This window comes from Bos grunniens, chromosome 9 (assembly GCF_055505025.1).
Source record: "Bos grunniens cultivar Pamir isolate PY7600 chromosome 9, Bosgru_T2T1.0, whole genome shotgun sequence".
In the NCBI taxonomy this organism is placed as follows: domain Eukaryota; kingdom Metazoa; phylum Chordata; class Mammalia; order Artiodactyla; family Bovidae; genus Bos; species Bos grunniens.
In genome coordinates, this window is record NC_141173.1 from 73,716,414 (window position 1) to 73,788,502 (window position 72,089).

At 39.4% G+C, this 72,089-nt stretch overlaps 1 long non-coding RNA gene across 2 annotated transcripts; it reads left to right on the top strand.

Moving 5' to 3' along the window:
* The first annotated feature begins 14,562 nt into the window (after nt 1-14,562).
* On the top strand, nt 14,563-49,016 carry LOC147366176 (uncharacterized). 2 transcript variants are annotated; one of them, XR_015132412.1, is made up of 3 exons: nt 14,593-14,953; nt 33,481-33,566; nt 40,773-49,016. It is a non-coding gene; the product is annotated as an uncharacterized LOC147366176 (long non-coding RNA). The 2 variants fall into 2 exon arrangements; XR_015132413.1 differs by lacking the exon at nt 33,481-33,566 and having other exon boundaries at nt 14,563-14,953.
* The last annotated feature ends 23,073 nt before the right edge of the window (nt 49,017-72,089 follow it).

Sequence of the window (72,089 nt, forward strand, 5' to 3'; positions counted from 1 at the left end):
AGAGAAGAGATCATGCCTCACTTTATTTATTTATTTGGGCCACAACTTGTAGCTTGTGAGATCTTAGTTCGCAGGCCAGGAATTCAACCAGGGCCACTGCACTGAAAGCACCAAGTCCTAACCACTGGACCACCAGGGAATTCCTCATGCTTCACTACAAACAATACAATTTGCTTTTGAATAACCGATGATGATGATAATAACAGAAAGGCATTGCCCTAGTGATTAGTTTCAAGTGTTGTTTTTAGACTTTTTTACTATCTACATATTATTTATAACATAGTCAGTGTTTAAAATTATGCTTGATCAATAGGCTTCCATTTTCTTTTCCATGATCATGTTCAAAAGCCTTGATTATACAGACTACATTGTCCATACAAGGCTTTTGATAATGGAATGGTCGGCACAGACTTCCCTTCCTAAATATTTCGCTGACTCACTTGTTCCATTTTTAAACACCAGCAGATTAGCATTGGTGACATCTGCTAATTATTTGGTTTGACTCGTGGCTGGCATAAGACTTCCATCTGCAGCAATCAGGAAGACGTGATCAGCGTGAGGCTAATGCTACCCAGTCCGTGACCAATTTGTAGTAATGAGTAGCCTTGTCTATTCTCTGTTTTCCCCAGAGGTATCATTATTTATCATGTGTTGGAAACAGAGCTGCCAGAAGTTTAGCATAAACCTGGTAAGAGTGAATCTAACTCCCATCAAGTGGAAGGTGCATGGTCTTCCTATTAACAGCAAATCAGCTCTAGAATTGTATTAATCTGATTATATATTTAAAACCTTCTACAGTCCTGGGTGTTCTTTGGAAGGAATGATGCTAAAGCTGAAGCTCCAGTACTTTGGCCTCCTCATGCGAAGAGTTGACTCATTGGAAAAGACTCTGATGCTGGGAGGGATTGCGGGCAGGAGGAGAAGGGGATGATAGAGGATGAGATGGCTGGATGGCATCACTGACTCGATGGACGTGAGTTTGAGTGAACTCCGGGAGTTGGTGATGGACAGGGAGGCCTGGCGTGCTGCGATTCATGGGGTCGCAAAGAGTCGGACACGACTGAGCAACTGAACTGCACATCTCTCTTAGGGCTTGCCAGGTGGTAGGGTGGTAAAGAATCCACCTGTCAATGCAGGAGACACAAGAGTTGTGGTTTGATCTCTGGGCTGGGAAGATCCCCTGGAGGAGGAAATGGCAACCCACTCCAGTATTCTTGCCTGTAAAACCCATGGACAGAGGAGCCTGGTGGGCTATAGTCCACAGGGTTGCAAGAGTCGGACATAGCAACTAAGCAACAACATCTCTCTTAAACTCTCCTTCTAGCCCTCATTCTGATGTAGAAGCAGTCTTAGAAGAGAGCTGAAAACTGACTTTTTTTGCTTCCTGGTACCAGGTTTCGAAAAGTCCCTTCACTTGGCCTTTGCCTCTTTGTTTCTTTACCACCATCATGTGACTGCCTCAGCTTCATTAAGGCATGCTAGTGAAGCTTCCAGGCTTAATTCTGAGCAAATTAAATCATACTCTATAAGCTGACTAATAATTTTGCCTACTTATTTTTGTGATGCTCAGCCAGGATTAGAGAGGCAGTGAACTCAGATCCTGGCAGTTGCCACATTTGTTAATTCTAACTCTTTATTCAAAACTTTGGGTCAAAATTGGTGTACATTTTCCCCATAATGTGGGCTACCGAAGCAAAAAAAGGATAATGCTTTCTGCCCCCTGGTGCTCCTTGCCTGCAACTGCAGCAGATGACTGAGCTCAGGAATCCTCCAGACAGGAGGAGAGGGATTCAACTGTTCATGGTGCTTGGGAAAGCCAAATTTGGGGGCTTAACATAAGCGGTGGGTGCTAGAAACCTAAGTATCAGGTAAATGAATGGAGAGGAACACTCAATTATTTACAGCAAGCCCTCCTGGAGAGAACAGAAGGCACTCTGGATTCTGGCCTTTGTTGCTCTCTTAGCCCCTCACTGGGGAAACTGCTGGGGTGGCAACCCTGGCCTTTGCTTCTTCTATTGACTCTGCCAGGTTCCTCCCACCTTAGAGCATCAACCTCTGCTGCTCCCTCTGCCTAAAAATCTCCCTAACCCCCTTCACGCACTGAACCCTCCCCTCTTTTCAGGTTTCCTCTGACAGGACTCTTTGGGCGGATGACTAAATCAAGATTCCATTAAATCTTCTCACACCACCTGGGTCTTCTCCTTCAAGGCATTCATTGTGATTGTAATCAAATAATTAATCCCAGAAACTGTTGTTTAATGAATGTGTAACCTGCTAAAATGGAAGCCCCCTAAGGTCTTATGTCTGCATTTCAATTTTCATATGCAAAGTAGATTCACAAAATATTATTTTTAAATAAATGAGTGAAATTCAGAATTGAAAACTCAACATTCTGAAACTTGACAACCCTTCTTTAGGTTTTCTAAATAAGCCATAGCCAGGTTTATTCTGGAGCACAGTTTCAATTATCCAGATGAGGGAGAGAGAAAAAAATATGGAGAGGATGGGCTGAATTGGGTCAAATTTCTCTTCTTTCTGTTTCACCCAGGAGTAGTTGTATGCTCATGTGATTAAATGCCAAAACAAGCTTGCAGGGACTTTTCTCTTTCCACAAACTCCTCTAACTGTAGAAAGGGTAAGCATTCTTTTCAAATCCCATTCCCATTTTACCATTTGCCTCACATACTGACTCACCCTCCAAGACTCTAACCATTTTTTTTTTATTAAAATATAATTGATTTACAATGCCATGCCAATCTCTGCTGTACAGCAAAATTGCTCAGTTATACACATTTATACGTCCTTTTTTCACATTTTTTTCATTATGGCTTATCCCAGGAGATGGGATATAGTTCCCTATATGGGCTGTACAGTAAGACCTTGTTGTTTATCTATTCTACATGTAATAGTTTGCATCTGCTGCTGCTAAGTCACCTCAGTCGTGTCCAACTCTGTGCGACCCCATAGATGGCAGCCCACCAGGCTCCCCCATCCCTGGGATTCTTCAGGCAAGAACACTGGAGTGGGTTGCCATTTCCTTCTCCAATGCATGCAAGTGAAAAGTGAAAGTGAAGTCGCTCAGTCGTGTCCGACTCTTAGCGACCCCATGGACTGCAGCCCACCAGGGTCCTCTGTTCATGGGATTTTCCAGGCAAGAGTACTGGAGTGGGGTGCCATAGCCTTCTCCCAATAGTTTGCATCTACCAACCCCAAACTCCCAGTCCACTCCTCTCCCTCCTCTCTGCCTGGGCAACCACAAGTCTGAGCTCTATGTCTGTGACTGTTTCTGTTTTGTAGATAGTTCCACTTGTGCCATATTTTAGATTCTACGTATATGACCCTAACCATTTTTATTCTGATATCTCATTTAGAAGAGAATCCTAGGCACCAAGTCAGGGCTCATTGCTTAGTATGACTAGCAATGATGCTTTTCATTACTGAGCCTATGATACTTTCTGGTTATTTTCTCTATAGCCTTTTTAATTTTTTTTTAACTTATTGATTTTTCTCTACAGTCTTATACTGGAAATAAGCAATAAGTGTGACTTTCCTTTGACAGATGGAGGACATGAGCAAGGGCAAATCTGGAGCCCTGGAACCACTGTCATGCTGGCAAGACTGGGTCACTTCCAGGACAGCCGTGGAAGAAAACCTCCAGAACTCTGGGCCTCGGGGCAGTTTCCACAAGGCCTCCAACTGATTACAGATCCAGGGTTTCCTCCCATTGACTGAAAGTATAATAAATACAAGTGACAGTCTGAATACCTTCTGAGATAATCTTGTAACGGTTAGGAGGGGAAAGAAGAGACAATCCAGCTGTTTGCCCATTTTTATCCTGCCTAGTGTGAGCTGAATGCTAACTTGAGAGCCCCTTTTTAAGATGGGCTGTAAAGTACCATCTCTTAAGGAAACGACCCCATATCAGAAAATTGGTTGGATCCAAACAGCACAGTGTATTTACTGGAGGACCTGGATGGGGAAAGGGACTGGGGCAGCAAGGTGTGGTCATTATTATTCCACTGACCTGAAACCTAGCATGAGGGGTGAAAGGCTTAAACAGCAAAAGTCATACGGACTCATTATTTTAACAGCACATCAGTTTCTTGTTCATCTAACTTTCAACAAATATTTATTGAAAACTGGCAATAGACTAAGTTTGGTGGATACAGCCAAGAATAAAAAGAAACTCTTGGTCTCTTAGATTTTTCATTTCAGGGCAGGGGGCTCATAATGGATGGAAGGAGAGATTATATACAAGGAAATAAACAAACAGAATGACTTCAAACACTAATAAATATCCCAGTAATGATAAATCAGAGTAATATGGTAGAGAGTGGCTGGAGGCAGTGGGTTATCCTAGGTCTGTGTGGTCCAATACCAGTTAGCCACCAGTTGCAATGTGGTTGGTCTAAATGTCCTGAAGAAACATGCCAGATTTCAAGGACCTAGAATGAGAAAAAAGAATGCAAACTATCTTATTAGTATTGAAATGACAATATGTTACCTATATGGGGTTAAATTAAAGTAGCATTAAAACTGATTTTATCTTTTTTTAATTTTTTTTAATGTAGCTACTAGAAGATGCACCATTACATGTCTGACTCACATTGTCTCACCTGATGTGTCTACTGGACAGTCTCGTGTGGACAGAGGGGGCAGGGAAGACTGCCTGAGGAGATGATAATACGTGTAGGGGGTGACAGGCCATATGATTGTCTGATGAGGGCAAAGGGAATTATAGAGAATAGGTGGGAACCAGTATGATGAGTTAGAAAAGAAAGCCAGAAAGCCAGTGTGCCTGGAGAGAAGAATGGATGGGAGATGCTAGGCTCCTGAGACTAAGGCTTGCTTACACAGGGCCTTGTAGACTAGAGGAAGAAGTTAGAACTTTATAGAAAACATAAATCTTCTATAAAATATGGGAGCAGATTTGCTTCTGTGCAATTTTCCAGGCACAGCTCCAAAATATCAACATTCAGTATAAATGCTGGCTTAAAACATGCAAAGAATCCCACTCGGCTCAGAATATCTCTATGCTAATAGAGGCTTGCATGGGGATATGCATTTATTAAACTTGTCTACTTTCACATAGTAACTATGATGTTTATATATAAACTTTTTATGAGGAGGAACACAGGTGGACAGAGAATGAACTCATCTAGATTAAATGAAAATCTCAGCTTCATCTTCTACTTTACTCAAGTTCAAACTCTGATTGTATATGTAAGAGCACAGGCAGATAAACTCAAGTTTATCCAGAAAGTACAAAGTGCAGATTGAGAGACAAACACTGAATATTTCCTTCACTATACGTGAGTGTGCAGATAGAAGGTTTGTAGACGATAGATCCATTTATGCCATATTTTAGAGTCTACATATATGACCCTAACCATTTTTATTTTGATACCTCATTTAGAAGAGACTCCTAGGCACCAGTCAGGGCTCATTGCTTAGTATGACTAGCAATGATGCTTTTCATTACTGAGCTTATGATACTTTCTGGTTATTTTCTCTATAGCCTTTTTTATTTTTTTTTTAACTTATTGATTTTTCTCTACAGTCTTATACTGGAAATAAGCAATAAGTGTGACTTTCCTTTGACAGATGGGGGAAATGAGCAAGGGCAAATCTGGAGCCCTGGAACCATGTCACTCTGGCAAGACTGGGTCACCTCCAGAGCAACAGTGGAAGGAAACCTCCAGAACTCTGCGCCTCGGGGCAGTTTCCACAACTGGGCTTTTTTTTTTTTTTCCTACTGGGCTACTCCCAGGAAGAGGAAAATAAACTGAATATGTCCTTCCTTCCCCTAGCCCTACCCCTGGGGGAGTGGTTATTTAAAAAAGTAGTGAATCATTTTAATGATCAAATATTTCAGATGTATTTTGAAGTTTATATAATGAATGTATTGCCATAAAAGCAAAAATTTAAGTTTCACAAGTGAAGTGGAAACATGTTTGTTCTCAATTATCAAAGGGAAACTTATATCCATAATTACCAGGTAACTCTTACACAATAAAAGGCAAAAAAGAACATGTCCTAACTAGGGCTAAGTGTTCACAAAATTAAAAGGGAATGAGCCCAAGTGCTCAAATTATCCACAGGCAGCATCAAGGTTGGTGCTTAGCCAAAACACATTAAACCCTACCAGCTGAGAGCAATAAGAAATCTCTAAATCCTGAGCTGGTCTGAGCCACTCTTATTGTGGTTCCTGAGAGAGGTATGTATACAAGGAAAAAGGACATGTGAAAAATAAAAACACATATTTAATATTAGTTGCAAGAGATCCTGGTATCCCAATAATAGACTCTCTGGCCAGCTGAACTGGAGCCCGTGTGTAGGCCCAAGCCTGCCATCAGCCCAGCTTCACTTCTAATTCCCAGACTTTCCACAGGCTGACAGCAGAGTCTGAAGGGATGAGTTCTGAGCACTGAAAACTATTCTACATTAAGAGAGGAGGCAAATGACTGGGCCTGCACTTTTTTTTTTAAGTCTTTATTGAATTTGTTAACAATACTGTTCTAGTTTATGTTTTGTTTTTTTGGCTATTGACACTTGGGATCTTAGCTTGCCAACCAGGGATGGAACCTGCACCCCCTGCATCGGAAGGCAAAGTCTTAACCACTGGACCAGGGAACCCTCTGGGCCTGCACTTTTGAAGCAGTGATCCTGCCAGACAATTGGCATGGCCCCATCCACATCCTTGAATTCCATAGATTTACTACTCCTCCCTCCTGGGACCTGAGGGTTCTTGAGCTAGCAGTGATCTCAATAGGGAGAAAACGAAAATGGAAATTAAGGATAGGTGGTTATAATCTGACAATTTTAAGGAAAAAAATGTAAATGCAATTAAAAAAAGAACGTGCATAAATGTATAATGGAATGGTGTACGGCAGAAACCAAAGCAACATTGTAAAACAAATGTACTTCAGTTTGAAAAAATACAATTTTGAAAATGTGCATGCATATAGTCATCACCATTACTAAGCACAGACTCTGAAAAGTAAGTTTTATGAAGCCTATTTAAAATGAAATCAAATTGAGGTTCACAGTAATTAAGCCACTTGCCAGGGCCAAAAGATAGCCTGATGGTATGTGTTCAGTCACTTCAGTTGTGTCCAACTCTTTGCAACCCTCTGGACTGTAACCTGCCATGCTCCTCTGTTCATGGGATTCTCCAGGCAGGAATATTGGAGTGGGTAACCATGCCCTCCTCCAGGGAATCTTCCCAACCCAGGGATCAAACCTGTGTCTCCTGTGTTTCCTGCATTGCAGGCAGATTCTTTACCCACTGAGCCACCTGAGAAGCTCCAGCCTAGTGGAGGAGCAGCTATCTGAGCCCAGGTCTGTGTTCCTTCTTTTCTGCCACACTGAGCATAGACATACGTCTGTGAATTGAAATAAGAGCAGAACATTATCACCAACATTAGTGTCATGAAAGCACTAACAGAATTTTCAAATAGGAAATTGTTCAGTACATTATGTGTTATCCATTATTGCTATTGATATAAATTGTATTCATTATACTTACAAGGCATAAATAATTAATAGACAATGTAGCAAGGAGTAACCATTTATGATTCTTCCAGGTCCACAGCAAGGAAAAGAAATATATGTGTCTTATGGTCTCATTTCCCGACATGCCTACCCTGAGCTTTCTCTGAAGGCATCTTCAACTCACACTCAATATGAATGTATAAAATCTGGTTTATTAACTTCTTTACCAAACAGCTCATCTTTTCGATGTCTGAAGGGGAAGGCAGTTCCAGTTTAAATCAGTGGCTCATATCATCATCAAGAAATCAGATCTCTTGGATATTTGCTTTGTCCATGGACTAGTTCCTCTTTTCACAGCAAAATGGTGAACTGGCAGTTCCAAGTGCCACATGGAGACACCTTTTGGCAGGAGAGGCTGTCTCTTGCTCGAAGAGACAAAATAAAGAAGACATTTCCCAGGAGTCCCTAGAGGACTTTCTTCACATCTCTTTGACTAGAAATGGACTCCATAGTCTCATCCTAGAGCAGATTCATCCTCTGAGCAGGGAATAGTGCTTCTTCTTCTGAAGCCCAGGGCTAGGAAAAGGAGAAAGGAGGGGAGATAATAGAACAAAACCGGGATTCAGCTAGAAAGGAAGAGCAAGAGCAGGGACAGAACAGATGGTAGATCGGGAGTATCTCCAAGCTGTCACTATAGACTTTAAGCTGTGTCCTGGGCCCTAGGGTCTCCCTGTAGTAATCCATTTCATAGGCTTTTCCAGAGCAGTCTTCCTAAAGTACAGCACTGGCGGTTTCTGTTCTCACAGAACTCAATGCCAACGCCTCAATCTGGCCTCCAAAGCTCTCTACAGTTCACTCTAAATTTCCCTGTTCCTAGCCCACATTGCCATGTAAGGCTCTGTCTGTTCAGGGCACCTCCTCCTTACCTCCCCTGCACCACATCTCCTATGTTACCTCTCTCATGTCCCCATGCCTCTCTCATGTCCCCAAAATGATATTTCTAAATGCAGAGATCTGAACTATACTGTTTTACTTAAAATAATGTCTTCTAGGATGAAGTTTAAATTCCATAGCATCACATGCATTGCCTTTCACAAATTAGCCTCTATATGTCTTTCCAGGCATTTTCTCCGTTCATCTCCATTTCCATCCTCACCTCCTCCCCTGACACTCTTACCACATAGAAGCTTCTCACCCTTCCCAAATGCGTTCTGTTCTTTTATGCCTTCATGGTTTGTCATATGTTGTGATCATTGCCTGGGATATATTTCTCATCTTTTCCATCTGGTAAAACTCTATTCATTATTCAAGCCCAGATCAAAGTTCATTTCCTTTAGAAATGCTTTTTCAATCTCCCAGGCAGAAATAATTTCTTCCTCCATAGTTGCGTCTAAAGAGTGCTATTACACCAGTTAATACATTGTGTGGTAACAATTTCCACTGAAGTGTTTTTCTATAACAGATTATTATTATTATCATCAACAACATTATATTACTCTTTGCACCTTCAGCTCCTAGTACAGAGCATATTATCAATGAAAGTTGGAGGATGATCCATCTAGAATATCTACTTTGAATTCTGCTAATTCTTCAGATCTCATCTCAAATATCATCTCTTTTAGGACTTTGTTGTTATCCCCTATGACTAACCTAGACAGCATATTAAAAAGCAGAGACATTACTTTACCAACAAAGGTCTGTTTAGTCAAAGCTATGGTTTTTCCAGTAGTCATGTATATATGCGAGACCTGGACTATCAAGAAAGCTGAGCACTGAAGAATTGATGCTTTTGAACTGTGGTGTTGGAGAAGACTCTTGAGAGTCCCTTGGACTGCAAGGAGATCCAACCAGTCAATCCTAAAGGAAATGAGTCCTGAATATTCATTGGAAGGACTGATGCTGAAGCTGAAGCTCCAATACTTTGGCCAACTGATGTGAAGATCTGACTCATTGGAAAAGACCCTGATGCTGGGGAAGATTGAAGGCAGGAGGAGAAGAGGATGACAAAGGATGAGATGGTTGGATGGCATCACCAATGCGATGGACATGAGTTTGAGTAGGCTCCGGGAGCTGGTGATGGACAGGGAAGCCTGGCATGCTGCAGTCCATGGGATCACAAAGAATCAGACATGACTGAGCGGCTGAACTGAACTGAACTGAACTAATGAAAAGTTTTCTTCTTTCAAATCCCCATAACTTTGATTTGCGCAATTAAGTCCCTCCTTCATATCCTGTCCTGTCTGATGGTTGCCCTACCCCCCTCTCTCTGCCCCACTAGCCTGTGGGCTCCTTTGGTATTCTCTCGCTGTGTTCCAACTCCCAGTGTGGTACCAACTCCCAGTGTGATCTGCTAGTATATGTGTAGATATAGTCAAGGGAGAATGATTCTTTCCTTTGCATTTCAGCTTTGGGGTCAGTATTATTTGGGGATTCTTGACTTTAGAGAGTAGGAAGTTAGAAAAAATAGTTAAATGTGTTTGTGAAGCCAAATATTTCTTAAATATCCTAGGCATGGGGGGATCTTAAAGTTCTATAAGAATTTTTGAAAATATATTTATTTGGAGAGTATTTTCTAAAATATACAGACATTCTTGGTGTTTATGACTTTTTTTTTTAACCAAATCTTATCACGAGTCCTTGCTCTCAATGGTACCATGTTTGCAATTGTATTGATGTCAATGGATCTAATTTTCAGAGACTTCTCTGAAGTTTAAAGGTAGACAGGGCTACCAATGTATGCTTATTTCAGAGGACAATGAAAGATGAAGATTAAAAAGTACCATTAAATCTAAATACCTAAACAACATTTACATTTTATTAATATGTCAAAAGGTTAGAGTTATCAGTGATTGTGTCTATCTTACAGTAAATAAACACCCAATTGACTTGGCTGAGTCAGTGAAAAAAAATCAACCAACGAGTAAAGTTTGAGAAACACTCAAACTTCCCAGAAACCAATATTTCCTAAGTTTCTATTGTTTACATACCAACTGCCCAACCTGTGCCCTACCTCTATATCACCAATGATGTAGTAAAATTAATAATTCTTGGAATAAAACAATCATAAATTTTATACTAAAATCATGTGTAATAAACAAAAGGTAATTACTTAAAAAAATCATAACAGTGTGATTACAATTCTAGCTGGAATGTAGGAAAGCCCTTGCTTTCTTTTTTAAGATGGGAGATTAACAAGTGGAGTTGAAAAAACTGCCAGACTAAGAAGGACTGAAAAGACTTTTAAGAAGACATAGTTTTCTATTTACATAATTCATTTAATAGTAATCTTTGTCCCTCTGAAAATCACCTCCATACATGAGTAACATCATCTTGGCATTGGGAATTATAACTATAACTAAAAAACTTAAGCAGTTGATTAAAGTTAAAGTTTTCAAAGCACTGTTCTGGTTTATGATCATGTGTTTTGCAAGATTACAATGTGTTTTGCAAGACTACAATATGTTTTGCTAAAGACAATACTTCACCATTTTTGAAGGATTTATAATGTTTGACCAAGTAGGTTATATTCAGGAGTTAAAATCTGAAACTCAATTTTATGAGAAAACAAGTTACACTTAAATAAGACTTTTAGAGAAAGAACAATGAAAAAATGTAGGTGGATTTAGAAGATTTCCCTATTTCAATTTACACCTTAAGAGCATTTCTCTTATTATTGGGCATTTAATGGCTTATTGAGTAGGAGGCTTATTTCTGAAAGAAGTAAAAAAAAAAAAAAAGATAAATGTTGTTATCTCCTTTATTTCTTCCAGAACATAAAAAAGAATTAAAGACTCTTACTTGAAGATACCTCTTGGGAGTGTATTTTCATGCATCAGCCTTCATTTTAATCATTCTGAGATTTTTCAAGTTCAAAGTATCTCAGAAAAACTCCCTTTGTTTAAAGGGTATTCAGAGCTGCAGCAATTCAACTATGGAATCCTGGTGCTTTCACTCAGCACCCAGATGGACTGGAAGAAGACAGCACCAGGTACACAGGCCCACATGGCCAGGACTTTACCGCTGTAGAAGCTGGGATGGCAGAGCACAGTTTACCTGATGGAGGCAGATAGCAAGGACAGGTCTCTACCCCTGCTAACCCATGTCAAAGACTGTCCCAGGGAATCACAATTTCAGCTCACAGTAAAGGAATTGAGAATAATAGAGGTTTTTTCCCTTCCTTCAACTAAACACAGTGTTCTTTCCATGGGCAACTTTAGACCAACTTACTCCTTGCAGTAGATGACTCTTAAGTGCTGAAATTATTTTGTTATTTAGTTAAGAATTCACTGGGAGGGCTCAGACTTATAGGAATTGAAAAAAGCACGTATCCATCTAAGTGGATTAGGTTTTTAGGGAGCAGATGGAGCTGTAGGCAATGGGAGAAAATCAGCTTGCCCTACAGGTTACAGATTGACAAGAGGAAGGCAGAGGCAACAAGGAGGACATCAGCAGGACCAGGGATATTCAAGTATTAGAGCAGGTGGGTGGAGCCAGGGAAGGGGAAGTCGAAACTGTCACAAACAGGTGGGCAGGTGGGCAGCTCAGAAAAGGCTGTGAGCAAGAAACCAGACTCAAACTACAAACTCTGAGTTGAGGACACTGGGAAGAAGTGACCTTTGTGTGGCTAGAAATAAGAGAGGGAAGAGCTTAAAGCTGGGAAGAAATAAGTACTGGGTGGCATATCAGGGCTGTCTTGGGCATAGAAACAAAGCAGGGGGCTCCCAGAAGAGGTACAAGAGGAGAGCTTGGCCATAAAAAAGAGGCAAAAATCCATTTATTAGAACTGGGGCAGGGATAGCAGTCAGAGGGTTCAGTAAATGAAAGGAAGTGGGAAATTGAGCCATTCCCTAAATGACATGAATTTCTAAGTTTCTTCATTTCTGTTTATATATTTGATCTCTCTTTTGTGTTGGAGGCTTTCCTAGAACATCTGATGATCCTTGGCCACCAATCAACGTTTAAGAACAAAGCACTGACAGCTCTGTGTGCAAGCACAGAGGTTATCAACTGATGAGACTCATTGTGAAATAGTCAGGATGGAAGTCAAATATTTTGGGTGAGACTCAAACATCAGGATGAGGAAATCTCTGATGACATTTATCCCTTCCAAGAAGAGTTTCTGCCTGAAGAGTAAATATCTGGAAGATAAACACAGCAGTAAAAAGGGAGGGGGTTACTAGTATTCAATGTGCAGGGCCTTTCAATGCCTCTGTGATCAGCCCATGTCTCAAATATCTTCACGCCTCCATATCTGAAGTTTTCTCCCTTCAGTGCTGCTTGAGAATAAATTTCAAATCTCCTGCTCTTGGTAAGACTGTAGGTTAACTACAGGCTATATTCAGTCCAGAAAGAGATCAAAGAGCCCAGTCACTCTAGTGCTAGCTTCTTAGGGATTCAATGATGGCGATAAGCTCATTTTGCATTAGCACTTTTACTTTGAAGGTCATGTAAGTTATAGCTTCCTCCTCTCTTTTGAGGCAGTTACCACTTCTCCATCTACTTTGTGTCTCGTAAAAAGGTTGAAATCTTTCATCCTATTTTTCTTCTGTTTTGTCTTTAAGGCTTTGTAGTCTTCTCTCTTTGTGTGTGCTAAGTTGTTTCAATTGCGTCTGACTCTGTGACGCTATGGACTGTAGCACACCAGGCTCCTCTGCCATGGGTTTCTCCAGGCAAGAATATTAGAGTGGGTTGCCATGCCCCGAGCCAGGGGATCTTCCCAACCCAGGGATCGAACCAGCCTCTCTTATATCTCTTGCATTGGCAGATGGGATCTTTGCCACTAGTGCCACCTGGGAAGCTAGTAAAGGCTTCTCTTACTAGCATATTATTATGCTTTTGAGAAGAGTTTAAATTGTCATCTTTAATGAAAACTCCCTTTTGGTACCGATTGACAACATGAAAAGTGAAGTAGAATTTCAAGGGTAGGCTTTAGTGAGTTCAGTTCAGTCACTCAGTCATGTGCAACTCTTTGCAACTCCATGAACCACAGCACACCAGACCTCCCTGTCCATCACCAACTCCTGGAGTCCACCCAAACCCATGTCCATCTAGTCGGTGATGCCATCCAACCATCTCATCCTCTGTCATCCCCTTCTCCTCCTGCCCTCAATCCCTCCTAGCATCAGGGTCTTTTCAAATGAGTCAGCTCTTTGCATCAGCTGGCCAAAGTATTGGAGTTTCAGCTCCGACATCAGTCCTTCCAGTGAACACCCAGGATCAATCTCCTTTAGGATGGACTGGTTGGATCTCCTTGTAGTCCAAGGGACTCTCAAGAGTCTTCTCCAACACAACAGTTCAAAAGCATCAATTCTTCTGCACTCAGCTTTCTTTATAGTCCAACTCTCACATCCATACATGACTACTGGAAAAACCATAGCCTTGACTAGATGGACCTTTGTTGGCAAAGTAATGTTACTGCTTTTTAATATGCTATCTAGGTTGGTCATAACTCTCCTTCCAAGAAGTAAGCATCTTTTAATTTCATGGCTGCAATCGCCATCTGCAGTGATTTTGGAGCCCAGAAAAATAAAGTCAGCCACTGTTCCCACTGTTTCCCCATCTATTTGCCTTGAAGTGATGGGACCGGATGCCATGATCTTAGTTTTCTGAATGTTGAGCTTTAAGCCAACCCTTTCACTCTCCTCTTTCACTTTCATCAAGAGGCTTTTTAGTTCTTCACTTTCTGCCATAAGGGTGGTGTCATCTGCATATCTGAGGTTATTGATATTTCTCCCGGCAATCTTGATTCCAGCTTGTGCTTCTTCCAGCCCAGCGTTTCTCTTGATGTACTCTGCATATAAGTTAAAGAAGCAGGGTGACAATATACAGCCTTGACGTACTCCTTTTCCTATTTGGAACCAGTCTGTTGTTCCATGTCCAGTTCTAACTGTTGCTTCCTGGCCTGCATACAGGTTTCTCAAGAGGCAGGTCAGGTTTCTGGTATTCCCATCTCTTTCAGAATTTTCCACAGTTTATTGTGATTCACACAGTCAAAGGCTTTGGCATAGTCAATAAAGCAGAAATAGATGTTTTTCTGGAACTCTCTTCCTTTTTCCATGATCCAGTGGATGTCAGCAATTTGATCTCTGGTTCCTCTGCCTTTTCTAAAACCAGCTTGAACATCTGCAAGTTCACGGTTCACTGAACTTTGCTGAAGCCTGACTTGGAGAATTTTAAGCATTACTTTACTAGCGTGTGAGATGAGTGCAATTGTGAGGTAGTTTGAGCATTCTTTGGCATTGATTTTCTTTGGGATTGGAATGAAAACTGATCTTTTCCAGTCCTGTGGCCACTGCTGCATTTTCCAAATTTGCTGGCATATTGAGTGCAGCACTTTCACAGCAACATCTTTCAGGATTTGAAATAGCTCAACTGGAATTCCATCACCTCCACTAGCTTTGTTCATAATGATGCTTCCTAAGGCCCACTTGACTTCACATTCCAGGATGTCTGGCTCTAGGTGAGTGATTACACCATTGTGATTATCTGGGTGGTGAAGATCTTTTTTGTACAGTTCTTCTGTGTATTCTTGCCACCTCTTTTTAATATCTTCTGTTTCTGTTAGGTCCCTACATTTCTGTCCTTTATTGAGCCCATCTTTGCATGAAATGTTCCCTTGGTATCTCTAATTTTCTTGAAGAGATCTCTAGTCTTTCCCATTCTATTGTTTTCCTCTACTTCTTTGCACTGATCGCTGAGGAAGGCTTTCTTATCTCTTCTTGCTATTCTTTGGAACTCTGCATTCAAATGGGTATATCTTTCCTTTTCTCTTTTGCTTTTCGCTTCCCTTCTTTTCACAGCTATTTGTAAGGCCTCCTCAGACATACAGTAAAGTTATTATAACAGGTCTTGATGGAAAAAAATGACAGTTATTCTGATAACTCATGGGGAACAAGAAAGTGTATCAGAGCCTCCTTAGTGGTCTCACTTTAACTCTTCATTGGGTATGAATGGGACTGGACTTACTAGGCAGAATTGACTCAGATTTTCTCCAGAAAAGTGGCTTTACCTAAATTACCAGCCAATTTCACTGCCAGTTGATATCTACTGTTACTTGCTTTTAGAGACCTTCCATTATTCTTATTTCCCCTTAGAAACAGCTTGCCCATTCTCTGATAATTACTTGAACTCATGGTGAACATACCTCACAAGCACACAAAGATGAACTTTATATCCGACTGATTTATTGGTGAGTGATTCCCAAATGCTACTGGTGCAAGATGCCTGTCTGACTTTATGTGAACAACTTGGGCAGTCTCTTAAAAATAATAGAATTGCAGATCCTACCACCACCACCCCCCATGCCTAGAAGAACTGATTCAATAGGTAGAGTATACAGGATTTTGACAAGGTAATTCTGAGTTACTGTTATAAAACAGTCATTTCATTGACTTATTCATACTTATTCATATTGTTTATTTTTAGATGACTAGTGCACTAGTCAAAAAGTATGAATAGACAGTTTTTGCCTTTGAAGAATTATTATTTAGTAGAAAACACAGGGCCTTTTCTGGTGGCTCAGATGGTAAAGAATCTGCTTGCAATGAGGGTGACCTGGGTTCAATCCCTGGGTCAGGAAGATCCCCTGGAGAAGGGAATAGCTACCCACTCCAATATTCTTGCCTGGAGAATCCAATGGACCGAGGAGCCTGGGGGAATACAGTCCATGGGGTTGCCAAGAGTTGGATACAACTGAGTGACTAATACACACACGCAGATGACACAGACTTAACAGAAAGAATTTTAATTAAAATCAGTGTGTAATTATGAGGACAAAGTGAATCAACTAAAGTACTGTGGACATTTGGAAGAGTCATAAATGACTTAGAGGGGATCAGGGAAGGTCTTATGAGGAAGTGGTCACTTAGTTGGGCTTTGAAGAGTAAGTGAGGTTTCCATGGGCAGAAGTGGAGAGCATTTGGGTAGGTTTTTTCAGACATATTATCAAAAGAAAGTGCTCAAAACAAAAATTATGTCATACTAGATTTATTTTCATTTTTATATATTCTGTATTGATGAGCATAAGTAAATATTCCAAGTCAAACGTTTAAGTTTTCAGATATTTTCAAGAGCTTTAATTCATATTAATAATCATTGTCACATACTTACTAAGTACCCATCATGTATTGAAATCTGTAAGCTGATATAGGACAAATTACAACAATAGCCTAAAATTTGTCTGCCTTGAAGAAGCTAGGAAATAATAAGACACAGAAATATTAATATAAAAATACTCAATATTTTTTAGTAAATATTTTGATAATGTTCCTTATTCTTTCAACTTGATCCACCTCTCCTCTAATTAGTATGTAGATTGATTCTTATTGTAGATCAGTTTTTGGGTAAAGATGAACATTTTTTTAAGCTTCTATTTTAATATCATCAACCAGCAATACTTCCTCCTGTAATAATAGGGGAACGTTTTATACTGTCCTTCACTTATTCTATTTATAGTTAAAAGTCATTTTTAAATTTTCCCTTTCCTCTCAAAGGTCCCATCTCATCTCTTGCATTGCTTTTCCAATTTTACATCAATATGTCTTTGCTATTTCTTGGTAATCTTTGCTTTCTTTATTAGTTTCAAAAACAATATTCCCTTTATATTAGCTTCAAGCTCTTCTTTCAGTTAAAGTACAAAATTATGTTGGAATTTCTCCAGAACTTTTTCAAAGAAAAATGCTAATGATGGTAGTGTGATGCACTCTGTATATCATCATTAAAATGATTAAAACTGTTATAAAACACCTTTTTGTGCTCTGCAGTGTACAAAGAAATGGAAATTATTGCTATTCTCTAGAGAATCTAATACTGAGGATGAATCAGTAAAGGACATAAATTGTGAGCAAAACATAAGCAAAGTAATATAACTGTTAAGGAAGATAAACTCTAGGCATTAATGAAGAGAAAGTATTGCAGAATACACTTGGTTTCAGAGACCATATACAGAGAAAAGTGGCATCATTATGGGATACACTTGACCATCTTTTCTTTTGACTCCACTTCAATACAACTCCTTCTCTGCATTCTGCGCTCTCTTTTCTTCTCTTTTTGTGCGCATTTCTCTTTTTCCTCCCCCAATCTCTTCTCCACTCAATGAAAGAACAGTCTCACAGCCTTTTTGGGTCCTATAAAGAGCATTTACCCTTCTCTTAAATTGGTCCTTGCCCAGTGACAGTGGCACAGTGGTTAAGAATCCACCAGCCAATGCAGGAGACACAGAAGATGTGGGTTTGACCCCTGGGTTGGGAAGATCCCCTGGAGGAGGAAATGACAACCCACTCCAGTATTCTTGCCTGGAAAATTCCCCGGACAGAGGAGGCTGGTGGTCTATAGTCCATGGGATTGCAGAGTCAGACACAATTGAGTGACTGAGCACTCAGTGACACTAAGTATGAAGAAGCTTCTTCACTCCTAAAAAGCCACTCTGGGTGCTTCTGATCAGTTCCAGTCTCAGCTGATTGGAATCTCTGCCTTTCAAAAGCACCACCAGTTCCTCACTGAAAGCATGGGAAGACTGACATTATGGTACAGTGTCTATAGCTACTCGTATGACCTTATACCAAGCTGGATCTGAACATGCTACTTTACAAAACGTGGAGGTTTGTGGCAGGCTAAATGATGCCCCATCCCCTTGCCAATATGTCTACATCCTAGTCTCTGAAACCTATGAGTGTTACTTTATTTGGCAAAAGGGATTTTGCGGAAGTGATCGTTAAAGAACTTGAGATGGGGAGATAGTCTTACATTACCTAGGTAGACCCGAGATAATCACAACTATTCTTATCAAAGGGGCCCAGAAGGATTCAATCAGAGGAGAAGGCGAGGTGATGATGGAAGCATAAACTGGAGTGAGACGATCCGAAGATGAAAGAACTGGCCACAAGCCTATGAACACAGGTGTCCACCCTTGAAACCAGCCCCAACTGGAAAAGGAGAGCAAAAGAAATTTTCCCTCAGGTTTTCCAGAAAGAACTAGCCCTCTAGGCAACTTGAGTTAGCCCAGTGAAACTGATTTCAGACTTCTGGCCTACAGAACTGAAAGAGAGTAAGTTTGTGTTGTGTTAAGTCGCTACGTTTATGGTAACTTGTCACAGCGGCCATAAGAAACTAGTACATAGTAGCACTAGATGACTTCTGTGGCTCTTTCTAATCCTAACTGCTACTTCCTAGCTATGGCCCATTGCTAAGTGGCCTAGACTTGGCAATACTTGGGTGCCTTGAGAGATCTTGTTTTGTTTGTTTTTTTTTTAAAAAAAACATTGTTTGACATAGCAAGTGCATTCAAAGAAGGTAATTAAAGAAGAGTGTCTGCAGGTTCACATGAGATTTTGTTCCCTAAAGAATTGGTATGCAGAGAAAAACATTCATCTTCCCCTAGAATCTGAACCCAAACTTCATTCCAACTTTCTCTCCTACTATGTCCTACTCTCCAGCCCTATCAGTCTTCCCGTCACTTCCCAAACAGGCTCTTCCATGTTCACATTTCTTGGTTGGTCCTCAGCATGAAGGGCCATGTCCCCAAAGTTCCAACCAAGTGCAAATTCTCAAAATCTCTCCCTGACCACCCAGGTCACATTTACTCTTTCCTTCTTCTATTTTCTCTAAATATATCATTTGAGTTGCTTGTGTTCAGACTCTTAAATCCACGTTCTATATAGTGCTTGCACATCAGTCTCCTCCATTAGACAGAAGGAACATGGAAGGCAATGTGCACAGCTTATTCATTTTGGTGTTTCCTGAGCAGCATCTACTAAAGTAGACGGGCCATGTTTCTGGTATCAAACTCACAGATGACTAGAGCCAAAGAATCAATTATTGTTGCTTTTCATAAGTGCAACATTTTTCTATATGAAAAGTTGTGAAGGAACATTTATTTATGAGTGCTCCGTATCTTTTTCTCCTTATGTTCTAGTGTTTTACTTTAGTGTAAATTTCCTAGGATTACCCTTCCTCTGACACACCATAAATAAGTAGGGAAAAAATTAGCCAAATCTTACTTGCAATTTTTTTTCCCTTTAAAAGTATTAAAAGTTAACTCAGGAGCCAGGGAAACTGTTAAGAGTTTTTTTTAAAGCATGATACATTGCAATTACATAAGCCCATCTGATTTTTACCTTTACCCATCATTCTTTCTCTTCCTTAAAACTTAGGATTAGGGGCATTTTAAGAGCTTAAAAACTATTTAAAAGTGTCAGGAGTAATCATTGATAATAAGTCTTTGCCCCCTTGTTCCAAAAACAAATTCAGACTAAGTAAAGCTTGTCAATAGACCCTGAACAGTAAAGGCAATTTATTCCACCTTTTTTGTATTAAGCCATATCCCACTCTGGATTTGATGATGGAGAACAAAGTGGTAAAATTAGTTCACTCCAGAAATACCTTCCAGTGGTAGAATGCTTGTCATCTTACTCATTTCCTTGATCATAGTTGGTGATGATGCCAAACCCTTCATTTGGATAGCTAAGGGAGCTTAACTCTTAAATCCTCAGTACACCAAAAAAGGAGATAAATAGATAGTACCAAAGTGCCTATTACCGTTATTTTTCAGATGGGTAAATAGATCCAAAGGTCAAGTTCTCATAGTATGTCTGTGAACAAACCACAAAGAGGATGAAGCTAATGGGTGCCCAGTGTTGCTTTATGACCACTTGTCTGATCAAGACAGTCAACTGAAAGCCCCTGACTTGTTTGAACGAGGCGTGTGAATTCACACATGATGCATTTGAGTGACAGCGATACTGAAGGAGAGTCCACACAACAGCTGTTCAGATTTAGCAGCAGCATCAATAATTTTATCTTTATAAACAATAAATAGATACTGGTTCTTTAAAGAAAAAAAGTCTGCTAATCCTTCTGATAACAAGAGAACATCAATGATACGTTACTATCTACAAATAAATAAACAAACCTCTCAAACTAAACCCAGGTCACCCACATAACTAACATCTTCTTTCATCATTGGTCTTCAGGGACACAAGGATGTTCTAAGTATTTTCCGGTCCATTCTCCTCTTTAAGACACAGGTCAGGACAGTACAACCTCAAGGCTAAGATTTGGGATGAATGTTTATACTGCTGCTCTCTCCCATCAAAAGAATTACAATGACATAACAACCTGAATATCTCTGGAAAAACCTAAGGGGAGAGGTCTTTATTCCAAAAAAAGATCTAGCAGCTAAAGCAGGACAGAATAAGAAGTGCCTGGTTCAGAAAATCTGGCCAAGTCAGTGCATTCTGTACAAAGTAAGTTTTATCTGTTGTCTAGTACAAAAAAAAAAAAAATGTAGGAACACATTGTGAATGTGAATTTTCAACAAATATATGTGCATTCTGGATTAGTTAATTATTCTATCGCTTTTTAGTACCTTGAAAGGTAAATTTAAAGTTAAGTGTTTGATCTGTATATTTTGAGGACTGCTGCTGCTGCTGCTGCTAAGTCGCTTCAGTCGTGTCTGACTCTGTGCGACCCCATAGACGGCAGCCCACCAGGCTCCCCTGTCCCTGGGATTCTCCAGGCAAGAACACTGGAGTGGATTGCCATTTCTTCCTCCAATGCATGAAAGTGAAAGGTAAAAGTGAAGTCGCTCAGTCGTGTCCGACTCTTAGCGACCCCATGGACTGCAGCCTACCAGGCTCGCCTGTCCATGGGATTTTCCAGGCAAGAGTACTTGAGTGGGTTGCCATTGCCTTCTCCGATTTTGAGGACAGAAAGGCCCAGATCTGGGCTAGGAAACTGCCAAGCTAGAAATGGTTCTTGGCAGAATTCCATCTGGCCATCCACTGATTTTCTAAAATTAAGTGTTCTTTGCTTCTCTCTCTAATTATTTGGATGAATAAAATTTAAGAGAAAGCATGTCATCTCAGACTTCATAATACTGGGTATACTCAGATGTGTAATTTACAGAAGGAAGTACATCTCTGAAACTTTCATAAAAAGCACAAACCAAAGTCAGGCCAATGTAAGTTCAAATTTTGATTATGCCATTTGGCTTATGTACCCTAGGACAAGGAACTTAAACTCTCTGAGTTTCAGTCTCCTTATCCATAAAATAAAAATAATAGTACTTCTTGGCAGTGTTAATAAGTTGAAACATGTCATCAAGTCTACACACAACCTGTAGACACTCCAAAAGTGGCAGCTGTTATCCATTATATAAAGCAGCACTATTTATAGAATGGACACATAAAATATCCTTTAGAATATTTTAAACTCTGTGAGCTTGAGTTCTAATAGACTGCCTTTTATAAACTGTTAGACCTCGTATCTCTAGCTGGCACTAGATAAAGATGTGCTAATTTGTTTAATTATATATTTTCTTCAAAACAAACAAATTATACCAACTTTCACCCAGAGCTTCCATTTCCCTTGCTTACTTTATTCATTTCATCAATGTCTCTGGAAGTAGTTTGCCACTAAATGGTAAAGAGCAAAACAATAGCAACAAAACTATTTTGGCGATAGAACAACAAATAGGCCCCAACGGAATAGAGAAAAATAATCTAAAGCAGGAAAGTCTGCCTCAGGAAGGTTGGTCTTGGCTGTCTGTGACGCTGTGTTGAGAAGGAAGTTAAGGTAATAGAATAGGGCACAGTGGATGCAATGAGGAGTAGTGGACAAGGTAGAATAATTTCAAGTTCAGCTCCAGGGAAGTCACAACCATTTATCAGCAGAGCCAGAGCTATAACCAAGGTCATCAGATTTAGACAGAAACAGCTGAGATCATAAATCACCATCCAGAGTATGTGAAGCTTTCTACAATGATGCCTTTAGCTGGGAGCTTTGGTGAGTTCCATCACCCTTTCTGATCTGTTTCCTTATCTGTTAATTGAAAGGGTTGGACTAGATGAACTCTCAGATCCTTTCCAGTATTAATAGTCTATGTGCATATGTTTCTATATAGTACAACTTGGCTCTCTAGATTAAGAAGATTACATTTTTAATAGTGCTTTAGAGTTTACCAAAAGCTTTTGAAGTTACCATTCTATTTGACCTTTACAACTACTTTGTAAATCATGCATTTTCATCCTGCAATTTTATGGAATAGTGAAAACCACTCAGTCATGTCTGACTCTTTGCAATCCTATCTACTGTAGTTTACCAGGCTCCTCTGTCCATGGGATTCTCCAGGCAATAATACTGGAGTGCATAGTCATTCCCTTCTCCAGGGGATCTTCCTGACCCAGGGATTGAACCTAGGTCTCCTGCATTGCAGCAGATTCTTTACCATCTGAGCCAACAGGGAAGAAATTTTACAGATGAAGGAACTTAATCTCTGAGAGATCAAGCGAGTCAGCCAAGGGTACAGGATTTGCTAGCAATGGAAATGTGCACATTCAGGCCTCAAAATAAGCTGAGGGACTTAGTATTAAAAATACAAATATATAATATACAAGAAAAAAAGTGCAAGTAAGTGAGATAGAAAGGGTTGGAGGGAGAGGTGTCAGGGAAGAGAAAATACTTACAGGCTGAAATAAGAAGCTAAAAGGCCAGAAGCACTTGTACAAATTGCCAAGGGCAGGTAAAGACTTTTCTAAAAACAAAGAAGAGGTAGCCCCACTACTTGGCAGATGGCTTAAAATTAAAAGGCCCAAGAGGGAGGGTATAGTATATATGAATAATTATGGCTGATTTGCATTGTTATATGGTAGAAGCCAACACAGCATTGTAAAACAATTTTCCTCCAATTAAAAAATAAATTTAAAAAATACTTAAAAAAAACAACAGACAAGAAAGGATGAGCTCTCTCCTATTTTGTTTCTGCCTTAGAAAGAGTATCTTTCAGTTGGAAAATATAGAACATAGTAAGGCTTTGAGATCAAAACACTATCTGCCCTATTTATCCAAAGTCAAGTTCCTAGGCTTGGATAAGCTATCTCAAGTTTCTAGAAGGATCCTATTGTGATTGGAAGATCAATTTCTGAAATCTCAGCATTCATAGAAACTAAAAAAATGTTGGAAATGTAGAGATGGACAAAAGTTCCAATTTTTTTTAAAAAGCAGTTTCCAAAAATTATTGATGAATGTTTGATATCAATCTTTAACAAAGTTCTACAAAGATAGGTTGGTTAAACAGATGATATGCAGAACTTATGAAAGGAAGTACCAACCAAAGAGAGCTCCTATTAGTTGACCAAGAATAAGTCAAGGTCATGTAGCCTCATGATGAAGTTATTAGACTATCGTCAGTTTAGAAACGCTATAGATGTGGTAAATATTCATTTCTAAAGATATTTGGCAACTTTTTCTTTAATATCTTCGTAGAATCTGCTTGATAGTATAGTTAGTGGAGTCATAATAAACTGAATAATTCAAAGAGAATTGATAAACATTGATTAATCAAATTTGCACATGAGTCAAAGAAGGATAAACAATGTCTCAAAAGACAGCTCAAGATTTAAAAGAATCTCGCAGTGCTGAAACTATAGATTTAAATGTTACCAAGGATCAGTGAAAAGGTGCACTTGGGTTCTAAGAAACAACCTAAAGGGACTTGTTGGTTGCTTTGAGAAATTTGAAAATTTCTTGTGTGCTAAGGACATCGTGACACTCAGTCCTAAATTCTTTGATGATATGAAGCATGATTGCATGCATATGCATAGAAGTGCTGAGAGCTATGGGTCCCACCTTCTATGAGGGACTAAAACAGAGGACTAAAGAAGAGACCTAGCAGTAAATTCTCTTCATGTGATTTTGACACTGAGATGAATGGAGGACAAAGACCCATGTCACATGAAGAATGTTTATGATGGCATGTGGCCTTTACTGGGGGCTTCCCAGATGGCTCAGTGGTAAAAAATCAGCCTGCCAATACAGGAGATGCAGGTTTGATCTCTGTGTTGGGAAGATCTCCTGGAAAAGGAAATGGCAACCCACTCCAGTATTCTTGCTGGGATAATTCCACAGACAGAGGAGCCTGGTGGGCTACAGTTCATGGAGTCACAAAGAGTCAGATGTGACTGAGCATGCATGCATGCCTGAAGTGACCTTTATTAGAAAATATATCACATTCTTAGCTGAGAAAAAGAAAAATGTTTTTAATGAATGAATGAATGGATCAGTCGACAAATGAATGTCTGAGGACAGAGTACTGGTTACTGGCCTTTTCCCCTTCCCCAAAATATGTTAGTAATGATCAGAGCTTGTAAAAGAATACCCACAATCTTCCAGAAACCTAGATTTTATTCAGAAGGCTGGTCCCCTCGTTTCTGAACTCCCTTAATGTTGTCCTTTGGCCCTCTGGCATTCACAACCTTGATCAAATCGTTTTTGCTTTAATTTCTCCTGGTTCTGTTTTTGAGAAATTCAGTGAAAATAAGAATTCCTAATTAGAGCACTCAGTGTTCTTCTAAAAATTGGCCGCTGGTACACATTCTCTGTTGACACACCTGTGGGAGGAAAGGACAACCAGTGAAGCACTGATGCTGAGTGCGGGGGGCCCAGGAAGGCTGGGTGGGAAGAAGGTCGCCTCCGGTGTCACAGTTTTGTAATTCACACAGCAGAAGAGAAGCATGAGGAAGCCCATAGGTTCCCAAGAGGAAGGGAAGTATATGAGGGAAGAACTCATGACCTTTCATTTACAAAGACCAAATTATACACTTTATTTCAGTATAGCATAGCAACTGTTTTCTTTTTTTTCCCCATAGAGAAATTTGACCAAAAGCTCCCGAGGGAGAAAATACAGTCAGGCAAACCTATATTTATATAGTTGAGGCTTCATCTTCAATTAGGATAAGGACTGAAAAGTTTAAACACTTCTACACAGTTTGTTTCCAGGACTCTCCTCTGTACGGCCATGCAGAGGCCACGGACCTGCAGACTCGGATGCTGAGGACTAAGACACAGCAAACTTCCTTCCAATTCTGTGTCCCCACCCTCAGAAATACTCACACATACACATGCATACCATACACATTCTGCTTCTAACTATCTACAGATATAATTTCCTTTTTTATTTTTATTTTTAGTACATTAATTTACTCATAAAAACATTCTAAAAATGTACAATTTTTCCTTTTTAACACAGTGTGATAAAACATTAAAAAACCCAAAACAGAATACTTGACATTGATAATCTAAAATCAAATTAGCAGAGGATTAAATATTTACAAAACTCTATCTTTTAGAGATATTTATAGTTACACGCAACATTGCAGGACTGACATAAATGAATGGCTCAAAAACAGGAGAATTTTCCTTCATTCCTAAAAAAGAGAATACTTCCAATAGAAGATGTGAAAATATCTTATCAAAGACACTGATCATCTGATTTCATGATCCCAAATATTTAAATTTCAAGATGCAATTAACAATACCACCCAATACGCATAGCTACAGAAAACAAATGTGTTGATGTTTACTTGCTTTGTCATGTCCAGCTCTTTGCAACCCCGTGGACTGTAGCCCACCAGGCTCCTCTGTCCATGGGATTTCCCAGACAAAAATACTAAATGAATGTGTAGTGGGGAAAAAAAGAAAAAGGAGATACAGGAAAAGATGGAATCATGTTTGTTTCTATGATGCAAATGGACTGACAGGGGTTTCCATCACCACTGATACAAGGTGTAACTCTGAGGGACTCCAAGCATGGCATTTTCTTTAATTCTCATGGCAGCTCTGACAAAAAGGTACTATCATCCTTATTTTAAAGAAGAGGAGATTGAGATTTGGCAAGGGAGGTAATTCATCTGAGCCACACAGTCCGAGAGACATAACCCATCTGCCAGCTCCAGAGTCTGTGCTTTCCCTTTTATACAACATGCACCTCCAGTGACGACAATACAGACTAACACACGAAAGTGTGATAATGACCGAATGAAGACCTAAACAGGGTGGGAGAAGAAAGAAATCCCAGCTGGCTGGCTGGGAGCAGGAAAGCCTTTGAGAAGAATAAGTCATTTGAAACGTGGAAAAAACTAGAACGTCAGCAAGTGGAGCTGCAGAGAACATGATAAAAACTTCTAAGCGTGGCCTGAAATGCACCCTAGGCAGCAATGACATTCGTCCCTCTAACTTTAGGTAGATAAAAATTAGTATCATTCTTCAAGCTCAGGTGTTGTCCTAAGAGACTGTGCCTTTCATCATTACTGATAACCATACAAAGAAAATGAACTAGAATTGCAACACAGGTTTTAAGTTCATATCACATGGCTTATAATTTAAGAATGGTTTGGATACTGACACCAGTAATCAAACAAAATAAAAGAACATCTCAATAGCTAGAGAATTTAATTCAACTTTTCTTTTCAAGGTCACACTGTCTGTGAGTAAGAGATTGGAATAAAGACCCTTGGTGAACTCAGTACTTGAACATATCCATAACAAAGCCTTGCAAGTAAAGACCAAAAAATACTAGCCTATGCTTTTTTTTTTTAACTTCATACTGTGCCACCAGGAAATAAAATAATTCATATTTGTTAGTTAAGAAAAATTACATAAAGGTGCTATTCCAAGCAAACAATAAAACCAAACCAGGGCGATGAATAGCAGTTGGGCTTGTTTTTCAAGATTTCTCAGACAGGTGTGTTAGATTAGTAAGGACAAGAGGACCTGTACTTGCCATGTTATACTGAGATTCACACAAGAATACAGATTTTAGATGAGATGCCAGATGACAGGATGTGTGGTCAAGGTGAAGTGGAGATCCTATGGTCAAGCCTCCAGCCTTTGGGATAGGTTTAGAATGTTACTGCTATGGTCTGAATGTTTGGGTCCCCCAAAAAACTCATATAGTAAAATGCTATGCTCAGTGCAATGGTATTAGGAGGTAAGACCTTCGGGGAGTGATGAGGTCAGAGGGTGGAGTTTTCATAAATGAGATTAGTGCTCTTATAAAAGAGACCCCGCTGAGCTCATCTTCCTCCATGTGAGGACACAGGGAGAAGCCAGCAGTCTGCAACCCAGAAGAGGACCTTCACCAGAGCTCCACCACCCTGGCACCCTGACGTCCAGTGAGGAGACTGTTGTTATTTTTTAGTCGCGAAGGCACATACAACACTTTTGCCACCCTGTGGACTGTAGGCCACCAGGCTCTCCATCCAAGGGATTTTCTAGGCAAGAATACTGAAGTGGTTGGCATTTCCTTCTCCAAGATGAGATCAGTAGATGATAATTCATTTTGGAACATGACACCTCAGGGCTTGTGATCCTCAAAAGAAATCTGGGGCAGGGAGTGGGGGAAGGGGCGGGGCTTTAAGCAAACAGTTAAAAATGTAACAGGAGCAAAGTTCAAGAAATTTACAAAATCAAAAAGAACAAATTCTTGTTTCTACTACAGTTATTAATAACAATGATTAGGATAGCAGAGACTTGGAAAATGGGCTGGGCATAGCCAGATTTTTTTTAGGAACAATAACAGACAAGAGCATGAAAGAAGGAATAGGAAACAATCTAGAGGTGGGCATCTCAGTTCAGTTCAGTCACTCAGTCGTGTCTGACTCTTTGCGACCCCGTGAATCACAGCATGCCAGGCCTCCCTGTCCATCACCAACTCCCGGAGTTCACTGAGACTCATGTCCATCGAGTCAGTGATGCCATCCACCCATCTTATCCTCTGTCGTCCCCTTCTCCTCCTGCCCCCAATCCCTCCCAGCATCAGAGTCTTTTCCAATGAGTCAGCTCTTCGCATGAGGTGGCCAAAGTACTGGATTTTCAGCTTTAGCATCATTCCTTCCAAAGAAATCCCAGGGCTGATCTCCTTCAGAATGGACTGGTTGGATCTCCTTGCAGTCCAAGGGACTCTCAAGAGTCTTCTCCAACACCACAGTTCAAAAGCATCAATTCTTTGGCACTCAGCCTTCTTCACGGTCCAACTCTCACATCCATACATGACCACAGGAAAAACCATAGCCTTGACTAGACGAACCTTTGTTGGCAAAGTAATGTCTCTGCTTTTGAATATGCTATCTAGGTTGGTCATAACTTTCCTTCACAAACATCCATCTGGAGGTGGTGAGGGACTAATTCAGAGAGTGACCACAGGAATGACATAGGATAGCCAAATTTGAAATTCATTTTAGAGCAAAATTTCTTGAAAAAATTGGGCTACGAAGTGAGAGAGAGGGAAGGATGAGGACATTCCTAAGATTTCTGAGAACAGGTGAGTAGACATTATTAATCAGCCCAGAGTATACCAAAGTTTTCCTTTCTGCCTTGTTCTTTCCTTTGTACTCACATACCACACCTACCCCAGGCTCTGACAGGTTTCAAAGATATTGGGCCTGACTCTAATCCTGCTGGTAAGAAGAAAATAAATCATTAGCCTTTTTAAAATACTTACAATTTCTAGTGCATGAATAAATAGCTTGTAGTACTTGAAAATAATAAATCGGGTCTTGGAACTGAAAGTAGTGATTCACTAGTGATGAATGATGCTATTGTTTAATTCCATCACTCATTACTTCATTAGTCTTCACAACATCTCTTACAAGTCTCTGCTTCTCCAAGTGGAAATTAATGCAGATCAGCTCACCTAACTCTATTATAGCCCATCCATCTCCATTCCACCCCCTTAGTACCCCAGAGACTGAAGAGCTACAGACCTTTTGTCATATGCCAGATTTCCTTACAGCTAGCCCAGAGGAAACCACCAGAAGCTCTGTTTTTTCTTAGGCAGTAAAGTATGTGAACCTATAACAACCAAGTGTTAATCTCTCAGTCGTGTCTGACTCTTTGTGACCCAATGAACTGTAGCCCGCCAGGCCCTTCAGGCCATGTAATTTTCCAGGCAAGAATATTGGAGTGGGTTGCCATTCCCTTCTCCAGGGGATTTTGCCAACCCAGGGACTGAACCCAGGTCTCCTGCATTGTAGGCAGATTCTTTACCATCACAGTCACAAGGAAAAGCAGAGTGAAATTAGGTAGTGAGTCTAATTGAAATCAGGTCACAAATCTCAAACAAATAAAAGGCCTATTCCTTTTAGAGATTTCTGATTTGTAGGAAGAACACTGACTTTTACTGCAATAGTAAGCTAGTTTTTTTCCTTCACTAGGTAAAATGAAGGAAAGCAGACAGACCAGGGGTAGGGTGGAGAAGGACGGAATTTGTAAATATGAGCATAAGCATTGTAAACTTTGCTGGTCAAATAGAAATTTTGGCAGTCTTACAGTTTTGGAAAGCTCCTTTTGAGATCTGGAGAGAGAAATAAAATCACTAAAAAACTGAGGCCCAAGGCTTAAGTGACGTGTAGGCAATGCTTCATAGATAATGTAAATGAAAGTCAAGGCTTAAACTCACAATATTGTTAATAATCACAATAGTTTAGAGTTGTTTTTTTTTAAAGACAGTGCCTCCAGAGTCCAGACCTTTTCTATTGCAAATGGGTTAACCAAGTCTCAGAGAGACGAGGTGACTAACTCAACGTCAAGCAAATAGTGATCTGATTATTTGAAGGACACACAGCTAACCCTTACGTAAGAAAAAATTTACTCATTGCCCTCAGAAAGCATGTTTTGAGAGCCAGGTGTATATTACATGCTAATAGATATGCACAGAGAAATTTGGGCGAAGTTCTTATCTCATGCTGAGAGCACTGACTCAGATGGACAGTTGTACAAAGAGCATCAGATAGAGAGTTCAGCTGAGTCTTCAAGGCCTAGGTCAAATGCAGTCTCCACCCTGAGCCATCCTAGTCTCCCAGCACATGGCTGCCTCTGAATTCCAGGGCACTTCAGTCATTTCTCTGCTAGTAAATTTGGCACTTATTTTTTTGTAGCTTTTACCTTAGTGCCAACCCTGTTCCAAGTGAGTTCCTCAAAACAAGCCTATGTGATGTGCCCTAGTATCATCCTCATTTAATAAATGGAGATCTAAGGGACAGAGATAGGAGGTCTCTGCCAAGGTGGAACAGGATTCAAGTCAAGGCTGTCTGGGCTCCCCCACACTCTTTTCACCATGTTAAGGCTATAGGCATCCACACCCAACTTTTTGTTCAACCTTCAGGATTACTGAGAGCAGAGTTCAGTCTGATTCATGCCTGTGTTCCAGAGAACATTTAACATAGTGCCTGGGGCAAATCTAAAAATCAAATCATTAACTAAATAGATGAATAGCAAGTAGGTGAAGATGGCATCAAGGCATCTGGGCTTAGATCACATAGGATACACACGGGCTTAGATCACATGGGATACGCACGGGCTTAGATCACATGGGATACACACAGGCTGATGGAACTGGAGAAAGATGTCCTTTATCTTTGGTCATTTCATTCCCACGTACTGCCCGCCTGCTACCTTCCTTGGGCTGCTGCACTAAAAAGAGTTAAAAAGTATGACTTGCAAGGGAAATTGTCCACTGCAGGATGACAGCAGTTCTTGATGAAACTCAGAAGAAGAAATGTGACTTTGTTGCTCTTTCTTCCCCTTCTATTTTGTTCTTCCCCAATCTGGGTGGCTCCCATGTGAAGTGACCTCGTCTTAGGTTGATGGGTTTGGAGAAGTCACTGCTGGGTTGCCAGGAAGAGAACAGTCTGACCACACCAGTGGGACAATCACCTGAACAATCTACAGGCACATGCTATAAAATATATATCCACTCACACGTATGATTCAGCCTCACTCAAATGTTCCCTGCAGTTTAGATTTGAATATTTGATTTACCCTTCCCTCATAAAGCACCATAAAATCGCCTTAGTGCATGACTCACTTTCTTTCATTTACTCACATTTCAGTGATGATAATTAACCTTGGCTAATAGTTTTCTTCACTGGACTGACTCAGAGGTTGTTAAAACCAGCAAGCTCACATAATAGACAGTGGAAGATAGAAACACGCAATGCAGTTTGGCTCATGTGTTCCCACATTGACATCTAACACACCCTTGGGAACTCTCAGCTGGGAGGTCTCTCGGTCAAAAGCAGGGACCCTGGAGCCCAAGTCCTCCATTTTGGTCAGTCTCATGACAGAGGTAGTTCAAGAGCCGGCAACTGGGATAGAAAAAGCAAGAAAAGGAATGGAAGTGTTTTCTTGTTATTATTATATTTTATAATAAAACAGTGTATTTGATTATCTATTTGGCTTTAAATTACATGACTTGTTCCTCAAAAAGTTAAACATAGAAGTACCATATGACCCAGCAATTTTACTCCTAGGTATGTACCTAAAGAACTGAAATCAGATATTGAAACCAATATACCCACTTGCACTTTCAGAGTGGCACTATTCCCAGTAACTAGAACATGGAAAAATCCCAATGTCCATCAACAGATAAATGGGTAAACAGACTGTGGCATACACATAGAGTAGAATACTGTTCATTCATAAAAAGAAGTGAGTGCTGATACATGCTGCCCTAAGGTTAACCTTGAAAACACATGCTAAGTCAAAGAAGCCAAACACAAAGGTCACTTATTAGTGACTCCGTTTATACAAGACTTTCAGAATAGGTAAATCCACAGAAACAGAAAATGCATTAATGGCAGCCAGAGGCTGAAGGAAAGGAGAAATGGGAGAATGATTGCTTAATGGGGACCATATTTTCTCTTAAGGAGATGAAGATGCTTGGGAAGTAGATAAACATGATGACTATATGGCATTGTGAATGAACTAATTGCCACTGAGTTGTTCACTTCAAAATAGTTAACTTTATGTGATGTGAATTTAATGTCAGTTTTCAAAAATTGCATGCCTTCCCATTGAGATATTGTTAATATAAATAAAATTATAAACTTTCCATTCTTGGGTAAATCAATTTGGCATACAGCCTACCATATAAGGATGATGTTCAAGATACTTAATAACAGCAAGGAACACATGCCCCCAGTCAGAAATGACACCTCTCATTAGTGCGAGTCAGCTGACTGTCAGCACTTCCTGGCCTTCAGACCAAAAAACCACCAAAGAATCATTTTCTATATGAGCTACGCATTGCAGGTCAGCAGACATGATGTCACTGACTCCTCACCAACAATTCAGACTCATTTGTTAAGAGATCATTCTTCCATTTTAGAAGAAACTAAAGTTCAGTGAGACTAAGCAATTTATTGATAATCACACAAATATTAAGGGCAGAACCAGGACTCACATTCAGGCATTCTTATTTCAAACCAAGATCTCTTTAGTGCACAAAAGTCCTTTTCCTCAAGACAACTTGCATCCAAACAACGCAACTGCTACAGATTTTTTTTTTTTTAACTTTACAGATTTTTGAAAAGGATATTGGCCCAGATTTTTAAATTAATGAAAGAAGATGGTATAAAATACCAAATGAAGAAACAGATTAGATTTCTTGAAATAAGCTCAATGGTATGGTTACATTAATAAAAACTAGTATTTGACAGTTTAGTATTTTGCTAAAATATGTACCCTGAATATAAATATAGCAAAAACTTTTACCCCTTCCCCAACGCTTTACTAACAAATCTGATGATAGCAAAGTGTTCAGGGCTGACCTTCACAAGAAGGCGACCTGTTGGGTCACACAGGGCCCTGTGCTCAGAGGTTTCATGGTTCAAAACCCTGCAGTTGCCACTTTGAAATTCTTAATTATTTTTGAACACAAAGTCCTGATTTTTATTTTGCACCAGGTACTACAAATTATGTAGCTGGACTTACCAGCTTCCAACTAATATTAATCCTTATCTGACCTACTTAGAAGAGCTATTATGAATGCTGAATAGAGGTCATGTTATAAAATTCTTTATAGTTTACAAAGCATTTTCACATAAGAGTTACTCTTCTTCAGTTAACAGTTTTGTAATTATTTAGATTCACTGTGAAGTGGCTCCTTGAGAAATATACTGCCCATCTAAACCCAGGTCTCCTGACTCTCAGGGAAGGGTTCTTCTAGAAGCTTCTACTGATGCCTTTGCAGCCTTCGGCATTAAGTTCTAGTGATTCTTCTCCAAAAAGGCCTTGTCGTTTGCACCCTAAAGCGTATGAAGAATCTCCTTGCTAATTCTCACTCTCACTTACTCTCTGTCATGTCACTCATGCCCTTCATAACATTGTCAGCATCTGTAATTATTTCTTTCTTGTTTGTTCATTATCTGTCAGCTTCACTGGAATGTAAACTCTACAAGAGCAAGAACCTCTCTGATTTCATCAGTCAGTATGTACTTCCAGCACATGGAAGGCACTCAGTAAGTCATTTCCTGAATGAGTGAGTGAATGAAGAAATGAATGAATACTCCTTTCTAGTAAACAGGAGAAGGCTGCTTTCTGCACCAATTCTAAAGCACCATGATGTCCTTTGGTCCCACGGTCAATGGGTGGACTTTGTTGGAATGTATTGGTTCACAAATGTTTAACTATCAGCTTATTTATCTACCTGAGATTCTAAATGATAATATAAAATGGCTTTGGAATTTGTACTAAGCCAACAGTACACATGGTACAGAATGTTCTCAGAAGCAACAGGACTCATGAATAATGAAGCAGCCACTTCTCCAACTTTATGGCCCTGCCTGTCTGGTGTTCTTGCCCATAAACCTTTCACCTTCTGATCTGAATCTGGATTCTCCCCTTCCATGTGAGATAACAGATGAAATCCAAGGGAATTACCTATATCCTGATTCTTGGCTGCCACACAGACATGACAGCTTCCACCCAGCTTGTGCCTAGAGCCCTGCTATTTTATGGAAAGAATGTAATTAACACCATCTACCACAAACTTTGCTCCCCTCAGAGCCTCTGACCAAAGCAGCTTTATTCCATTCAGAATGTGAGTGCTAGATGACTCCAGATGGCAAAGCTGAATCAACAGACCCCGGCAGGAAGGTTGGGTTTATTTCACAGCAGGTAGGAATGTGCAGCTGAAGCACAAACAGAAAATTTCTTTGACCTTCCCTGAATTATGTGAATGTTTGCTGTGCTAATAAAAATCATAACCTATTGGCCTATTTGCTCCATACACAAAATTTTTTGACTAGCAAATTTACACATAGCTTTACTCACATCGATGTCATTTATACACACACAGAGACAAAAATTCTCTCATTACATGCTCACTCCCCTCTTATAGAGGTATTTTTTAACATTTTAAAGTATATTTCTCTGTTAACATTTTAGAATATATTGTTCTTATACTCTTCCTGCCTTTAAAAACATTTATTTAAAAACAATCATAAATAGCATTTATAAAAACCTTTATAAACCTATTTTAAAGTGTACCTGTGCTCACGTATTAACATGTCTGAAATTGGACTGGCTTATATTTGATAGCTTCTTAGATTGAGTGAAACACCAAATTGTTCAGTTTTCAATTGAATGGTTCATATTTGATGCATTGTTTTGAAACATGTTTTTCAAGAAAATCTAAAAAAGTATTTTACACAATATTTACCATTCTCATTGCATTTATATCCACATTACTGTTCAATATTTTCAACCTATAAAATAAATGGTTATAGCTTTCATGTCTTCAAATTGCTTCTAAATTTACTCCTGACCCCTCACACAGTGCCATAAGCATAAAGGTCCAAGTCCTTTATACAACTTGTTTGTGGATGAGATAAAGAAGTTGGATCATACTCTTGGGAACACCCTTACAATCTGTAGTTAATATGCATACAAACATCTTTCCTAAAGCTGAGGGCACTTGGTGTGTCATTTGACTTACACACTGGTTTATATTTTCTTTCTTATTTATATTTTCTTTAAGCTGCTAGTCTAGAATGTTCCACCATATCATACAAGCATACCCCATCTGAGAACCATGGGTTTTGTAATATCTCACCATTTTCTCCTGATAGAAAATGGGGAAGTGAAGTATGGTTCATTTCTGCTTTTGCCCACAGCAGCTGTCACATTATATCTTCTCCCTCATCCCACTGGGCTTCCTAGGTGGTGCGGTGGTAAAGAATCTGCCTGCCCAAGCAGGAGACATGGGTTTGGTCCCTGGGTCAGGAAATTCCCCTGGAGAAGGAAATAGCAACCCACTTCAGTATTCAGGCCTGAAAAATCCCTTGCACAGAGGAGCTTGGAAAACTGCAGTGCATGGGGTCACAGAGTCAGACACAGCTGAGCCTGCTTGCATGGGGCATTGGGCCCCATCCCCCAGTTCCTTACCTGTCTGATACTTCCTGGAGATGTCCCAGGGGCTGATTAGGGCTGGGTTGAACTCGCAAAGACCGCAGTCACATTGAGTAAGTGTGTAGAAATTGGGAGGACTACACCCTGTACTCAGATTGACTCAGGCTCAGAATCAACCTCTGAGAAGCTAGTTAGGTCCTGATGCTTCAGGTGAGGTCGGGACTACTCAAGAACATGGAACAGATGCCCCGTAGACTCTGGAGCTACCCCTCATCTACAGCACATCTCCTGGGACTGAGGAAGCCTAGACTTATTCTACCTCTGATGAAAGAGGGTAATTAAATGAACCCCAAATGTTGCCCAGAATATGGAACTCTGCAGCTGAAAACTGATCCCTTGGTGAAAACAGCATCTCACCCTCTTGACACAGTAAGGCATTTACAACTGCCACAGTGCAACTATCTAATGATCCAAAGGACAAATGGGAACTTGGACTTTGAACGTATGAGACCAGTCAGCATTCTCTCCATTAACCTCCATTTACCTTCATGGGAAGGAGGCCTGCAGTGGCTTTTGATCCAATGGCTTGAATCTACAATTGCCACATAGCCAATCAGAACCGTGAATCTGCCACAAATACTAGTTGCCAACTACCACCAAAGAAACTCCAACTTGATTCATGCCTCTCCAGCCCTCTACTACCCCTAAGTCCAAGCTTCCATCATCTGTTGCCTGGGTTATTGCAATGGTCTTCCGAGTTTCCTTACTTCTGCTATTATGTTCCACCAATTTATCTCCATATATTAAACCAGTGCAATCTTTGAAAACATGGATTTACTATGTCACCTCCACCATACCCCACTGAAAAGCTTGTGGTTTTTTAACTACATTTAGAATAAACCCCAAACTCCTTGGCCTGGACAAGTCCCCATGAAGTGACCTCCCCAGAATCTCCTCCTACACATGGTGTTCCAGACACCAAACTTGAACATGCAGAGTTCTTTCCTGTTGCGGTGGCCCTATCGTGGTGGCTGTTGCCTCTGTCTGGAAGACATTCACTTCTATTCTGGACATAAACTGCTCCCTCTCATCTCAGAGTCTCCACTACAATATCACCTGCTCAGCATAGCTGTCCCTGGGCACCTGTCTCAAGGATCCTCTCCCATCACTCTATCAAATCAGCCCCTTTATTTCATCTTAAGACCACTTATTACATTCTATAAATATCCTTTATGTTTACTTCTGTCTTCCTACATGAAAATATAAACTTCTGAGGATGAGGAATGTTGTTTCTCCTTTTTCTAACCTAGAATATTTCCTGAAAAATTTGGAAAATTAATTGAAATTCATTGGGAAGTGCTGTATGCCATTAAAATCCATCAATCGAAGGCTACCGGTGTCAGGATATGAGGAAAGCTGAATGTAAACAGAATAAAGCAGCTGATCACAACCCAGGTGCCCATCAGCATCACAATTATGCAAGCGCCCTCTGACCTGCCAGATCATAGTCTTCAAGGGCAGAGTGAACATCCTTAGTCAGGAAGTTCCATGGGTGATTCTGCTGCACCTTTGTCTTAAAATGATCAGAAAGAACCTTTCCTTTTCCTCTGGAATCATCAGGGCTTATAATGGACTGTTATGGGATTATGACACATGGTCAGAACAGTGCTTCAACTGTTCTGCCTTAGGAGATGCAGTGAGCATAGAGGTATCCTGGCAGGAACCATGACAAGTGAAAGCAGAGCTCTCAGAAGAAATGTTTTGCCACATCCCAATCTTCCAGGGAAGTGTACGAAGCAACTCAGATCAAAAGACTTCTGTGGGGGTGTATGTGAGTAGTACGTGTGTGTGTGTTTCAACTAGCTCTTTTTATAAAAGTAAAATATTGTAGAAAATTTGGAAAATACAGAAAAAATATAAAGGAGATATTTTAGTCCTGAGGAACAAAAAGCTATAGCCACTAATACATGTATTGAGTACTTACAATCTGTCAGGCGTTTCCCTATATGCTTCACATGTATTTATTTATTTAACTCTTACAACAACCCAATGAGATGTTTTCCTCACCCATTTTACTGATGACAATACGGAGGCACAGTGAGGTCAGAAAAGTTGCCCCAAATCGTACAACCCTAGGATTTTAATTTAGCAATTTTACTCCAGAACTCACGTTCTTAACTACTATGCAATAAAGCTCTGTGTAGTTGTGTATATTTATATTTGTACAAACACACACATTTATAAATGTAATGGGCAAAAATATGGTTTAAATGTTTACAATCTTTTCTCATTTTTATATGGAGCAAGAAAGCTTATTTTTAGTTGCCTTGTAGATCTCTGAAAAATAAATACAATTTTTTAGATTCACCTTTTCTGGCTAAGGTAGTGATGATCTTATTACCAGGAGTTATGTTTGCTTACTTGTTAAACCATGAACAAGTATGTAATTTTATCAAATGTTTGTTCTACTACTGTAGAGGTAACCATATTCCTATTTCCTCTCCCACATTCCCTTAACCTATTAAATATATTAGCCTATATTTGTAAGTTTGGCTGTGACTTAGCTGGACATGACTGAAGTGACTTAGCAGGAGCAGCCGTGACTTTTTTCTAATCGATGGTTAAATTTTGGTTGCTGGTATTTTGTTTCAGAATTTTGCCTCTATATTTAGTATTTGCTTTTAATAATTTCTTTTTTATACCATTCTTATCTTGTTTTGATATCAAGGTTGTCATGGACTCATGAAATGAGTTGAGAAGTGCTTCATCTGTTTCTCTTCTGTAAGAGTTTAAGTTTGGAATTATCAATACCTTGAACTTGTCTAAGAAGATAATCAAGGGCATAAGATTTTGCTCACAGAAAGAGTTTAAATTTTTAATTCAATTTTTCCATGGTTATAGCACAAATTGGGTTTTGTTTATTTTTTTAGTCAGTTCTGATCATTTTTATTTTCTTTGTAACACATCTATTTCTTACAAGTTTTTTAATTTATGAGCATAAACTTGTTTTCTCTCATTCATCTAATCCTGTAATGCAACATGTGTAGAAACATTCTTTTCTCATTTTTTCCCCCCTTGACAAAGCCTCACAGAGGTTGCTATCTTTATTACTCTTTTTTTTTTTTTTGGTTGTCCTGGGTCTTTGTTGCTGCCCATGGGCTTTCTCTTGCTGTGGTGAGCGGGACTACTACTCATTGCAGTGCAAGGGCTTCTCACTGCGGTGGCTTCTCTTGTTGCAGAGCATGGGCTCTAGACACCTGCGCTCAGTAGCTCAGTGGTGCATGGGCTTAGTTGCTCTGCAGTATATGGAATCTTCCTGGACCAGGGATTGAAACCTTGTCCCTGCACTGGCAGGCAGATTCCCCTCCACTGTTCTACCAGGGAAGTCCTTTATTACTCTTTTAAAAGCAGACTCTTTTTTTTTTTCTATTTTTTAACTTTAAATTTATTTTAAAAATTTTTACAATGTTGTGTTGGTTTCTGCCATACAATGCAAATCTCATTTGTACCTTTGATTCCTGTCTCATTAGTTTCTGTCTCTTCAACTTTCTTTGGGTTATTCAGTGAGTTTGTTCTTCCCTCTGATCTCTTAAATTGAATGCTTAGCTCATTTTTTTTTTTTGCATTTATTTTTTAAAACAAGCATTTAAGGATACAAATTTATCTCTCAGTGCAATCTTACTAAATCCCGCAAGTTTTGACATATAGTATTTTATCTATTATTCATGTCTAAGAATTTCCTAATTTCAATTCTTTCTTGAATGGTTTGGAAGTATGTTTTAAACTCTGAATGTACAGAACATTTTTGGTCATCTATTTACTGTATTATAGTAAGAAAATGTGACAGGTATGTTGTGATCTTTCAGATGAGATCGGGCACGTTCAGGGTGGTATGACTGTAGACGTGTTGAGATCTTTCAAAAAAATTGAGATCTTGAGGCCAAATATATCAAATTGACTTTCAGAAATGTCCCATGTGTGTTTAAAAACTGTAAGTTTCATGCCAATAACCCCACAAATGTCAATTTCCATACCCCTGTAGATGTTTTACTAGCCTTCAAAGAATTTCCATATTTTCTTACTAGTAAAAGTTGCATTAAAATAACATTTCAAAAAATGTACTTTATCCAAAAATGCTTACATATGCTTCACCGGCAAGGAATCTTGGTTTTGGAAATGAAATTTTTCTATAAATTGAAGATGAATTATTCTCTCTCTCTCTCTTTTGAGCAGCTTGACCTTGATTTTAGCACAGATTTATGTTGTGTTATGATCAGATATTCAGAAGTCTGTCTCTCTCTTTTGATGTGAACAGCTTGGGGAAAATGCCTATGTCATATTCACTTTGTAAGCCCTCATTTGCCTGAAACATAATATTTTAATAACAGATTTCTCTTAAATTGATGAAATGCATTAATAGTAACCCTCCCTGCCAAATGGATGGGCTTCCCCAGTGGCTCAGTGGTAAAGAACCCACCTACCAATGCAAGAGCCACAGGAGATTCAGGTTTGATCCCTGGGTTGGGAAGATCCCCTGGAGGAGGGCAGGGCAACCCATTCCAGTATTCTTGCCTGGAAAATCCCATGGACAGAGGAGCCTGGCAGGCTACAGTCCATAGGATCACAAAGAGCTGGACATGACCAAGGCAACTTAGCATACATGCTCGCTGACACTTGGGTACACACTACTGCTCTCTATAGTACAGAAATTATATAGTTCCCCTGAAACTTGATTTGTCTTTCAGCCTCACTAAACCTGGTGTAATTGAATGCACACACCGTAGAACAAAAATCCAAAAGCCCTGAACACTTCACCCTATTAATTCAATGTGTAAAGAACTCTTACTCTATGTGTAGTGCTGTGTCCTCAGTCTATCTGCCATCTTATCTTCTTGAGAGTTTCTATTACTCTTCTTTCACCAATAATATAGGAATGCTGAGGAGTGAGAGTGGTTAAGTCAGAACTAAGGATCCATAATCCAATAGCCAGGGGTACTTTTTACAGCAAAATGTGTTAAACTTTTAAATTTTATTAAACAATGATAAGAGCCTACAAATCTAGTACTGAAAGAAATGAACCAGAACATTCATTCATATCTATTATAAAAGAGAATTCAGTGAATGAATGAAATGCTGGTGTTTAATAGCTTGCCTTGCACTTTGCTGTATAGATGAACTAGAATTACACAGGGATAAAGATTTGATTGGTAGGTATTTTTAAAGTGTCAACTCTTCACTTGGTTTCAGACTAGGATTTAAAAACTAGTATTTGAGAAGATTAAACATTCTCATAGTCAAAGCTATGGTTTTTCCAGGAATCATGTATGGATGTGAGAATTGGACCATAAAGAAGCATGAGCACCAAAAAAATTGATGCTTTTGAACCGTGATGTTGGAGAAGACTTTTGAGAGTCCCTTGGACTGCAAGGAATTCAAACCAGTCAATCTTAAAGGAATTTCCTTAAAGAAATTCCTTCAATTTCTTAAAGGAAATCAGTCCTGAATATTCATTGGAAGGACTGATGCTAAAGCTGAAGCTCCAATACTTTGGTCACCTGATGTGAAGAACTGACTCATTGGAGAAGATCTTGATGCTGGGAAAGATTGAAGGCAGGAGGAGAAGGGGACAACAGAGGATGAGATGGTTGGATGGCATCACCGACTCAATGGACATGAGTTTGAGCAAGCTCTGGGAGTTGGTGATGGACAGGGAAGCTTGGCGTGCTGCAGTCCATGGGGTCGCAAAGAGTCAGACATGACTGAGCAACTAAACTGACTGAAAAATTCTTATTTAGGGTAACTGAGATGAAGTGATTTATACCAAGAAAAGGAGAGAGAAAGAGAGAAACACAGACAGACAGAGATCAAGAAACCATAATTCTGTATCTAATCAGAAAGCTGCATTAATCCCAAGTTCATAAAACTATGTAAAATGCATCTCCCCAAACTGCAATAGTAACCTCAAAAGTTGGGGGAGGGAGAACCAAAATATTTATGTTGGATGAGTAAATTTGGATTTTTTTCCTCTACACGCATTCACAGAAGTATTATTGTATTAATTTTACAACACTTTATTCTATTTTACAACAGAGACACTGCTTTCTGTCTGTGATATTAATGCCATGACAGTTGTAAGTGACTTTGGGTTGTACCTTTTAATATTAGCCTTGATTTTTCTTTATATTCTATTTTCAGGCTGATTTCACATGATGAGAATAGCATGAAATATATGGATTTAGTTTGTATATCTTACCAGGAATTATAGTCAGGCAATTGTGGGGGCAGGGGGAATCGACCCTCCTTGAGTTCCAAAAAACTTTATCACAGTAGGAAAGCCATTTTATGGTTTTTCTTCTAACCACAAGTGCATGTTAAACTAGATTTCCAGATATATTCATTAAAAGGAAAAAAGCCTACCTGCCAAAAAAATCTTTGCCATGTCCTCTGGCCCTGGGTGACAGTGGGCACTAGTCATCCTTTCTAAATTAGTGAGTGTTCACGTCTCTATCTGCGGGGGTGTGTGGGGGACTCAAGTGCTTGTTAGCACTGCCTCTGATCATTAAATGGACAAACCTTGTGTTTTTCTGACACTGTCCTTACATCTTCTTGCCCATTAATCAGGCAGGATCAACAGAGCCCAGGGAACAATTGGCCCAGGGCTACACCCGTGGGAAGCAGAGGTTTTGATCAGAATGCCTCTCCATGATCTCCTGAACTCATCTGAGGAGATTTCTTATTTTATTCCAAAGAAGGTTTGGTTTCTGAAAAAAATTTTGGCCACATAGTGCCATATGCAGGACCTTAGTTCCCTGACCAGGGATATTGAACCCATGCTCCCTGGAGTGGAAACACAGTCTTAACCACTGAATTGTCAAGGAAGGAAGTCCCCAAAAGAAGGTTTCCATTGCCATAGGTTATTCATAGCAACCGATTACACCACAAAAGCTATTATTGTTAATATACTTTTAGCAAAGTCAAGGCACACACGATAAATCAAAAATGCATCCTCAAGGAACTTGATCCCCTTTCCACTGCACCTGTTATTCTTTGTTATGCAAAATGTTATCAGTGCACATAGGCTACTGTCAAAATATTTACACAAGGCAATGAAAACATGCTTAGAATGTAATAGTCTGCAAGATCCTAATTGCCTAATGACAGTTCAGAGTCCTACAATACACTGCTTCAATCTCTGGACCACCCAGATAGAATGCTGAGGAATACTCTTTTAAATGAATAAAAATAACTGGAGTTATAAGCACAAAGATCTTAAAAACATCAAGTCATCATTGCCAGGTTCTCTGACCGGGCTTAGAAACACATATGCTTTCCTCGTGGCCTTAAATAAAACATCTGAACTTGATGGTGATTTTAATATAGAACACATTTAATTTGATGAAACCCATCTATTGAGTTGCTAATGTTTCCATTAGCTGTTTATTGTTTTAATAGATATATACTACTTCAGTAATATGAAAAGGAAAACATGCTAGAAGATAAATAAGTCATGGGGTGTGTATATATGTATATACACATAAGAAATATTATCAATAATACTGTAATAACTTTTTATGGGGGCAGATGGTTATTAGACTTTGTAGTAATCATTTTTTGTGTGTATCTAATGTCAAATCACTTCGTGGTACACCTGAAACTACCATAGTACTGTCTGTTAACTATGATACAGTACAATAAAAACAGTGTAAAAAAAAAGAAAAGCATGCAATGCTTGCCTTCCTATATTTTTCTTACAGTTAATTTACTCATCCCTCTACACGTTCACACACCACACTGACACAACTTGGAGACATATATATGTGTATGTGTACTGCTGCTGCTGCTAAGTCGCTTCATTCGTGTCCGACTCTGTGTGACCCCATAGATGGCAGCCCACCAGGCTCCCCCGTCCCTGGGATTCTCCAGGCAAGAACACTGGAGTGGGTTGCCATTTCCTTCTCCAATGCATGAAAGTGAAAAGTGAAAGTGAAATCGCTCAGTCGGGTCTGACTCTACGTGACTCCATGGACTGCAGCCCACCAGGCTCCTCTGTCCATGGGATTTTCCAGGCAAGAGTACTGGAGTGGGTTGCCACTAACATACAGTATATATGTAGATAGACTTATTTACTTTTATCAAGGTAAAATTATGATTTGCATATCATTCTGTAGTTATTCCCACTGCCTACAACATGTTTATTGTTCTTAGTTAATACCTCAAACTTCCTTAATTTTTAAATACTGAATAATTGGATTAAATGAATGCAACACTGTTTAGCTATTTTAATTTTAATTGTTTTCAATTGTTCTTATTACAAACAATGCTGGAATGAGCTCACTTATTTTTTCATAATAAATATACTTAGTTTGGACTTCTCTGGTGGCACAGCGGGTAAAGAGTCACCTGCAATGCAGGAAACCCAGGTTTGATCTCTGGGTCAGAAAGATCCCCTGGCAAAGGAAATGGCACCCCACTCCAGTATTCTTTCCTGGAGAATCCAATGGACGTAGAAACCCTGCTGGCTACAGTCCATGGGGTCACAAAGAGTCAGACACAACTTAGCAACTAAAGAACAGCAACAAATACTTAGCTTGTTGCTGCTGCTTAAGGGTACTCATATTTTTGACTCTTCCTATCTGAGATGGCAAATGTGAGTTTTTTCAAGATCCCAATTACTATATTGATGCAAAGTGCTGGAAACCACTCTTTGAACTGCCACTGATGCAGTGAGATCACAAATCAGATCATGTCATCATTAGAAATTATATCCTTGGCTGCTTCAATCTCCCCTACATGAACACAGGAAGTCTGTATTCTGTGTGTTAAGCTTGTTCCTGTCAACATGGGGTCTCAAAAAGTCAGACATGACTGAGTGACGATAACAATATCAACATTGCTATCACTTGTTTCTGATCTATTATAAAATATTTTTTCTTGCAAGAGAAACTAAAACATAAGCTTTAAATCAAATAAAAGAAATGCTACGTTCATTCCGTCATTAGATCTGTATTCAGGGTGTTGTGAAAGATGAGGAAATTAAGAACCCACCCAGCTAAGGTTACTGGATGGTGGTTTGGCTGGAAATTCCCAATAATGTAAATAAATTTAACCTAATGATGTGAATGTAGTCAGGAATCAAATACACAATGTAACCTGCCCAGTTCCTTGGACAGGGATTAACATTGTTGATAAAGGCAAGCACTATTAGAATCACATCACTTCATTCCACTATTTCTGGTTTTCAAAGGGAGGAGTAAGTCCCTGAAAGGGGCTAGGAGACACTTAATAAAAATATTTATCACTTCTAACTCCTAAGATTAGATTCTTAGGATTCTAAGTGATAGAATTCCTATCACTTCTAAGTCCATAAGATTATTCCTAAGCAAATATCATGTAATTTTTATAAGCATAGAAACTGAGCTGTGTTCTAATGAAATGAATCATTTGTTCAGTAAGAGTCATTCGTCCTAGGTCTCCCAGCTCTGTGTTCAGTACCTGGGCATCACCACTTCCCCTGACATGAACAACATCACCAAGATAACCTATCCTTTCACAGCCACCGTACAAATCCAGTGCTGTCCCCTGCAGTCCTCAGAATGTGCTATTTTTCATCTAGCAGGCTGGCTTCTGTCTCGCTAAATGAGAGCTATCCTATGCACCCTCTAGCAGTTTTTTTTCTACATCTCTTCTCCTGTGAAATTGAAAGATTTTTCTGAAATGTTATCCCGCTGATACAACCTTGACTGCCTGTTCCCCTGGAGAGGAAACAACAGCTCAAAGAATCAAGCTATAGCTTTTTTTTTTTTTAATATCTGACAATGTTTCAGACCCTAAGGATGTTCTTAAATGGTGGCTACAGTTACACTGTACTAGTAGTGCCCACACCTTGAGGGCAGAGGGGAGCATTAGAGCTCTGGAAAGGAGTTGCGGCATTGCTAACAACCAGACCATGGCAGCGGGCACTTGGACAACTCACTCTGTGGGCATTGACCCTGGGCAGGAGATGCCTCAGAGGAAACCCAGGAATCAGAGCACCTGGAGAGACCCAGAGAGTAGAAGACAACTAGGAGTGGGTATCTGGAAAAGTCCTTCTTATCCTCCACTTACTTCCAAGCCCCCATTCAGTCCCCTCCCTTCCTCCTTCCCTCACTGCTTCCCCTACCACCACTCTATACACTTAGTGGATAAAGAAAGCAGTGAAATTAATCCACCACTCTATATACCTGTGGATTTTTGTAGGAAATATCTAATTCCAACTAACCCGATCTTGCATCTGATCCAATCGATGCTTACTTTTCAAAGAGAGGGGATAACGGTCTTCAGCCTGGGTGACTGGGTATTTAGGGGTGTGCCTATGATAATATCCTGGGATAGAACTGGTGAAGGGTAAGGATTGTGTTATATGTATGTTTTCTAGTGATTAACTCATGAACATTATGACCATTAAACACTGAGATATAACATTTTGTCTTTCCTCCCTTACTAGGGGGAGGGGGCAAAGAATCAGGATGATCCACAGCACTGCCTGTGAGAGGAGGTGAAATCCAAAGCACTCCACAGTGAGCTCTGAGCAAACTCAAGACAAACTTTGGTTCAGGAGCTTTCCAGCCTCTGGGCTCAACTCAAAAGAGATGATCAATATGATCTCCAGGTGGGGTTTGCTTTTGTCACAGCTTATAGCATGTATAGCAAGGAGATCAAACTAGTCAATCCTAAAGGAAATCAACCCTGAATATTCATTGGAAAGACTGATGCTCCAATACTTTGGCCACCTGATGCAAAGAGCCAACTCATTGGAAAAGACCCAGATGCTGGGAAAGATTGAAGGCAAAAAGAGAAGAGGCCGACAGAGGATGAGATGGTTAGATAGCATCACCAACTCAATGGGCATGAACTTGAGCAAACTCCAGGAGATAGTGGAGGACAGGGAAGCCTGACATGCTGCAGTCCATGGGGTTGCAAAGAGTTGGACATGACCTAACAACTGAATAACAACAAAAGCACGTATTTCTGATGTCTGGCTATTGCGGGCAGATTTGAAAATATCCTCACACTTCAAATCACTGTAGACCCACTTTTAAACAGAGTGGCTTAATTCCCCAGACATTATTTTTCAAAGACACTGCAGCATGAGCTATGTTTGCTTACCATGTAGTTAGCACTGCATCTAGCCACTTGATAAACTAGAATTTATGGAACAATTTCTCACAGTTGTACCCTACACAACGATGAAAGCTGTAGTGTTAGAAACATTAATCCCGTGGCTGAATTCCTCCTCACCTCTTTCTACCTCTTCATGCCCACCCCCACTTTCATCCATATACCCTTCGCCTCTGAAATCCATTCTGGGGCCATGACCGCTGCGGGGTCCACCTGCTGCTGATGGCACCCAGTGTTTCTGTCAGATGAGCATCACCATGGGTTTAGAAGAGAAATCAAACACCCCTCTGATGCGTCCTCAGCGACCTCAGTGCAAGGACCGCTGCGACAATGTTTCATTTACATTGTGATCACAAAAATGTCTGAAAACACAAAAAGTTTCCCACCATGACTCTGATCTCAGTTTCCTGAGTGCAGTCCTTCTCAGAGAAACAAAATCAAATGATCATATCTAACAACTGGGTTTCTCCAAAAGGTTTGAAACGCTGGATTCAATTAAAGAGAACACAACTGAGCAGCTACTGTATAAACTGTGAGTAGCCCACAGGTGCACAGGGGGAAACACAAAGCCTGGCCCCTACTTCCCAAGGAACCACTATTCAGTGATTCTGGAAATAAATACACGCATGTAACAATACTTTCAAATCTGATAGGATAGTAAGTACAGCAAAGTGCAATAAAAAAAAAAAGGGAAGAATGGTTAATTTTGACCGGAAGAGAAATAGATTGACATATTACTTCTATTCATGTCTAAATATAGTTTTGGAACAAATAATGATCTTTTAAGATAAGTCGTTTCTCTTGTCTTTACATTTTCCTTCCCTAATACACAAATACACGTGGCATCACAATCGTGGATTTCCTTTGAAACGGCACCATTAAGAATTTGCCATATGGGGAATGGTGGGAGGTTGGGGATTCAAGTAATTTAAAAATAATTTCAAAAGGAACTTCAGCCTTGGGCCATCTACAGATACCAGCACAGCAGTCTGTTCTGAGAAGGAACATTTACCACTATTTTCTGTCATCTCTGAAACATGTCTTCCAAAAGTACAACTCAGGATGTGTATTATCCTGTACAAGAAATAAATTCAAAATAAAGCTCACTGAGAAATCACCTCTTACAAGCTTAGCTCTCTACACATATATTGTTTATAAAGTATTAGAAGTTGAAAATATTGTTCAGCTTGGTACAATGAGACTATATCCTTAAATGTCCACATATAACCAACTCTCTTTTAGATAATATTTTACTGCAGATGAAATGATTGTCATGGAGGTGGATGATAAGAAGCAGCCTCCTGTCTTGCATATTCAAATAACAAGTGTAGCACAGATCAAAGTACAGAGTACACAGGGTCCACTGACATATTGTCTCAATTTGTTGAAACCTTTAAAAATATCAAGGTATTTAATAACCAAAGAAATACAAGGATCGGTTCTTCTATAACAGGACAAGAATGCAAATAAAGAAAGCAAGGCAGAGGTAGGATATACTGCCTGGGATGTGGACAGTGTGGGTAACCAAAATACTGAATGCTGTTCAGAATATCTCAGAAAATCTGAGTAAGAAAATCTGAGTAAGCCGGGTGTCTCTTTTGTTCTGGCTGAACTGTTACTCAAAAAGCCACTTTGTATCACATTAACACTCAGAAGAGGATGAGCCTATATATGACCATATATATGCATACATACTGTGAAAAAAGTGAAAAATTGATGCTTTTGAACTGTGGTGTTGGAGAAAACTCTTGAGAGTCCCTTGGACTGCAAGGAGATCCAACCAGTCCATTCTGAAGGAGACCAGCCCTGGGTGTTTTTTGGAAGGAATGATGCTAAAGCTGAAACTCCAGTACTTTGGCCACCTCATGTGAAGAGCTGACTCATTGGAAAAGACCCTGATTCTGGGAGGGATTGGGGGCAGGAGGAGAAGGGGACAACAGAGGATGAGATGGCTGGATGGCATCACCGACTTGATGGACATGAGTCTGAGTGAACTCCAGGAGTTGGTGATGGACAGGGAGGCCTGGCGTGCTGCAATTCATGGGGTCGCAAAGAGTCGGACATGACTGAGCGACTGAACTGAACTCAACTGATATGTATATATATATAATCAAAAATTTAGCAAAAAACCTCTTGCCAAATGGAAATGAGTACTGGGGCTCACTGCTCCGTTTGTAGAGAATCCACTAGTGACTTTTCTTCCACTGTCTTCCCCCTATAGTTATCATTCTTTTGTATTTCTGTTTATTAATATTTACACTGTAAAGTCTGAAGTATCATCTAAAAAGACATTGAAAGCTAGCTATTGATTTTTCCCATAGGCAGAGATAACGAAAAATTGTTCTGTTATTTTGCTACCTCAATAAAATTATAAATGGCTCTTAAGGCACTAGGAGACTGAATTAATTTTGTTAATCATTGTATGTTTTACATATTTGATATATTTCTTTAGGAAAGACTAAATCATCAAGGTCTATTGGACAGAAATTACATCTTTTAGCAAACACTTTCTCCTTATTAAAAAATCACATCCTGAATACAGGTTAATATGTCAGGATTTCTGAAATCTTGTTCTTATAAAGCAAATCCTCCCATTGACTTTTCCAGGGACTTCATGACCAGACCAGCCCTCCAACTTCAGCTCCAACTCAGCCATAGGGATGAAAAAATAGCAACAAGAAACAAAGAATTATGCCTTTAGAGGCAGGACCAATGTCTCAGTTATTCATTTGACTTTGCTCAAAATAGAAATACATTTGAATATTCAGCATTTTTATTCACTCATTCATTGATTTAGCCCAAGAGGAGAAACTAAAGGCTATTGTAAAAGTCCAGTTTTAAAGTCAGTAGAACGATTTTGCGGAAAAGGCAATGGCACCCCACTCCAGTACTCTTGCCTGGAAAATCCCATGGGCGGAGGAGCCTGGTAGGCTGCAGTCCATGGGGTCACGAAGAGTCAGACATGACTGAGTGACTTCACTTTCACTTTTCCCTTTCATGCACTGGAGAAGGAAATGGCAACCCACTCCAGTGTTCTTGCCTGGAGAATCCCAGGGACGGGGGACCCTGGTGGGCTGTGGTCTATGGGGTTGCACAGAGTCGGACACGACTGAAGCGACTTAGCAGCAGCAGAATGATTTTGGATGTTTTTGATGACCAGGGTGAAAACGGACAGGAGGTAGGAAAGATAATATTAATTCACAGGCCTCTGGAAAGCTTTCAAAATGTATTTGGAACAACCAAGTCTTTGAAAAAAAAAATTTGTGAGTTTAATAATTAGCCTGCCTTGTTAGAGCCAGCACCTTTGCCTTACACTGATTTACGGTGCAGTAAAGCCTTCCCCGTAGTGTGTCTTATGTTCCCTCCCCAGAAAATTGAGGCCTTTTGTACCATCAGAATGAGTGGTTTATTAGCAAGCACTTATTAGAGCCTCCAAAGTCATCTCGATATTTTAAGTGAGTATAGAAGTTTGAAACTGTTACATTTTTAGTTTTAGGAAATCCTGGTAGAAATAGGCACAATTTGATTATAGTTTTTTTTTTTTAAGAAAAATAATCTCTGATTATAATATGTTCCTAGAGGCAAATATGGCTGACTCTATGTCATGAAGAAATGCCTTGTTATTAGAATCGGAGCCCCTTTCTAATGCACTTAGAAAACACAAGGGGTTTAGCAAGGTATGTGAATAATGACCTGAGACTTGCCATGCCTAGTGTGTGCTCAGTTGTGTCCAACTCTTTTGTGACCCCGTGGACTATAGCCCTCAAGGCTCCTCTGTCCATGGGATTTTTCCAGGCAAGAATACCAGAGTCAGTTACCAATTCTTCTCCATGCCTGCTAGTCAACAATCTCATCTTAGTCCAGTGGCTGGTGGTGGCCCTACTTAGTAAGACTCAGAGGGAACACACAGATAAAGTGGGGTAACTATCAATTTGACAGCCCACAATTAGGGCTGGGATTCTCACACAATCTCTTTGTCTTCCCTTGTCTGGTCTAGTATCTAACAGCTTTCATAAACAATTTCTTAGTCACATGATTTAAAAGAAATTCCCTACTTCACTACATACTCATAAAGCTTCTCTTTCTTTTACTACTAGACACCCATATGTATTGGGAGGAGTGGGGGATGATTATGACAAAAAATTTAATTATAAATATCCATAAATATTTTCTTAAAAACAAATTCTGAAATCCTGTATACATTTTTTAAGCCAATTAAAAAAAAAAATCTCTTAGCACCTCAGATTAATCCTCTTATCTTTCATGATTTTTCCCTGGATTAATCAGTTACGTGTTTACTGGTGTCAGCTGTCCCTTTTCAGTGGGATATCAGACACACTTTAACTCGGGGTATATGGAGATGAACAGTACATGCTTCCTGACTTCAGGAAATACACCATCAGAGGCATGGTACAGACACATTGCAAATAACCCGTGTGCAGTGTTAAATAAACCACAAGCACAGAACAGTGAAGGGAGGTCAGGAAGAGAGAGAGCATCAAGAAAGGCTGCCTGGAGGAGGAGACATGCAAACTGATCTTGAATGGATATATACATTCCAAAGGATACATATTATCCAAGAAACCAGAATCTTTTCAAACTTTCAAGTTCCTTTCTTTCTAGCCCTGCCTCCTTCATCTTTTCCTAGGTTATAACCCTGGCCTCTTCCTACCTCTCTCACTGCTCCCACACGGATGGCATTCTTAGATTTTCTAGCTCTCCTTCATGCCTCAGGGCCACATGGAATGCTCTTTCCTGTGTCTGGAGCTGTCTTCTACATAGATTCATTCTTACCCATTCTTCAAAGCTCAGTTCATATGTTATTTTCTCAAGGAAGCCTTCCTGTAACTACAAGTCTAAGGCAAATAGATATAAAAAGTGGTTAACATATTTGAAAAACAGAGTAACCACAAATCAAAAACATACAACAGACTCACAGAAACCAAAAAAAAAAAAAAGAGAGAACATAAATATAATACAAAAGAAAATCATCAAACCACAAAAGGAAAAACAAAAAGGAAACAGAGAGAAAAAGAAGAAATATAAAATCAATGGGAAAACACAGTTTAAAATGGCAATAAATATGTATCTATTAATAATTACCTTAAATGTCAATGAACTAAATGCTCCAATTAAAAAATAGAGTGGCAGATTGGATTAAAAAAACAAGAGGCAACAATATGCTGCCTACAAGAAATCCACTTTAGGGCTAAGGGCACACATAGATTGAAAGTAAAGGGATAGAAAATGGTATTTCACATACACAGAAATGACAAGAAAGCAGGGGCCACAATACTTGTATCAGACAAAATAGACTTTACAACAAAAGCTATAAAGGAAGATAAAGAAGGACCCTATATAAATAAAAAAAGGATCAAAAAAAGAAGAGGATTTTACACTCATCAGTGTATATGCACCTAATATGTTGTTGTTTAGTCGCTAAACCATGTCCAACTCTTTGGGGCTCCTCTGTCAACGAGATTTCCCAGGCAAGAAACCTGGAGTGAGTTGCCATTTCCTTCTCCAGGGGATCTTCCTGAGTCAGGGATCAAACCCTTGTTCCTGAATCGGCAGGCTGATTCTTGACTGCTGAACCACCTGGTAAGCCCACGCCTAATATCAGTTCAGTTCAGTGTAGTTCAGCTGTTCAGTCGTGTCCGACTCTTTGCGACCCCATGAATCACAGCACGCCAGGCCTCCCTGTCCAAAACCAACTCCCAGAGTTCACTCAAACTCATGTCCATCGAGTCAGTGACACCTAATATAGGAGCACCTAAATACATAAAACAAATACTAACAGACATAAAAGGAGAAACTGACAGGAATACAATAATAATAAAAGACTTTATTACCCCATTCATATCAATGGACAGATCTTTTAGACAACAAATCAATAAGGCAACAGAGAATCAAAATGATACAATAGCACAATTAAACTTAATATTTTCAGAACATTCAGTCGGTTCAGTCACTCAGATATGTCCAACTCTTTGCGACCCCACAGACAGCAGCACACCAATCTTCCCTGTCCATCACCAACTCCCAGAGCTTACTCAACCTCATGCTCACTGAGTCAGTGATGCCATCCAACCATCTCATCCTCAGCCATCCCCTTCTCCTTCTACCACCAATCTTTCCCAGCATCAGGATCTTTTCCAATGAGTCAGTTCTTTGCATCAGGTGGCCAAGGCATTGGAGTTTCAACCTAAGCATCAATACTTCCAATGAATATTCAGGACTGATTTCCTTCAGGATTGACTGGTTTGATTTCTTTGCAGTCCAAGAGACTCTCAAGAGTCGTCTCCAACACCACAGTTCAAAAGCATCAATTCTTTGGTGCTCAGCTTTCTTTATAGTACAACTCTCACATCCATACATGACTACTGGAAAAACCATAGCCTTGACTAGATGGACCTTTGTTGGCAAAGTAATGTCTCTGCTTTTCAATATGCTGTCTAGGTTGGTCATAATTTTCCTTCCACGGAGTAAGTGTCTTTTAATTTCATGGCTGCAGTCACCATCTGCAGTGATTTTGGAGCCCAAATAAATAAAGTCTGACACTGTTTCCATTGTTTCCCATCTATTTGCCATGAAGTGGTGGGACCAGATGCCATGATCTTCGTTTTCTGAATGTTGAGTTTTAAGCTGACTTTTTCACTCTCCTCTTTTACTTTCATCAAGAGATTCTTTAGTTCTTCTTCACTTTCTGCAATAAGTGTGGTGTCATCTGCATCTGAGGTAATTGATATTTCTCCCAGAAATCTTGATTCCAGCTTGTGCTTCATCCAGTCCAGCATTTCTCATGATGTACTCCGCATATAAGTTAAATAAGCAGGGTGACAATATACAGCCTTGACGTACTCCTTTTCCTATTAGGAACCAGTCTGTTGTTCCATGTCCAGTTCTAACTGTTGCTTCTTGATCTGTATACAGATTTCTTAGGAGGCAGGTCAGGTGGTCTGGTATTCTCATCTCTTGAAGAATTTTCCAGTTTGTTGTGATCCACACTGTCAAAGGCTTTGGTGTAGTCAGTAAAACAGAAGTAGATGCTTTTCTGGAATTCTCTTGCTGTTTCGATGATCCAGCAGATGTTGGCCATTTGATCTCTGGTTCCTCTGCCTTTTCTAAAACCAGCTTGAACATCTGCAAGTTCATGGATCATGTACTGTTGAAGCTTGGCTTGGAGAATTTTGAGCATTACTTTGCAAGAGTGTGAGATGAGTGAAATTCTGCAGTAGTTTGAGCATTCTTTGGCATTGCCTTTCTTTGGGATTGCAATGAAAACTGATCTTTTCCAGTCCTGTGGCCACTGCTGCATTTTCCAAATTTGCTGGCATATTGAGTGCAGCTCTTTCACAGCATCATCTTTTAGGATTTGAAATAGCTCAACTGGAATTCTATCACCTCCACTAGCTTTGTTTGTAGTGATGCTTCCTAAGGCCCACTTGACTTTGCATTCCAGGACGTCTGGCTCTATGTGAGTGATCACACCACTGCAGTTATCTGGGTGGTGAAGATCTTTTTTGTACAGTTCTTCTGTATATTCTTGCCACCTCTTGTTAATATCTTCTGCTTCTGTTATGTCCATACCATTTCTGTCCTTTATTGAGCCCATCTTTGCTTGAAATGTTCCCTTGGTGTCTCTAATTTTCTTAAAGAGATCTCTAGTCTTTCCCATTCTATTGTTTTCCTCTATTTCTTTGCATAATCACTGAAGAAGGCTTTCTTATCTCTCCTTGCTATTCTTTTGAACTCTGCATTCAAATGGGTATATCCTTCCTTTTCTCCTTAGCTTCTCTTGTTTTCATCCTCTCTCATCCCTTGTTGCTTCTTTCACTCTGCTCCCAGAGCATCCCTCCCTCTTCCTAGGAGAGAGCTAATCTGTGAGCCTGTGACTTTGTCTGAAATATGGAACAAGATTGATTCCATTGTTCTCTCCTACCCTGAGTTCCGTATAAAGAGGATTTGTAGTTTTGCCTTTCCTTTTCTCAACCTCAGGGCCTTCTCAGCCAAGAATGAATGCAAAATGGGCTCATTTAAAGCCTACCACCATTTATTATGTTTGTCTGTAGAGAAAGACAAAGTTGGGGCTGGAAATGAATGAATTATCACGCATTTTCTAGTATCTCAAACATTTCTTCCCCATCCATACCCTTTCCCCCAAACCACCTACCATAGTAGTAGTATTTGTGGTTTCAATGTATATAGCAATGCTTGTCTCTCATAGGCATTTTTGGTCAAGAATTTAAATCTCAAGTAAGGTTTTCCATCTTTGGAGGAACAACTCATCATGTAATAGGATGGACTCTCCAAGTTCTCAGCCTGTAATTCTGGAAGGAATTTCAGTAAACATTTATGTAACTAGAGAAATACATCAAATATGAAGTATATCTCCTTAAGTGAAAGAAATTTGACTTGCCTTTCAAAGCCTTAGGATAACCACAGTTTACTTAAGTGGAACGAATTTGTATGTTTGATCCAATTGATAAAGAAACCCTGGAATGTCCCTAAATCCCTCAGTGACTTGGCTCCAGAGTACAGGACTCACGCTGAATGTCTGACTGGATCTATTCAGTCTATCAACTGAGAGCTACCTGGTGCTGATTCTCACTCTACTTTGGCAGGTTGTTGCCATAATTGTTCTCTCTCTCTCTTCTGTCTCAAATGCTTCCTCAAGTTTTATTTTTTCTTCTTTTTTTAATAAACAGAAATTTTTTTCTCACAGTTCTGGAGGCTAGAAGTTAAAGCTTAAGATATCAGCAGATTAGGTGTCTGGTGAGAGAGAGCCTCCTTCTTGGCTCATAGATGGCTGTCTTTTCACTGCATCCTCAGTGACAGATGGGGCAAGGGAACTTCCTGGGTCTCTTTGACAAGTACACTAATCTCATTCAAGGCGGCACAGTGGTAAAGAATCCGCCTGCCAATGCAGGAGATGCGGGTTCAATTCCTGGGTCAGGAAAATCCCCTGCAAGAGGAAATGGCAACCTACTCCAGTATTCTTGCTTGGAAAATTTTATGGACAGAGAAGTCTGATGGGCCACAGTGCATAGGGTCACAAAGAGTTAGACACAAGTAAACACAAGCACAAGCACAATCCCATAAGCACAAGCACACTTCCCCATTCATGAGGGCTCTACCTTCATGACCTAATCATCTCCCAAGACCCCCATCTCCAAACACCATCACACCGGGGTTTGGGTTCTACATAAAAATTTAGCAGAGACACAACGTTCACTTTTCTTTTCCTAAACAGTCAATAATTCAACAGTTCCTACTGTAACATGCCCATGACTAGAAAGGCTACTGATTAGTGCTGGAACTGACAGTCTAAGTCCAATAAAACAGCATCTTCACCATACAGAGCTCTATGTAATGGCCACGTTGAGCAGATAACCATGGCGATGCCTCAGATAAACAAGACCATCACATGAAAAGAGGTTCAAACAGCAAAGTTATATATGTCTAGAGGCAGACTTCTGTTATCGAAGCTTTTACTTAGATCAAGGGCTGAAGTTCAAGGTTCATATTACTTAACTATATGTCCCTTAGGTACAAAATACTAGTGACTCACTTCACTTCCATGGTGATGTTTTATATCCTTGGCACAAACTGGCATAGCACATGACTAATTCTAAGAGTGTAACCAATTAACCGTGGAGAGTGCTGTGCCTATAACACACATGCCCACCTTCTCCTGCTGTTGTGCCATATCATACACTCTGACCTTGAGAAACATATCAACTCAAAGTGTCCCCAGCTTTGCCTTTGCTCCACTCATACAGCAAGTTCCAGTGACCTAATTGTTCCAGGTCAACCCCTGCTGGGAAAGTCTGGCTCCTTGATTTTAAGCCAACAGCAGGGAGTTCAAGTTGTTTGTTGAGAATGATTGTGACTCATGTAAAATCGGAACAATATTCCCAGATGCAAACCCACTGTTGCCTTGCCTCCACATGTTAAGAAGGCCACCGTAGAGAAATGAAATGCATATGATCAAAACTAAGTGGAGGTAACATCCCTCTTTCTTCACCCACATGCATCTTCAGACTGCTCTTTGTGAGTTTTTCTTCTCCTTCAAGGCTGCTTTTGCTGGATATATTGTCCCGTTTCACTAGGGTATGTGTATTCCATGTAAGTTTGCCTCACAGCCCTTCCCCTTTTATCCCCTGCATAAACCCATAGCAAGACTAAGATTAAAGTAGCTCGTAGAGGGAGGAGTATATTAGGGAGTATGGTAAACTCCTGATGTCTTCCCCTATTTGGTTAATTGCTATCTCATCAGCTATTCTATCCTCTCCCTGAGAATAAATAAAATAAGGACATAACAAGGAAAATCAAATTCTTCTCTAGTAGAGGATTCTAATAGACAATTCCCTCTTTAGTTCTGGAGTTCCCTATGAAAAACCAGACAATCATACTGGTGACTGCAGTTTTCCTCTTTGTTTAGAGAAAGTACTTTTTCCAAGAATCCTAGAATCTCAGCATGGGCATAGACCTTTAAAAGTCCTAAGCTTTATCCAATGCAAAAATTGCCTCTTCATCCAGGAATCGGTGTCTGCTTTCAGTCCTAATCATCCTAGCAACAGACAACATTGTCTGTTCCATTTTTGGACACGTCAATCTGATGGAAAGTTTAGATCTTGTATGACCTTGGTTAAGGCTTTAGAAGCACTAAGCATTAAAAAGATTATGGTGTTTCCTGTCTTGTAGGCAAGAGGTAATTTAAAATGTAAAAACATTGAACTCCAAAGTAAGGAAAGCAAATTTCATTCTAAATGTCCTCATAATGAAAACTTTGATGTGTTGTTTTAAATCTTAAACGTAAAATTCTTTTTAAAAAATTCTTTAATATCCTTTCAGCTTTTGATGCCTGCTTGTGGTGTCCTATGCTTATGTGTAATTTGCTGGGAATCTATCATGACCCTTCTAAGTTTTCCCTTCTTCAAACTCAACAATCTTTTTCACTATACCTCAGAGATCGCAGTTTTCAGAGTTTTCAGCTTTCTCCTCTAGCTGTGCTCCAATTCACCAGTGCTCTGCTTTCCACTATCAATATATCCAATTAGTTTGGACAGTGACTACCCACCTCCACCCCGCCTCCTATTCTGAACATGGTGTGTCAAGGATTACCCTCCCCAGCTCATTGTTGATCACACTATTTTAGTAGTTCACTGAGTTCATAGTTAAACAAAACCCCTCACTTGCATTTTCCCAAGACTTCATCCTTCTGCTTTACGGTGACTTCTTGGAAATAAGGAAAAGATACTGTCTTTGGATGGACACAGTCCCTGCTCACGTCCTCAGCCAGGCACCTGTGTGCAGGATCAGTTTAGTTCAGTTCAGCTCAGCTGCTCAGTTGTGTCTGACTCTTTGCGACCCCATGAACCACAGCACACCAGGCCTTCCTGTCCATCACCAACTCCCAGAGTTCACCAAGACCCATGTCCATCGAGTCGGTGATGCCATCCAGCCATCTCGTCGTCTGTCATCCCCTTCTCCTCCTGCCCCCAATCCCTCACAGCATCAGGGTCTTTTCCAATGAGTCAGCTCTTTGCATCAGGTGGCCAAAGTATTGCCATTTTAGCTTCAACATCAGTCCTTCCAATGAACACCCAGGACTGATCTCTTTTAGGATGGACTGGTTGGATCTCCTTGCACTCCAAGGGACTCTCAAGAGTCTTCTCCCACACCACAGTTCAAAAACATCGATTCTTCTGTGCTCAGCTTTCTTTATAGTGCAACTCTCACATCCATACATGACTACTGGAAAAACCATAGCCCTGACTAGACGGACCTTTGTTGCCAAAGTACTGTCTCTGCTTTTGAATATGCTATCTAGGTTGGTCATAACTTTCCCTCCAAGGAGTAAGTGTCTTTTAATTTCATGGCTGCAATCACCATCTGCAGTGATTTTGGAGGCCAGAAAGATATAAAGTCAGCCACTGTGTCCCCATCTATTTGCCATGAGGTGATGGGACCAGATGCCATGATCTTCGTTTTCTGAATGTTGAGCTTTAAGCCAACTTTTTCACTCTCCTTTTTCACTTTCATCAAGAGACTCTTTAGTTCTTCACTTTCTGCCATAAGGGTGATGTTATCTGCATATTTGAGGTTATTGATATTTCTCCCAGCAATCTTGATTCCAGCTTGTGCTTCCTCCAGCCCAGCATTTCTCATGATGTACTCTGCATATAAGTTAAATAATTGTATCCTGTGTGCAGGATACAATCTGTTTAAACCTTGGAGTTGGCCTTGCAATCTGCCCACTCCTCCCGTGTTTGTGTTGTTAATTTTCTGGAACAAAGGGCAACCTTTATATTTCTCCTTTCTACTTTTTATCTTGCTAGATTTGGCCCATTGTTCAACCCTGTCAAGCTATTTTGGGTACCAACAGGCTTGCCCTCCTACCCAGCTGCAGAGTCACCAAGAGATCGTGAGTTGTTCAGTCTCCTAGCTCCATGGGCTGACCAAATGAAAGTGAAGTCTCTAAAGGGAGTTCTTATTCATCTCATTCTAACTTAAATGAGCACCTCTCGCCTATCTACCAGCTCATAATGACAATCCACTTCAAAGTTTTTTTCACTATTAATATCAAATTTTCCACTTTGTGGTCTGCAGAGTCTATATTTCTTCCCCTTTCAGAAAACTGAGACATCTCTTTCCCATCCAGTCTCAGGGCATATTTTCTTTGCTCCACAATTCCTCAACCAGCAATGACAATGATTTTCAGTTAAATCACACCGAGCCAAGGGTAGAGGTCACCTGAAATTTCTTTTGAAGTAGCTTAACTGGATTTTTTACAAATACATGGAAAATTGCTACAATATAGGGATTATTATTTTTTTTAACTACAGTTTAGAAGCTCCTTTACTCACCTTTTTCAGGAAAGGCAAACTGCTATACATTAGCTTATTGTATTTTTTGTGCGTGTGTGCAAAGAAAAACTTCCAATAACTACAGAAACAATGATTTCATATATATATAAGTACACATAAAATTTTTGTTCCTTTTCCTGTTTGTCATGCAAGTTATTTTCCCTTATTTGGGAACATTATTTGGAACAGTTTAAAAATATAATTAGTATCTTATCTTGTTTATGAGTTAGAATCCAGCACATAAATCTTATTTATAATTTTGTATAATCATATTGCTGTAATTATGTAGCTCTATTGTTAGTGAATTGTTTTTAACCCATGTTTTAACTATTATCAAAAAATAGAATATACTGAGCTCTTTAGATCAAAGTTGCATCACTAGATAAAAAATCCAGTCTCTACTTAGCATTGCTTCTGATTGGCATACAGAAAAGGGTGATGGAGACATTTTTTTCCTATATATGAGCCATTTTAGAACTGTTTAAAGTATACCTACAGAAAAAATAATTTCAGCTAACAAACTTTTATTTCCCACACTTATATTGCCAAAAAGCATATTATCCTGCCCATATTCTCATTCCTCTGATTGCCAAGTTGCCTAAATAAGAAATTGTGGGCATCTGCCAGAACCTTATATAGTCAAAGACTTCTCAGCTAATTCCATTTCCTTTACTGATGATGTAGTGATATTAAGAAGCCAAATGAAGATATGTGCCATTCAAATAGGAAGAATCTTTCTTCTCCAAAGTTGATATGGGGCAATCACGCAAGCCTAACCTAGGATTGAAAAGTGAAAATGGGGTACAGTGACTAGAATATCTGGAAAAGACTTATGAATTAGAACAGAACTAAATAAAGGAGACATTGCATTTTTAGCCTAATCAGCCTTATATGGAACTATTGTTACTACTATTAATACTATTAATAATGAACTATTGCTACTACTTTTTACATGGTTGGATAATATGCAAAGAATCCTTAGTTTTTAGTACTGAAGTTCCCCAAAGCACATGAATTTCTAGCGGCCAGGGGGTGGGATGGGGAGGGAGATGGGAGGGAGGTTCAAGAGGGAGGGGACATATGTATACCTATGACTGATTCATGTTTATATTTGGCAGAAAACAATAAACTTCTGTAAAGCAATTATCCTTCAATTAAAGAATAAATTAATTAAAAAAAACAATGATTACTAAATATTTCACAAATCAAAGGCATGGTGCCTGATTCAAAGGTCAGCTTGCAAAAGTTGACAAGCAGAGAAAGGCTTTTGCTTTTATAATGATGTCAGACTCAATGGACGTGAGTTTGAGCAAGCTCTGGGAGTTGGTGATAGACAGGGAAGCTTGTCATGCTGCAGTCCATGGGGTCTCAAAAAGTCAGACCCGACTGAGTGACTGAACTGAACTGATTGAAACAGTTTTTCGTTTAACAGGAAATTATTAATGCATATAAATGCTGGTTTAAAACCTGGGAATATTTAATTTTATCCTAGCCATTATTCTTTAAGATTTCAGGTGCTAGTGTCCACAACTATTGTCCAAAGCGTAACAGAAACAAATCTGGTAGCAGGAAGCCCAGGGCCTACTCACAGACACCTGTTACAACTTGAACCACAAGTGGTACATATAAGACGATGCATATGGATGCCAACAAGAGAGCAGCAAGTATAACCACTGCAATGCCTTACTAACACAGAGGGGATGACAACTCCATGGGAACAGTAGACACAGAGGAGCTGGAATGAAAGAAGTATCTGATCAATTATTAACACACACTCAGGACACTAGCCAATTTCGCTGTGCCAGGCAGCAATTCCTGTTGGATGAGCTCTCCATCAGGAGATTTCTGTCCTTAACTATCACAGAAATAGACCCACCCCTGGACAGGCATGTTCAAAAGGTGTGAAGGCCAGAGTCCACCTCGCTCACCTCGTGACCCCACACTGTGAAAGGGGAGGAGCCAGACAGAGTAACAGAGGACGAGGTCTACAAAATCACTGACCATGTTTCATTTTTCATGTTGTTCATTTTTAACCAAACCTTTTATTGAAATTCTAAACTGCCAAGTTAAATGTATCATGTAGTAGAGTCACTTGAATAGAAAGAGCCCCACCAACTTTGCAGTTACTCTTGGGGTCCCTCTAGGCAGAACAGATAAGCCCTGTTCATCACAGGACAGGAATACACTGTCCTGGGGAAGCTTATCACATACAGCATCCAAAGATGTGTTTCCATGTGCTCTGAACAAAAACAAACCAAAAATAAATAAATAAATAAATGTAGCATTTGTTGTAAGATTCATGTCTGCCTATAAAAACAATTTAGAATATTCATAAAAATATAAAGTTAAAATATTAAAAATATCTATTATCCTCCAACATAGAAAAAGAACTACAGATAACTTCTGATTTCTTTCCCTCCTATTGTTATTTTTGTTTTCCTAAATTTATAAACAAACACATTCTTTTTCCTTGTTTCCCTGCCACCACCTCCTCCAATATTCAGATCACATTGTTCTGTATTCTGATATTTCTTTAAGAATATATAATTGGCATTTCATTTTGTCATTATTCTTAGAAATGCACCTTCTAAAGATTGCATAATAGGCCATGATATAATTCTCTCAAATTTTATTTAATTATTTAATTGAATATTTGTGTTTTCTTAATATTGTATCAAAAGATAAAATGTCACATGAATATACTCACACAAAAATAATTGCTACATCTGTTATTATTCCCTTTGGGTAAATTCTTAAAAGTACAACTTTTGTATCAAAATGCAATTTTTTAAGGCTTTTAAAATATGAGTTCCAAATTGTTTTCCAGAAAGCTGTATCTATATCCCTAAAAGTATAGAGTGCCTCCCAATGCAGAACATTATCATTTTTAAATTTTGGATAATTTGATGGGACAAAAACAATATCATATTGATTTTATTTGCATTTCTTTGATTGTTGAGCCTGAATTTCTGATATTTATTAGCTCTTTATATATGGTCACTTGTCAATTAACTATAATATCTTTATTCAATACTTCTGTATCTTCCAATTTTTGTTGTTAATTCATAAAAGTCTTTTACAAAATGATAGTAATAATCAATTACATATACTACAATATTTTTCAAAATCATTTTGCTATTAAAAATCAATTTTAGATTTTTTATAGACATGTGAAGGTTCTGGAAGGTTTTTTATGTTTTCAAATGTAACAGCGTTCACTCTAAGGTTTCTTTTTTTTTTTCTTAGAAAGCTTATTTCTGTTGTAAGATTTAAAAAAAAACAAACCTATATTTTCTTTCAGTTGTTTAGTGGCTTTATTTTAATGTATAAATATTTTATTTTGCTCTATTTTTGTGTGTAGTATTAAGTGTGAACCTAGTGAGGCACTGCACAGGCTTGTGGAGAATGCTGCTCACCTGGGCTATTCAGTTGTTACCAGCAATCATGTTGTTGAATCTAAGGAAAAGAAACAGGAAGTTGAAAAACCAATAGCTGTTTCTGAACTCTTTACAACTTTGCCAACTGTATAGGGAAAATCAAAACCAATTAAAATTTTAACTAGATGAACAGTTACCATTTCAGATCTATCTCACTGTAATGTTTTGAGAGAAACTTCTTCAAGAGTCCAGCTGTATGATATTGTTGCAGTTTTTCGAAAGACAGAAAAAGTTTTTCAAGTTCCTTATACACAGTTAGATGTGGATTTGGTCTGCATAACTGTAACAGAGAAGCTACCATTTTATTTCAGAAGACCCCCTATTAATGTGAGATCAAGCCCCTGAGCCTTTGGAGTAGGAGCACTCCAAGACCCTACACTACCTGAGAACTAACCCTAGGGAATATCAACTAGTGAGAGCTCACACAAAGGAAACCATTTGCATACAAGACCCAGCATCACCCAACCACCAGTAGCACCCTGTGCGGGATGCCTCATCTAAACAACAAACAAACCAAAATTGCAAACCCAATCATCAGCAGAGAGCATTACCACCTCACTCAACCTTCCCCATCAGAGGAAAAACAAACAAACAACAAAAACTCAGAACAAATCTCACCCCATAAGAAGCTCATACAAACAACTGGACCAACATTAGGAGGGCAGAAACCAAAAGGAAGAAAGACATCAACCTTCTTCAAGGAAGGAATTCAACTTTCCTTGAAGCCTGGGGAAAGGAGATCTCAAACATGATAAGTTAAAAGAAAATAATGAAAAGGCAGAGAAATAATACACAAATGAAGGAACAAACTAGAAACACAGAAGTACAAATAAATGAAGAGGAAATAGGCAAACTACCTGAAAAAAATTCAGAATAATGATAGTAAAGATGATCAAAAACCTTGAAAACAGAATGGAGAAAATGCAGGAATCAATCAACAAAGACCTAGAAGAATTAAAGAATAAAAATACAGAGACAAATGACACAATTACTGAAATTAAAAATACTCTAGAGGGAATCAATGGCAGAATATCTGAAGCAGAAGAACGAATCAGTGAGCTGGAAGATAAAATGGTGGAAATAATTTCTGAAGAGCAGAATAAAGTAAAAAGAATGAAAAGAACAGAGGATAGTCTCAGAGACCTCTGGGACAATATCAGATGCACCAATATTTGAATTATAGGGGTCCCAGAAGAAGAGAAAAAGAAAGGGTATGAGGAAATTTTTGAAGAGATTATAGTTGAAAATTTTCCCAACATGGTAAAGGAAATAGTCAGTCAAGTCCAAGAGGTGCAAAGAGTCCCATACAGGATAAACCCAAGGAGAAACACACCAAGACACACACTAATCAAACTAACAAAGACTAAACACAAAGAAAGAATATTATAAGCAGCAAGAGAGAAGCAACAAGTAACATACAAGAGAAACCCCATACAATTAATGGCTGATCTTTCAGCATAAACTCTACAGGCCAGAAGGGAATGGCAGGATATATTTAAAGTACTGAAAGGGAAAAATCTACAACCAAGATTACTGTACCTGGCAAGGATCTCATTCAAAATAGATGGAGAAATAAAAAAGTTTTCAGACAAGCAAAAGTTAAAAGAATTCAGTACCACCAAACCAGCTTTACAACAAATGTTAAAGGACTTCTATAGTCAAGAAATACAAAAGAGAGAGAAAAAAAGAAAGAAATACAAGAGAGAAAAAAAAAGATCTATAAAAATCAACCCCAAACAATTAAGAATATGTCAATAAGACATATATATATCAATAATTACTTTAAATGTAAACAGATTAAATGCTCCAACCAAAGGACACAGACTGGCTGAATGGATACAAAAACAAGACACATATACATACTGTCTACAAGAAACCCACTTCAGACCTAAAAATACATATAGGCTTAAAGTGAGAGGATGGAAAAATATATTCCATGCAATGGGAAGCAAAAGAAAGCTGGAGTAGCAATCCTCATATCAGACAAAATAGACCTTTAAATAAAGATTACAAGAGATAAGGAAGGACACTACATAATGATCAAGGGATCAATCCAAAAGGAAGACATAACAATTGTAAATATCTATGCACCCAACATAAAGGAGCACCTCAATACATAAGACAAACACTAACAGACATAAAAGGAGAAATTGACAGTAAAACAATAATAGTAGGAGACTTTAACACTCCACTCACACCAATGGACAGATTATCAAAACAGAAAATTAATAAGGAAACACATCTTAAATGATACATTAGATGAGATGGATCTCATTGATAACTTCAGGACACTCCATCCAAATGCAGAAGAATACACCTTCTTCTCAAGTGCACATGGAACATTCTCCAGGATAGACCACATCTTGGGTCACAAATCAAACCTCAGTATATTTAATAAAATTGAAATCATATCAAGATTCTTCTCTGACCACAATGCTGTGAGACTAGATACATGGAGATTAAACAACACATTTCTAAATAACCAACAGGTTACTACCAAATGCAATCTACAGATTCAATGCAATCCCTATGATATTCCCAATAGCACTTCTCACAGAACTAGAACAGAAAATTTCACAATTGCTATGGAAACACAAAAGACCCCAAATAGCCAAAGCAGTCTTGAGAAAGAAGAGTGGAGCTGGAGGAATCAACCTTCCTGACTTCAGATTATATCACAAAGCTACAGTCATCAGGACAGTATGGTGCTGGCACAAAAACAGAAATCTAGACCAATGGAACAAGATAGAAAGCCCAGAAATAAACCCATGCACCTATGGGTACCTTATTTTTGACAAAGGATGCAAGAATATACAACGGGCAAGACAGCCTCTTCAATAAATGGTGCTGGGAAAACTGGACAGCTACTTGTAAAAGATTGAAATTAGAACACTTCCTAACACCATACACAAAAATAAACTCAAAATGGATTAAAGACCTACATGTAAGACCAAAAACTATAAAACTCTTAGAGGAAAACATAGGCAGAACACTCAATGACATAAATCAAAGCAAGATCCTCTATGACCCACCTTCTAGAGTAATTGGAAATAAAAACAAAAGTAGATAAGTGGGACCTGATTAAGCTTAAAAGTTTTTGCACAGCAAAGGAAACTATAGACAAGGTGAAAATACAACACTCAGAATGGGAGAAAATAATAGCAAATGAAACAACTGACAAAGGATTCATTTCCAAAATATACAAGTAGCTCATACAACTCAAGACCAGAAAAACAAACAACCCAATCAAAAAGTGGGAAAAAGACCTAAACAGACATTTCTCCAAAAAAGACATACAGATGGCTAACAAACACATGAAAAGATGCTCAACATCACTGATTATTAGAGAAATACAAATCAAAACCACAATGAGATATCACCTCACACCAATCAGAACGGCCATCATCAAAAAGTTGCAAACAATAAATGCTGGAGAGGGTGTGGAGAAAAGGGAACGCTCTTGCACAGTTGGTGGGAATGTAAATTGATACTGCCACTATGGAAGATGGTACGGAGATTCCTTTAAAAACTAGGAATAAAACCACCATATGATCCAGTAATCCCCCTCCTAGGCATATACCCAGAGGAAAAAACCAAAATTGAATAAGATACATGTATCCCATTGTTCATTGCAGCACTATTTACAATAGTTAGAACATAGAAGCAACCTAGATGTCCACTGAGAGATGAATGGAAAAAGAAGCTGTGGTACATATACACAATGGAATATTACTCAGCCATAAAAAGGAATGCATTTGAATTAGTTCTAATGATGTGAAGGAACCTAGAACTTATTATACAGAATGAAGTAAGTCAGAAAGAGAGAGATAAATATCATATTCTAACACATATATGCTGGATCATGGAAAAAGCAAGAGAGTTCCAGAAAAACATCTATTTCTGCTTTATTGACTATGCCAAAGCCTTGGACTGTGTGGATCACAATAAACTGTGGAAAATTCTGAAAGAGATGGGAATACCAGACCACCTGATCTGCCTTTTGAGAAGTTTGTATGCAGGTCAGGAAGCAAGTTAGAACTGGACATGGAACAACAGGCTGGTTCCAAATAGGAAAAGGAGTATGTCAAGTCTGTATATTATCACCCTGTTTATTTAACTTCTATGCAGAGTACATCATGAGAAACTCTGTGTTGGATGAAGCACAAGCTGGAATCAAGATTGCCGGGAGAAATATCAATAACCTCAGATATGCAGATGACACCACCCTTATGGCAGAAAGTGAAGAGGAACTAAAAAGCCTCTTGATGAAAGTGAAAGTGGAAAGTGAAAAAGTTGGCTTAAAGCTCAACATTCAGAAAACTAAGATCATGGCATCTGGTCCCATCACTTCATGGCAAATAAATGGAGAAACAGTGGGAACAGTGGCTGACTTTATTTTTTTGGACTCCAAAATCACTGCAGATGGTGACTGCAGCCATGAAATTAAAAGACGCTTACTCCTTGGAAGGAAAGTTATGACCAACCTAGATAGCATACTCAGGAGCAGAGACATTACTTTGCCAACAAAGGTTCGTCTAGTCAAGGCTATGGTTTTTCCTGTGATCATGTATGGATGTGAGAGTTGGACTGTGAAGAAGGCTGAGCACTGAAGAATTGATGCTTTTGAACTGTGGTGTTGGAGAAGACTCTTGAGAGTCCCTTGGACTGCAAGGAGATCCAACCAGTCCATTCTGAAGGAGATCAGCCCTGGGATTTCTTTGGAAGGAATGATGTTAAAGCTGAAACTCCAATACTTTGGCCACCTCATGTGAAGAGCTGACTCATTGGAAAAGACTCTGATGCTGGGAGGGATTGGGGGCAGGAGGAGAAGGGGACGACAGAGGATGAGATAGCTGGATGGCATCACTGACTCGATGGACATGAGTCTGGGTGAACTCCAGGAGTTGGTGATGGACAGGGAGGCCTGGCGTGCTGCGATTCATGGGGTCTCAAAGGGTTGGACACGACTGAGCGACTGAACTGAACTGAACACATATATATGGAATATAGAAAAATGGTACTGAAGAATTTATTTAGGGGCCAACAATGGAGAAACAGACATAGAAAATAGACTTACGGACATGGGTATAGAGGAAGAGAGGGTAAGATGTATGGAAAGAGTAACAGAAACTTACATTACCATATGTAAAATAGATTGCCAAAAGGAATTTGCTGTATGGCTCAGGAAACTCAAACAGGGGCTCTGTATCAACCTAGAGGGGTGGGATGGGGAGGGAAGTGGGAGGGAGGTTCAAAAGGGAGGGGATATATGTATACCTATGGCTGAATCATGTTGAGGTTTGACAGAAAACAGCAAAATTCTATAAAGCAATTCAGTTCAGTCCACTCAGTCGCTCAGTCATGTCTGAATCTTTGTGACCCCATGGACTGCATCATGCCAGGCCTCCCTGTCCATCACTGACTCCCGGAGCTTACTCAAACTCATGTCCATTGAGTCGGTGATACTATTCAACCATCTCATCCTCTGTCGTCCCTTTCTCCTCCAGCCTTCAATCTTTCCCAGCATCGGGGTCTTTTCAAATGAGTCAGTTCTTCACATCAGGTGGCCAAAGTATTGGAGTTTCAGCTTCAACATCAGTCCTTCCAATGAATATTCAGGACTGATTTCCTTTAGAATGGACTGGTTGGATCTCCTTGCAAGACAATAAAGAAATTACCCTTCAATTAAAAAAAATTAACTTTTTTTAAAAAGCAAGAACCTAGTAAGATTTTTCAGCTCAGTTCAGTTCAGTCACTCAGTCGTGTCTAACTGTTTGTGACCCCATGAATCGCAGCACGCCAGGCCTCTCTGTCCATCACCAACTCCCGGAGTTCACTCAAACTCATGTCCATCGAGTCGGTAATGCCATCCAGCCATCTCATCCTCTGTCATCCCCTTCTCCTTCTGCCCCCAATCCCTCCCAGCATCAGAGTCTTTTCCAATGAGTCAGCTCTTCGCATGAGGTGGCCAAAGTACTGGAGTTTCAGCTTTAGCATCATTCCTTCCAAAGAACACCCAGGGCTGATCTCCTTTAGAATGGACTGGTTGGATCTCCTTGCAGTCCAAGGGACTCTCAGGAGTCTTCTCCAACACCACAGTTCAAAAGCATCAATTCTTCGGCACTCAGCTTTCTTCACAGTCCAACGCTCTCATCCATACATGACCACTGGAAAAACCATAGCCTTGACTAGATGGACCTTTGTTGGCAAAGTCATGTCTCTGCTTTTCAATAAGTTGTCTAAGTTGGTCATGTCTAAGTTGTCAAGGAGCAAGCATCTTTTAATTTCATGGCTGCAATCACCATCCACAGTGATTTTGGAGTCCAAAAAATAAAGTCTGACACTGTTTCCGCTGTTTCCCCTTCTATTTCCCATGAAGTGATAGGACCAGATGCCATGATCTTCATTTTCTGGATGTTGAGCTTTAAGCCAACTTTTTCACTCTCCTCTTTCACTTTCATCAAGAGGCTTTTTAGTTCCTTTTCCTTTCTGCCATAAGGGTGGTGTCATCTGCATATCTGAGGTTATTATTTCTCCCGGCAATCTTGATTCCAGCTTGTGCTTCTTCCAGCCCAGCGTTTCTCATGATGTACTCTGCATAGAAGTTAAATAAGCAGGGTACAATATACAGCCTTGATGTGCTCCTTTTCCTATTTGGAACCAGTCTGTTTTTCTATGTCCAGTTCTAACTGTGGCTTCCGGACCTGCATATAGGTTTCTCAAGAGGCAGGTCAGGTGTTCTGGTACTCCCATCTCTTTCAGAATTTCCCACAGTTTATTGTGATCCACACAGTCCAAGGCTTTGGCATAGTCAATAAAGCAGAAATAGATGTTTTTCTGGAACTCTCTTGCTTTTTCGATGATCCAGCGGATGTTGGCAATTTGATCTCTGGTTCCTCTGCCTTTTCTAAAACCAGCTTGAACATCAGGAAGTTCACGGTTCACATATTGCTGAAACCTGGTTTGGAGAATTTTGAGCATTACTTTACTAGCGTGTGAGATGAACGCAATTGTGCGGTAGTTTGAGCATTCTTTGGCATTGCCTTTCTTTGGGATTGGAATGAAAACTGACCTTTTCCAGTCCTGTAGCCACTGCTGAATTTAAGATTTTAGTTAAATAATTAATCAATTGTCCTGACATTTATTGAGGAAAGAAAAGAGAAAACATCTTCAAATAGATCCATGATGTTATTGTTATGTATACTAGGTGATCTTTTATAATATGATCTATGTCTAGACTACTTTGAATCACTGGGCAGTCTACACCTCTGTGAGCACAGTATGGGTTTAAAGATTATAGCTCTAGAATACAATTTAATATGTAGAAAGTTTCCCCTCAGCTCTCATATAACTATTTTCATTTTTTCAAAAAATTTTATTCCACTTTTTCCCATTTATTCTTCTAGATCTGTTCTCTATTTTAAATTGGTCCTCTGGTGGATATGAGATGCACATAAAGACTCAGTGAAGGTTAAGACAGAATAAATTTATATTCTAGCCGTATTTGCAAACTGACCTAATGATTTTAAGGATTTATTCTCCTTTATTGGGATACACATTAAATTATTGATTATTGAAATATACTAGAATTAGTTATCTGCTACCTATAATAATACAGTTGAGTAGAATGTCTTAATAAAAATGTTACCAAATTTCATTTTAGGTAATATCTCTGACTTCTTTCCCCTTAAATTCTTCACCAATGCTGTTAGAAAAAAAGCCAAAAGGAAAGCTTCAGATTTTCTCTGTTTCATTTTTTGTTTGTTTGTTTTTTGATCTTCCTTTGGCAGATGGTGACAACAAATACCCAAACTGGCCGATAATACATCCAGAGACCCCTCAGACCTGTATAATCCTCCTACTTGAAAGCAATGCCCAAAAAGCTAAGAGCAGAAACTTTAAAGCCATCTTTCAAGTATTTATTTTACATTCTTTTCATAAGGATTAAAGAAATACAACATATGAGAATAAGCCATAGAGCTTTGATTGCAAAATCACTGCTATAGAAAAATAAGAAACTATAAAATGAATAGAGTCAGCTACTAGAGTCAACTAGTCACACCCTCCTCCAGGGAAGGAATCACTCTACAATATCCCATGACCAATGGACAGTTTTCTTTTGTACAGTTTACTCTTAGTGACAAGGAGCTCTCTGACCAACACTCAGACATTGGAGCAAAAGCCTAAAAATAGAAATTAGAAGCTATTCAATGAAATAACCCCAAATTTGCGTAAAGGCAATTAACTCAAGATGCTCTCTGATCCCAAACAACAACTCCTAAAATAATTGCTAACATGTTCAATGATGTTGAAATATTGGTGTTCCACAGTAGAAGCTTATAGATGAGAAGAACCTCAACCATCACCATCAATACCAGCAAACATTTAAAGGTCACAGACTGCAAGTAAGGCTCTGAACAAGACACGGAATTCAAAGAAGCCCATGACAGAAGTCTTTCCTTTGAGAAGCTAACAATCTAATTGACTGGTCAGGGCACACACAGGGCTCACACAGTTATATGAGGTCACACAGAATCAATGCCAGACAAGTATTAGAAGAAATAAATCTTCACCACTCTGTTTTGTGAACAAATTCACTTGTGGTTCCAATTTACTTCCTACCCTTAATTTCCTTTCCCTGAATGTTCTGACCTTTGTATTTATTTAGCTTTGCTGAATTATATGCCTCTGATTCAGCTACTTTACTTCTTTGGCTCAGTTGCCCTGTCATATCCAACTCTATGCAACCCTTTGGATTATAGCACACGAGGCTCCTCTGTCCATGGGATTTCCCAGGCAAGAATACTGGAGTGTATTGCTATACCCTTCTCCCGGGGCTCTTCCCAATCCAGGGATCTAACCTGCATTTCCTGCATCTCCTACATTGCAGGTGGATTCTTTACTGCTGAACTCCTTTTAGCACAAGATAAGGCACTGCTGAAGGAGTCCAGAGGAATAGTTACAAACTGGGATACAAACAGCTCATCCATCAGGGTCTATAAAATCCCCACACTGGCCCAGGGTCAAGTCTTAAAGTCTAGCCTACTGTGAGGCTATCTTCTCAAAATCATTCCTCACCAATACCAGACACCTTAGGAACATCATATTCACTTGGCAAATATTAATCCCATTGCTCAAAATTCAGTTTCAAAAAGCTGCATGAAAA